The following is a 72,089-nucleotide window of genomic DNA, read 5'->3' as shown; positions in this document are numbered from 1 at the left end:
CCGGTATGGATCGGCTCGTGCGTCTGTAAGTAAACCTATGATTCTTGAGATTATACTGAGTCCCGGGATTAACACTCTTTCGTTTCATCGTAGGTGGATATCCGTGTCGTCGTCGATGCTAGACGAAGAAAGAGTGGAAAGTCCGTGACCATGGTTGAGGTTGGGAAAAGCAGTAACCAGGCATGTGAAGACTCTGTAGGATCCATGGAGACCGGAGACGGTGTCCATGCTCGTGAATACCCAACCGCTGGACTTTTATTCGAAGCCCCATTGATTAATACCTTCCCAGACAATGAAATGGTCGGCGGATTCGTGATTCCCAAATGTCATGCATCTATGTACACCAAGATCTGGAAGAAGTATGGTCACATTGCCACCACAGAAGTGTGGAAAGGTTTTCTTCCAACCCTTTTAACCACGGTATCAAGGTTATTGCCGATTATCGAGGAAATGAATCATATGCACTTGCGAGACGTCAAAAATCATGAGTTGCACCAATGGGATGAAATGATCTCGAATTGTGAGATATTGCGATTCAATGTAAGCTGGCTCCGTCGTCGTCTTGAGATAATCAGGTTCATAAGGCAGCAGAGGCTGCTGATGCAATTTCCATGAATGCAGCTTTACTGGATGAGAAGAGGATACTGGCTCTGGAGTCATCAAGGGTTGAGAAAGCGGTTGAAGACTTGAAGGCAAAGACCAAGATTTTTCAGAAGAAGCTTGACGAGGCTTCTTACAGAGATTATCCGTTGCTGGATGGTTTGTTCTGAGTGAGCATTTTTGGTTGTTGTTTTTTGAGTAAATCTGAGTTTCTAGTTATGTGAAACAGTTGATCATGGTATGAACGAATTTTGCTCATTTATGAAATGTTTAATGAACAAAGGAGCATTCGTATGCTCTTTGGAGGAATGAAATTACATTTTTGAAAATGCTTGAAATGATGAAGAGGTAGTTTGTTTCATGGATCAGGCATAATAAGCTTTGAGCCATTTGCCATTGATGATGTTTCCTTCCTTTCTTCCATTGATTACTAAAATTTTGTAGTATCCGCTAGACACTGCTTTGATAACAACATATGTCCCTTCCCATTTAGGAGAGAACTTAGGAGAGGACATGTCTTGTTGAATGTGTTTTGCCGTATTTAATACCAAATCTCCTACTTGAAATGTTCGAGGTCTTACCATTTTGTTGTAGGCTCTGGAGATCCTCTGTTTGTAAGCTTCCACATATTTTTCCACCGTGGTCCTCCTTGATTCCAGCATATCTAGCTCAGTGATTCTTGATCTGGAGATTTCGGCCTCATCCCATTGTACACCACTGGATACTGCAATCCTGGCTGAGGGAACTTTGATTTCTGCTGGAAGTATGGCATCGGCTCCATAGACAAGGGAATATGGCGAAGTACCGATCGAGCTCCTTGGTGCAGTTCTGTAAGCCCATAGAGCCATGGGTAATTGCTCATGCCATGATCGAGGATTGTCATGAATCGTCCGACTGATAATCCTGACCAAAGTCTTGTTGGTACTTTCTGCTTGACCATTTCCTTGTGGATAGTAAGGCGTGGAGAAGATTTGTTTGATCCCATATTTATTGAGCAGCTTCTCAACATCTTGATTGGCAAAAGGAGTTCCGTTATCTGTGATGATATGCTTAGGAACTCCGAATCTGCATATTATGTTCTCTTTGATGAAGGCGGCAATCGTAACTCCAGTGGCGCTTCGAAGAGGAATAGCTTCGACCCACTTGGTGAAGTACTTTGTCGCAGTGATGATGTATTCATGTTGTTTTGAAGATGCTGGATTGATCTTCCCAATGATATCTAGTCCCCAGCTGTAGAAATGCCACGGACTATTCACAGAATTTAATGGGAGACAAGGAGTGTGGATGAGATTACCATGAGTTTGGCATTGGTGACACCTCTGAACGTGTGCGGCTGCATCATCTTCCATGGTTGGACAATAATATTTCTCATGAATTTGAAGAAATAGTTTCCTCTTTCCTTGATGTTCTCCATCATGTACTTCCTTCAGGATTGTAAAGATTTCATGTTCGGCTAAGCATCTTAGTAAATTTCCACCAAAGCTTTTGCGGTATAAGATACCATCGAGATAGACAAATCTCTTAGATTTCTGAATGAGTTTGACTGCTTGCTTCTTTTCCAGTGGTAGTTCGTTGTCCCGGAGGTATTTGATGTAAGGCTCCCTCCAGTCCCTAGTGTGGTGGATCGTCAAAACCTCTAAGTGATGAGGAGGTGTTTGGAAATCAGGACAAGATCCTTGTAAAGCTCTTGACTGAGTCTCCATGGATGTCCAGTAGTACCCAATTCTTTTAAGCTTTCTGTAAAGTGTTACCACTAACGTTTGCCCACATACTTCCTCATGTATGCGCTTGAGATGTTCTTCCGCTTCGTCGCTCCCAAGACATCGTGATAGATATCCATCAGGGTTTCGATAGTATAGCCCTCCATGAATCAAGAAGTAGTTCTTCAATTCCTTGAGGCTGACTTGGCCTTCTGAAATAGAGCTGCTCAATTCATGAATGATGGGTGCTCGCCAATCGTTCGCTGGAACGTCTTCGATCTGAGTGAGCCAAGTTGATGATATCGTACGTCTCTGTACAGTGATCGTTTTTTGTGTTCCTTCGAATTGCATCTTGGAGGCGAGAGTTTCTAGGAAATCAGCATGCCTATTGTTAGTCCGTCCAGTATGGACGATCGTTGCGTCAACAAAATAGGTCAACAGTCGCTGAGCTTCGGTTCTGAATGGAGCAAGTGTGATGTCTTTGAGAGAATATGTTCCATTCATCTGGTTGACCAATAATTTTGAATCTCCCCTTATCTCGAGGTGTGTTGATCCTGCTTGCTTGGCCAAGGATAATCATAATAGGAAGGCTTCATATTCCGCTGAGTTGTTGGTGCAGTGGAAATCCAACTTGAACGAATGTGAGAAAACTTTACCAGATGGAGACACCAGCACTATGACCGCTCCTCCGGTGTCACTACTAGGGGTGGCAAATCCATCAAAGTATAGAAGCCATGTTTCTTCCTTGATGATCAAGATGTCTGGGAATTTGCCGGGCACTTCTTCATGTAGTGTTGTTGTGTCTTCCCCTGGAAAAGCGGCGAGCAAGTCTGCGACCGCTTGACCTTTGATGGATTTAGGTTGCGTGCAAGCTATGTCAAATTCTGACATCTGGAGTAGCCACTTCGCTGGTCTTCCTATCAAGGTTGGCTTTGATAGCAAGAACTTTATGGGATCAGCTTTAGAGATGAGTACGACCCTGTTAGATAGTAAGTAATGTCTGAACTTCTGGATTGCATGTACCAATGCCAGGCATGCCCTTTCGGCCTTTGGATATCGGAGTTGAGCATCTCTCATTGTGCGGCTGAAGTAGTAAATCGGTCGTTCGACGCCTTCGTCGTCTTCCTGAGCGAGGAGTGCGCCGATGGCGACGTCACCGGAGGCTGTGTAAAGAATCAGAGCTCGTCCCTGCACTGGATACCTCATGACGGCCCATGACAATAATATCTGTTGTATTTTATGAAAAGCTTCTTGTTGAACAGCTGTCCAGGTGAAGCTTGCTCCTTTCTTCAGCAGAGGTGTGAACGAAGCAATGAGTTGAGCTAATCTAGGAATGAAGCGTCGAATATAATTTACCTTGCCCATAAAGCTCTGTATTTCCTTCACGGTACGTGGAGGAGGCATGGTGGTAATAGCTTTTTCCTTGTCGGGGTCGACTTTGATCCCTTCAGTCGTGACCAGGAATCCTAAGAATTTTCCGGAAGAAACTCCGAATGCGCACTTTAAAGGATTCATTTTTAATTTGTATTCTCTGCACCTTTCAAATACCTGTCGTAGAACTTCGAGATGAGATGCTCGAGTCTTCGATTTTACCACCACATCATCAACATAGTCTTATACTTGCTTGTGCATCATGTCGTGGAATATGGCAGTCATGGCTCGTTGATAGGTGGCACCAGCATTCTTTAATCCAAAGGGCATCACAGTGTAGTGAAAATTCCCAATGGGAGTACGGAACGCAGTCTTTTTGGCGTCATGTTCATACATCTTGATCTGGTTGTACCCACTATATACGTCCATGAATGAGAACATACCGTGACCACTGGTTGCATCGACGAGCATGTTAATGTTTGGTAGAGGAAAATCATTCTTTGGAAAACATTTATTCAAGTTCCTCAAGTCGACACTGATGAGTGCCAAATAATGTATATATTTATCCCTTTTTGTTGGCATTTAACTCATCTTTTGTGCATTAATTCTACATTTTATCCCATATTCTGTATTTTCATTGTTTTCAAGAATAAATATTTTTCTTACTTAATTTTGCATTTTTAGGTAATAAATAAAGTCTGGATGAATTGTGAAGCGGAATAGAGCAGAAAAGTAGTGAAAAGCCGGGAGGAATCACGCAAGGAAGCCGCGAAGAATGGTGCGCACAAGACCAAAAAGCTAGGAATGGGCTCAAGAAGGAAGAATTGTTCTTAAAGAAGATATGGGCTTGGCATACCCAAGGCCCAAAACCCTTACCCAAACCCATTTTCTATATCCAAGCCCGTCTCGGATTTCAGCCGTCAGATCGAAGCATTTCAGCATCCTACGGTCGCTCCATCATCGCACATCAAACTCCGAAGCCCCCGCTTTACATCGCAACGCCCATCTCCATCTTGGATCGTCCGTTTTGCTACATCCCTTCATCCGACGGTCGCTCCACGCTTACCTCCGTATCGCCATTGGATCCACCTACCATCTTCCCATCCATCGGTCCAGCTTCGCGAAACATCAAAATCCTCTACACCTGCTCAACACCCTAGTACCTAATACCTATACCCATCGCCAAACACACCCTTCCTCAAACCCCATCGACACCATCTTCCCCCCCCCCCTCTCTGCAACAGTACCACCAGCTTCTCCCCAAATCACTCCACCATCTTCTCCCCAAATCACTCTACCACCACCACACCTAAACCCATCATTACCATCACGTCCTATCTCTTTATCAACCACTGATTTCTCCAATTTCTCATCTTTCTTCTCACTGAAACCCTAGGTGAGAAATTGGGGATATAAGTGATGTTAAAGCAACAATTGGAGCATGAGATGAATGAGGAGAAGTAATTGGAGAGTGGGTCGACGAGATGGAGTGAGTATCTCAACACATTAGGTAAATCAATTTCACCTAATTTTCTGTTTTTGGGAAAAAGGGGTTGGAACCCTAATTCTGATAGGGGGAGTATAAATTTGTAATGTTTGGTGTGGGGGGATGCTCTCGGGACTAGCCAGTAGAAACTTGAAACAAAATTTATGCAATTCAAAATTTCAGTCTTCTTATGCAGTTACAGTTGATTGTTGTGTGTATGTTATGTTTGAATTATTTTGCATGATGAATGCTTGTGTTGTAACATGTTGAGTATGAGCTAATTAGCAACAAGCTAAGGTTGTGATGAAGCCTTGGTGCACTGTCAAGTGGTAAATTCTAGGATAGGATGCCATATGCTTGTTTATCTTGTCATTGGGAAGAAAGCAGTGCTATGATTGCTTGTGATTGATTGTGCTGTCAAAAGACAGTCAATACTAGGGGTATTTCTGTTAGCAAGCTGTTTTTCTTTCCTTTCTATTGTATGCATTGGACTCAACTCAACCTAGGAATATGCTATCTGATTAGGACACCAGGTGGAATCTAAGCCTTAGCTTAGCCACAATTCCTTTCTTTTTTCAGTCACTCAAGTTCAGTTCTGTGTGCTTTCAGTTCAGTTTATTTTCTTGCCTTTTTTTCTTGCATTTTGAAGCCTTTTTTGCACTGAAGTCAGTGCACAAACTCACCTCTGCCCTTGGCTTCCAAGCCTTGGTTCTTAGCTGCTTTACCTTGCTATTTCTTAGTTGTTTTCTTTGCTTTACCTTGCAGCCTTGGTTCATGCCATCTGCCTTCTTTGTTTCACTGCCACTATAACATTGTGAAATTGTATCTTGTTCTACATCATTTGCTAGCTTAGGAAAACTTCTTGTATGCTCCCACTCCCTGTGGACTTTCCCCTGCTTTCCTTCTATTCTATAAACTTGACCTTGTATACTTGCAAGCTTCTGTGTGCTGTCACACCAAGTTTTGGCGCCGCTGCCGGGGAGTGGTGCTGCCACTGCTGAGTTCCATTAGCATCTGCCTTGCAATCATTGCAGGCCTGCTTCACTATCATTGCAACCCTCTGCTTGCAATCATTGCAGCAGATCATTGCACACTTGCCTGACTATTTGCAGGGTTGGCCTGACTATCTTGGCTGACTATCTTTGCACTCTGTGATCATTGCAGGTACCACCTTGGCTGTGCTGCTGCTGCTGGTGCCTTCTCTGCCAAGCTGTGCTGTGCTGTTGCTGCTGCCAAGCCAAAGCCTGCTGCTGCCAAAGCCTGCTGCTGCCAACTGGGCTGCCAACTGAAGTGTCAACTGGGCTCGCCTATTTCTTTGCTGCCGGGCTTGTGCAACCTTGCTGGGCTCTGTTCCAACCTTTGTTGCTGGGCTTGAACCAACTGAGCTGGGCTTCGCTGCAGACTCTGCTGGGCCTGTGTTGCTGAGTCACTTCAATTGCTGCTGGGCTTGAGCGTGAGCTGCTTAGGACGATCCTAAAGCCCAACTGGGCTGTGCAACTAAAAGGGGACTAAAAGCCTATTTTTGGGCTTCCCTCCAAAAACAAGTAAGCCTAACCCATGAGTTAACCCACTTGGGCCTCATTTAAATTCAAATTCGGGCTTGTAATAATTAATTTAATTATTTATTTGGGATTGTAATAATTTTATTTATTTTCTTTTTTTTTTTTTATATTTGGGACTGTAATTATTTTTTTGTTTTTTTTTTTTTCTTTTTTTTTCTTTTTCTTTTATGGGCTTGTCTTATTATTATTATTGTTTTTATTTTCTTTTATGAGTTGTGCTAATTTATGCTAGGTTTAGTTCAAAAAATTTTCCAAAGCCCAATTTTAAACCAAAAACCAAAATCCCTTTAGTCCAACACCCATTCAAAACCAAATCTTCATAACCCTTGTGGGCCAAATTGTTTCCGATTGCTCTGTCTGACCAACATGTTAGTTAAGGTACCTACTAGGACATGATTGTGACCTACAGAGACCAGACAAACAGACTTGTTAGAATTAACCCAGACGAACCTATCGAAATTCTAAGTTCTGAGGGAGACAGTCCAGATCAACCAGAAACAATGGGAGAACCCCGTACCCTCAAGGATTATATGTACCCAACTAGAGCCAGTCAACCTTCTTGTATTGTGCTACCCGAGGCTAATGGCCATTATGAGCTGAAATCAAGCACAATACAGATGCTTCCTATTTTTAGAGGTGTTGAGAATGAAAACCCGTACCACCACGTGAGAGAATTCGAGGAAATTTGTGGAACTCTGCGTTTCACTCAAATGTCCGACGAAACCCTAAAGTTAAGGCTTTTTCCTTTCTCCCTGAAAGATAAGGCAAAGGCCTGGCTCTATGCTTTACAGCCTCAATCCATCATGACATGGGATGACCTCATAAAGGAGTTTTTCAAAAAGTTTTTCCCGAACCACAAGACTGCGACAATTCGTCAAAGTCTGAATAGCTTTGTGCAATTAGAAGGTGAGACCTTAGCTAGATACCTGGAGAGATTCAATGAATTATTGCTCCAATGTCCCCATCATGGTTTTGAAAAATGGAGACTTGTGCAAATTTTGTATGAAGGTCTAGATGTGTCCACCCGAACAACGGTTGAGTCGATGTGTAATGGTCTATTCGTAGACAAAACTGCTGATGCGTCTTGGGACTTCTTGATTGAAGTAGCTGAAAAGACGCAACAGTGGGAATCCATCCGTGAAACCAGAAAGACTACATCCGAAGCAAAGGCTTTTAGGATTGAAGCGGATTTCGAGGGAAGAGCAAACATGGCATCAATAGTTAGGAGATTAGAAGAGTTAGAACTACATAAAAATTCAAAACCTTCCACCACTACTCTCCGAGAACATGTCGCTTCGTCTGTTTGTGCTGCTTGTAACGACCCCAACCATCAATTCCAAAATTGTCCCGATTTGCTTGCAGTCCAGGAATCTAGGCTTGAACAGGCACATGCCATGTTTCAAAAACCAGAGCATAACCCTTATTCACAGACCTACAATCCAGGATGGAGAAACCACCCTAACTTTTCATGGTCAAAAGGACCCACTCAGGGAGGACCATCTCAACCCAATCAGAGCTATCAAAACAATCAGGGATATCAGAACAATCAAGGTTATCAACACCCGAGAAACCCTCAACAACAATCAAACTCTCAACAACAATCATATCCTCAACACAATACCGACAAGAGATTATCCACCCTAGAGGAAATGTTCCAGAGTTTGATGCAAAGTCAGAAAAATCTAGATCAAAAGATGGATCAAATGTGTGAGAGAGAAAAGGGTAAACTTCCGAGCCAACCCCAACAAAATCCAAAGAGGATATTTCAAACAGGCACAACATCCTGCACTGAAACCTCACCCGATCAAATCCATGCCATTACCACCCTCCGAAGTGGTAAAGTCATCGAGAACAACGTGGGCGAACCTAATGAATCTGATACAAATTCCACGCTGTCTCCACAACCCCAGAAAACCAAAGAATCTGAGCAAGTTGGAAAATCTGACAATTCTACTGCTGTGAATGTCCCTTTGCCAACTCATTCTCCTGTTGCCCCATTTCCTCAAAGATTGATCTATCAACAGAAAAGTACCCATTAATGAGATGTTAGATCTGTTCAAGAGAGTCAACATCAACATTCCTTTTCTTGAAGCAATCAAGCAAATCCCTGCTTATGCCAAATTCCTCAAAGACTTGTGTACTCAAAAGCGCAAGCTCAATGTGCAAAAACGTGCTTTCTTAGCTGAGCAGGTGAGTTCCATCATTCTGAACAAAACTCCACCCAAGTTTAGGGATCCAGGATGTCCAACAATTTCTTGCACTATAGGAGAACACACGGTCAATAAAGCGTTATTAGACCTAGGTGCAAGTGTTAACCTACTGCCATATTCTGTTTATGAGCAGTTAGGTCTTGGGGAGTTGAAACCAACATCTATCACTCTACAACTGGCAGACCGATCTGTCAAGATTCCTCGTGGAGTGGTCGAAGACGTTTTGATCAAGGTTGACAAATTCTATTTTCCCGTAGACTTCATTGTCTTAGACACTCAACCTGTACAAAACCCAGACTGTCACATTCCTGTCATCTTAGGACGTCCTTTCTTGGCTACGTCCAACGCGATCATTAATTGTCGTAATGGAGTGTTGAAACTGTCTTTTGGCAACATGACGGTAGAATTGAATGTGTTCGATATTAGTCTACAACCTGTGAATCTTGATGATGATGATGTGCATGAAGTTAATATGATTGAAGGATTAATGCAAGATTCGTTGACTAACATTCTATCCGTCGACCCCTTTCAAGCATGTATGGAGAACTTTAACCCAGATTCCTATGATGATGCATACTGTAGTGACGTCCTATCTCTGCTCGAATCTGTACCTCAAATGGACATCACTGAAAGGAAATATGAAGTGGAACCACCCTTACTCTCTGATTCCAAGCTTATTCCATCCATTGTTGAGCCACCCAAGCTTGAATTGAAAACATTGCCTAGTACGTTGAAGTACGCATTCCTAGGTTCTTCTGATACTTTACCCGTCATTATTTCATCATGTTTAGACACGGAACAGGAAAGTAAGCTTTTAGAAGTACTTAAGGAACACAAAGAGGCCTTAGGATGGACCATCTCAGATCTCAAAGGAATTAGTCCCACCATTTGCATGCACCACATTAACCTTGAAGAGAATGCCAAACCATCTAGGGAAATGCAAAGGAGACTTAATCCTAACATGAGAGATGTAGTCAAAGGAGAGATCCTGAAACTACTTGATGCGGGTATCATATACCCAATTCCCGATAGCAAATGGGTTAGTCCCATTCAAGTTGTGCCTAAGAAGTCAGGCATTACTGTAGTTCAGAACGACAAGAATGAATTAGTCCCTACTCGTACAACCACAGGATGGCGAGTATGCATCGACTACAGGAAGTTGAACACAGTAACAAGGAAGGATCACTTCCCGCTCCCTTTCATTGACCAAATGCTAGAACGTGTGTCTGGACACAGTCACTACTGTTTTCTAGATGGCTTTTCCGGTTATAACCAAATTCACATTGCTCCAGAAGATCAGGAAAAAACTACATTCACGTGTCCATTTGGGACGTTTGCTTATAGACGTATGCCCTTCGGGTTGTGTAATGCACCTGCTACTTTTCAGCGTTGCATGATGAGCATTTTTTCTGACATGATAGATAGTTTTCTCGAGATCTTTATGGATGATTTCTCTGTTTTTGGTTCCTCGTTTGACGAATGTTTGAAGCATCTTGCCCTCGTGATATCCAGATGTAAAGAAAAGAACCTTGTTCTAAATTGGGAAAAATGCCATTTTATGGTGAATTCAGGAATAGTTCTAGGACACATCATCTCAGAAAAAGGAATTGAAGTGGATAAAGCTAAAGTTGACCTCATTCAACATCTACCACAACCTTGCTCTGTGAAGGAGATCAGATCATTTCTAGGTCATGCTGGTTTTTACCGGCGATTCATCAAAGATTTCAGCAAAATCTCCAGACCTCTGTGCAGTCTTCTCTCCAAAGATGTTGCTTTCAATTTCGATGCTGCTTGTGTGAAGGCATGGGAGGAATTAAAAACCCTTCTCACCACCGCTCCTATAGTCCGACCACCCGATTGGAACGTTCGAACTCATGTGTGATGCCTCTGATTATGCTGTTGGTGCTGTTTTAGGACAGCGAGTTGATAGACTACCATATGTGATATACTATGCTAGCAAAACCCTTAATGATGCCCAACTCAATTATTCAACTACCGAGAAGGAATTGCTTGCCGTCGTTTTCGCATTAGACAAGTTTAGATCTTATCTGATAGGGTCTAAGATCATCATATACACAGACCATGCGGCTTTGAAGTATCTTCTTTCCAAGAAGGATGCTAAAGCTCGCCTTATTCGATGGATACTCTTATTACAGGAATTCGATCTCGAAATCCGTGATAAGAAAGGTTGTGAGAATGTGGTTGCTGATCATTTGTCTAGATTAACTTTAGAGTCTATTGATAAATGTGAGCTGATTAGAGAATCATTCCCAGATGAACAGCTGATGTCTATCTCAGACCTTCCTTGGTTTGCTGATATTGTTAACTACCTCGCTACAGGTAGGATGCCCTCACGTTGGTCGAGACAAGACCGCTCTAAATTCCTGGCTGAAGTCAAACATTTCCTTTGGGATGACCCATATTTGTTTAAGTACTGCCCAGACCAAATCATTAGGAGATGTGTCCCCAACACTGAACAGAAAGATGTGATATCTTTCTGTCATGACCAAGCATGTGGAGGCCATTTCAGTGCCAAGAAAACCGCTGCAAAGATCTTGCAGTGTGGATTCTATTGGCCATCATTGTTCAAGGATTGCCATGATTATTGTGTTGCTTGTGAACGCTGTCAAAAGCTAGGAAGCATTTCGAGGAGAAACATGATGCCATTGAACCCCATTTTGATTGTGGAGATTTTTGATGTTTGGGGGATAGACTTCATGGGTCCATTTCCCATGTCTGACAGCAAGTTGTACATCTTAGTCGCGTTGACTACGTGTCTAAGTGGGTAGAAGCCATAGCAACCAGAACAAATGACCACAAGGTGGTACTTTCATTTCTAAAGGAGAACATATTTTCACGTTTTGGTACCCCTAGAGCTATCATCAGTGACGGTGGCTCACATTTCTGCAATAGGCACTTCGAGTCTTTAGTACGCAAGTATGGAATAACTCACAAGGTTGCTACTCCGTACCACCCTCAGACCAGTGGACAAGTGGAAGTGTCTAATAGGGAAATCAAGCACATTCTGGAGAAGACGGTCAACCCGTCTAGGAAAGATTGGTCATTGAGATTGAATGATGCTTTGTGGGCCTATAGAACAGCTTATAAGACACCAATTGGCATGTCCCCTATTTAGTGTATGGAAAGCCGTGCCATTCCTGTGGAATTAGAACATCGTGCCTACTGGGCAATCAAAGAGCTGAACTTTTCTCTGGACGAAGCTGGAATTCAAAGGAAACTTCAACTCAACGAGTTGGAAGAATTGAGAAATGAGGCTTATGATAGTGCCAAGTTATATAAGCAGAAGATGAAGATGTTTCATGATAAGCGTATTCTGCGCAAATCCTTCACTCCTGGTCAGAAAGTCTTGCTGTATGACTCCCGATTACATCTTTTTCCAGGAAAACTGCGTTCCAGATGGAAGGGTCCGTACCTAGTACGCACAGTTTTTCCTCATGGAGCTGTAGAGCTGGAGGATGTCTCCAACAAGAACGTTTTCAAAGTCAACGGGCAGAGATTAAAGCCATTCCTTGAGCCATTTCCACCCGACATTGAAACAACCAACCTGGAGGACCCAGTCTATGTGGACTAAACTGGTCCACTCTTTCCCTAAATAACCAAAAAGTTTTCCAAATCTTTCCCTAAAAACCAAAATTTTTCGTTTTCCCATCAAAACCAAATGTTTCCCAACAAAACCAAATTTTTTCCAAAAAGTCCAATCCCATTAAAAAACCAAATTTTCTTGTAGATAATGTGTTAGTTAAATTTCCTTTTGTATTATTTGTGCTCATCCATTGTGACTCCTAATATGATGGATTTTTGCCTTGAATAACGGAGTTTTAATCGAGCTTTCGCCGTACAATCGGGTATTCTCTCTCCTTTTACTCTACTCAGCATGTTCCTCTTCATATATTGTTTTATAATTCTTTCCATATTTTGAAACATTGAGGACAATGTTTAGTTTAGGTTTGGGGGTATAGAGTAGATACCATGATAATTGCTATAATTGAAACGAACTCCTTCTTCTTTTGAAAAAAATTGAAAAATCAAAATAAAAAATTAAAAATTAAAAAAATCATAAAAAATGGAGCTCATTTACCTTGAAATGTTGACTCTTGTGCAAATATGTAATTATTAGGAGTCTTAGTCTAGATATTTAGGCACCCTGATTCTAGCACAATTCACATGTGATAAGAAATTTGCACGCGCACGATCTACCAATACATGTATGGCCTCGATCTTCAAGGTGTTTGATAGGAAGTTACGATTGCCAATCACTTTAGAATACTGAACGAAACTTGACTAGCTTGTTCTTTGGTTGGTTGGGATAGAAGGTGGAGGTTACATTAAGAAAGACAACCATCGAATTTAACTGGGTGCATCAAAAAGGGCTACCTCTTGCAAAGTGTCATGTAATTTTTGTTTCCTTTTGTATGTATCAAAAGTGTTTCCTTGTTCCAAAAAAAAAAAAAAAAAAAAAAAAAAAAAAAAAAAAAAAACGATGTATATATTCAAAAAAAAAAAAAGAAAAAAAATATCAGAAAAATACAAAAATCAATCAAGTTTATCAATTCCATCTCTCTTGTTCCAAAAATAAAAAGAGAGTAGTCAATGTAAATAAGAGTCATGTAAAGAGTCATCTTTTGTGTTTTATTGTAATAAGCAAGGAGGGTGTATGCCATTGATGTACAACGCGAGTAATTGTGAAATACCTCCAACTCATTCACAATTCTCGTAAAGTCCGGACAGCTAGCTAGATTTCGACCTCAGTTCTTAGCCTGAGAAACTATCTCTTGGTGATTAGTAGTCATAACTTCAGATCTTTCTTTACACATGTGTAGATACACTTTACACTCTTATCACATGTCTTTTTTTGTTATCAGTGCTAGGATTGTGCCTTCGATAGCTAGATTGACATCTCCATTTTGCTGTGAGCTTAAACTGTTTTGCACATGTCACATTTGATGGAATCTGAGCTTATATTTTGACCTAGAACTTTGTAGGTACGTTCTAAGCAAACCTTCACGAGACTTAACTCGTCCACTAGGGACACTTAGTGGTTTAAAAGGCTTAGTGCATACGCTAAATGCATTCGAGAGACCAGCGACAGTGGTATAGTTAGGATTTCCTTAGTTTTGTTTTACTTGAGGACAAGTAAAATTCAGGTTTGGGGGTATTTGATGAGTGCCAAATAATGTATATATTTATCCCTTTTTGTTGGCATTTAACTCATCTTTTGTGCATTAATTCTACATTTTATCCCATATTCTGTATTTTCATTGTTTTCAAGAATAAATATTTTTCTTACTTAATTTTGCATTTTTAGGTAATAAATAAAGTCTGGATGAATTGCGAAGCGGAATAGAGCAGAAAAGTAGTGAAAAGCCGGGAGGAATCACGCAAGGAAGCCGCGAAGAATGGTGCACACAAGACCAAAAAGCTAGGAATGGGCTCAAGAAGGAAGAATTGTTCTTAAAGAAGATATGGGCTTGGCATACCCAAGGCCCAAAACCCTTACCCAAACCCATTTTCTATATCCAAGCCCGTCTCGGATTTCAGCCGTCAGATCGAAGCATTTCAGCATCCTACGGTCGCTCCATCATCGCACATCAAACTCCGAAGCCCCCGCTTTACATCGCAACGCCCATCTCCATCTTGGATCGTCCGTTTTGCTACATCCCTTCATCCGACGGTCGCTCCACGCTTACCTCCGTATCGCCATTGGATCCACCTACCATCTTCCCATCCATCGGTCCAGCTTCGCGAAACATCAAAATCCTCTACACCTGCTCAACACCCTAGTACCTAATACCTATACCCATCGCCAAACACACCCTTCCTCAAACCCCATCGACACCATCTTCCCCCCCCCCTCTCTGCAACAGTACCACCAGCTTCTCCCCAAATCACTCCACCATCTTCTCCCTAAATCACTCTACCACCACCACACCTAAACCCATCATTACCATCACGTCCTATCTCTTTATCAACCACTGATTTCTCCAATTTCTCATCTTTCTTCTCACTGAAACCCTAGGTGAGAAATTGGGGATATAAGTGATGTTAAAGCAACAATTGGAGCATGAGATGAACGAGGAGAAGTAATTGGAGAGTGGGTCGACGAGATGGAGTGAGTATCTCAACACATTAGGTAAATCAATTTCACCTAATTTTCTGTTTTGGGGAAAAAGGGGTTGGAACCCTAATTCTGATAGGGGGAGTATAAATTTGTAATGTTTGGTGTGGGGGGGATGCTCTCGGGACTAGCCAGTAGAAACTTGAAACAAAATTTATGCAATTCAAAATTTCAGCCTTCTTATGCAGTTACAGTTGATTGTTGTGTGTATGTTATGTTTGAATTATTTTGCATGATGAATGCTTGTGTTTGTAACATGTTGAGTATGAGCTAATTAGCAACAAGCTAAGGCTGTGATGAAGCCTTGGTGCACTGTCAAGTGGTAAATTGCTAGGATAGGATGCCATATGCTTGTTTATCTTGTGCATTGGGAAGAAAGCAGTGCTATGATTGCTTGTGATTGATTGTGCTGTCAAAAGACAGTCAATACTAGGGGTATTTCTGTTAGCAAGCTGTTTTTCTTTCCTTTCTATTGTATGCATTGGACTCAACTCAACCTAGGAATATGCTATCTGATTAGGACACCAGGTGGAATCTAAGCCTTAGCTTAGCCACAATTCCTTTTCTTTTTTCAGTCACTCAAGTTCAGTTCTGTGTGCTTTCAGTTCAGTTTATTTTCTTGCCTTTTTTTTCTTGCATTTTGAAGCCTTTTGTGCACTGAAGTCAGTGCACAAACTCACCTCTGCCCTTGGCTTCCAAGCCTTGGTTCTTAGCTGCTTTACCTTGCTATTTTCTTAGTTGTTTTCTTTGCTTTACCTTGCAGCCTTGGTTCATGCCATCTGCCTTCTTTGTTTCACTGCCACTATAACATTGTGAAATTGTATCTTGTTCTACATCATTTGCTAGCTTAGGAAAACTTCTTGTATGCTCCCACTCCCTGTGGACTTTCCCCTGCTTTCCTTCTATTCTATAAACTTGACCTTGTATACTTGCAAGCTTCTGTGTGTCTTTGCCTGTCACACCAGACACAACATCTGATTTGACCATTTTTCTTCTTAACAGGTACCACATTTGCTAGCCACGTTGGATGAAGAATAGGTTTGATGAACCCTGCTGCCAACAGTTTCTGGATTTCGACCTTGATTTGCTCCTCGACTTCGTGTCTAAATTGTCTGGGTGGTTGTTTGACAGCTTTGGAACCAGGGACGATGTGCAGGTGATGGGTGACGATTTTGTCATCCAGACCCAGCATTTCTTCGTACGTCCAACCGAAGACATCTTGATATTCTTTTAATAATTTTACCAGCTCGGTCCGCTCCTCTGGTGATAGCGCTGAACTGATCAGGATTGACCTTGGATCGTCTTCAGTCCCAATGTTGATTGTTTTCAAGATCGTCAGTGGTAGAGTCAGTGTCGTCTTGTAGTTGTCGTGGGGCATCTTGGACTTCTTCTTCAAGTGATTGCTCACTCTGACACGATTTTTCATGGTGTGGAGACTTTTCATCGTTCTCCCCGATTAATTGCTAATCTTTCCGTCGGCGATAAATGACTCTCCCTTCTACGTCTTGATCGGTCGTGAAGTTTGTCCCTGGAGTTGATACTTTATCATTATGGCGTTTAGTCGGTGTAGTAGGTGACTTGATCATTTTAGCAGCTGAGGATGACGGATCGTTATCAGCCTTCTCGATATTCTTCCAGCTTGGAAGTGGAGTACTGTGAATCCTGCTTGGAGGTTCCGGGATGCCTTTTTGAGATTCAAGGAACTCAGTATCATAGACGGGAGCATAAGGAGATGATGAAGCCGGAATGCGAACGATCTTTTTTTCGAGCAGGGCCTTCATGTATTGATGGTACGTTGAAGGAACCACCTTGTTATCATGGAGCCATGGGAGTCCCAGTATTATATGGTAGTCAGGTTCTTGCTCGATCACATGAAACTTCGCTTTCGATCGAATCGGCCCCATCCTCAAATCTACGTATGCATATCCATATGTATGGGTTTGACTTCCTTCAAATCATGTCATTAGGATGGGATAGCGAACGATTTTACCTTGTGGGAACCTGGCCATCCTGAGAGTCTTCATAGTGACAATGTTGGTAAAAGCACCGGTGTCAACAAGAGCTCTTCTAAATTCGGTGCCTTTGATGAAACCAGTGACATACAATGCTCGGTTGTGTCCTTCATCCGTCATGCGATCTTCTTCTCCAAAAGAGATGTTGTCGATCGAATGCCCAGGCACTAGGGAGACTTCTTCAACCGATGGTGTTGGTGGCATTATTTTCACGCTGGATGATATCTGGTTGAGTGCTGAAAATGTGTCTGTGCGCTGATCCCTGGAGAAGTGCAGGAGTTCACATATATTTTCGATCAAATGTGTGACCTCTTGTTCCACCGGCTTCTCGTATGTGGTGAAGCTGTTGATTTGAGGGTCAGATGACGCTTCAGTCCCCGGTGTTGAGACTTCTGGAGCGGAGGTACCGCCTAACTCGGATGTTAATTTGATGAGAAAGTCGAGGATGTGGTTTATCGTCTCCTTCATCAGGTCCATGTTCCTGGTATGGACCTCTAGGATTTGAGCCAATTCTGCCAAAGTCGGGATCCCTCTGCCTTCCATGCCGCCAGGTGTAACATGAGGAATGTTGCCGTTTGAAATATTCTGATCTGAATTAGTTGAATTTGTCCTAAGACCAACCATCTTGTGAGATTGTTAGATTGCAACCGAGAGATTAATCTCCCACTGTGGTCGCCAATCTGTAGATGGGGAAAAACGATTTGTTGGTTTTTAAGGAATTGAGGAGACGACCATACGGAGGAGACTCCTCGAACCGAGCAAAATGTTAAACCTCACACAGATGCACCGCTGCAAAGGGGGTGCTTTAGATTCGAGAGATCAATCTGTAGTACTACGGCCTAAATCAAGACAAGGACCGTTCCAGAGTAAATTCGGTCACAAGAGAGGATGGGTTGATCTGTAGGAGGGAAGCTGAGAAATGTGTGGAATCAATGGTAATCAAAGATTGTGGGTGTGTGAATCCTGAATACGATAAGCTCTGAGTGATTGAAATTGCTCAATTGAGAGTAGTTGCTCAATTGATGAGTTGATGATCTCGTGTTGTCAGTTTGACGTGAGATTAATGATACTGATGATGATGATTCAATCATGATTCAAAGACTTATTTATATTGCTGGAATTGTAGACACCATGATTCCATGAAGTGTGACAGTTGATGGAATCAAGGAGTGGGTAAGTGGAGATCGTGTTTGAAACCAGTTGCTCAACGTGTGGAGACTTGGTCGATTTTCCACCCACTACCTCGTGAATTCCTTCAACTGATTGCACAACTTGCTCACATTCCATCGTGTGTTTGAACACACGTGTCGTAGACCGCCAGCCCAAAACCCTAAGTGATATCCCCCAAGTGACACGATTGACGTCTCGTGGTTTGTTAGTCAATTGATGACTTCGTGGTTTGATGGGACGATGAGTCCATGTAGTCGTTGAGTTGAACATGATGTTCTGAAACTCGTGAATTGAACATGTCATGAGACAGAGCTATAGTTCTTACGATCAAGTGAGCAAGTATTGCTCATTTGATGGATCGTTGAATATTGATTGTTGAACCAATATTCCTTGGTTTGAACAAATATTTATCATCTGAGCAAGTGTTGCTCATGTGATGAATTGTTGAATATTTGGTCGTCTGAGCATGTGTTGCTCGTCTAATGGATTATTGGCAGCGTACCAAAAATATTAATTAGAATACTGGTCATTGAACCGAGCATAATTAATAAAATTAATGACCATGAGGTCGTCGTAAAATTATTAAGGTTGGAATCTGAAATGATGATCCTTGGATTTAGAAACCCTAATTTGATCAATTGATGATCAATTCATGGTTCGTCAGAATTTCAACCATGGGACGAAGCAGGGAGCGACTACATGGGACCGTGGATCAACCATGTAGTGTCCATATGATCACGTGAGCAAATACGAAGAACTCCTGAAGAGTTGACGATTTGTTGGTGGAAGAATGATTAAATGCTGGCTTAATCATTTATTCAAAAATGCTCGTCTGAGCCTTAGGTGAGAAAACCTAATTAATTATGATGAGGCGAGGGACCGACCATGGAGTCATGAAACCGGCCCTGGGTTGTCCCGTGACCGCCTGACAATCACTTCATGAAAATCCAAAGTGTTTGGGGAGAGTTTTGGACCTAATACGAGCAATTGTGCAAATTAGGTCAAAACTTGTGAAAATTGATGGGACCGGCTTCTGTGAGCCAAAGAACCAATCTTGGTCGTTCAAGATAGCGTGCTCGTTTCCCCAAGGCGTCCGCATCTCAGTCCTGAGAATTTTGATATTTTCTGGCGTGCAATTGAGCATCCATTCGAGAAAATATGCCAAAATTAGGGTTTCGGCGAAACTGAGGAAAACACCATGAGATGATGAAAAATAATTATAAAATAAGGAACGAGGAGGCGTGGGACCGCCGTGGTCAAGGCATGGTCGGCCGGTCGTGACCACGGTCCCGTGGTGCCTTTTCCTTAATTTTATAATATTTTGATGATTTGATGAAAAATTCATGAATTTTGAGAAATTTGATGAATTTTGGGAGTTTCCATGAATTGAAGGAGTTTTCATGAGTTCAAGGAAGCAAAAAATATTAAAATAATAAAACAAGGGCGTGTGGGACCGTGGAAGGGATGGCCGGCCGGATAGGGCCCGGTCCCACGACTTTTCCTAATTTTTTAATATTTTTAGGTATTTTGATGATTTGAGGGAATTTTTCCTAATTTGAGAGAAATACCATGAAATCAAGGAATTTGATGAATTCAAGGAAAACTAATAATAAAATAATAAAACAAAGGGGCGTGTGGGACCGGCTAGGGCATGGACGGCCGGCCAAGGCCCGGTCCTACAAGTTTTCATAATTTATTTTATTTTATTATTATTTGATGATTTGTGCAAAAATACCATGAAATCAAGGAGTTTTTTCATGAAATTAGAGAAATTATAATAATAATAATAATAAAATAATAAGGAACCGTGGGGTGTGGGGCCGGTCGGGACCAAGGCATGGCCGGTTGGCCAATGGTCACGCCCCATACTCCTTTCCTTAATTTTATATTATTTTTTATGGATTTATGGAAGTACCATGAAACCGAGGAGTTTCCTCGAGACGAAGGAAATTTGATAATATGAGAGAATTTTCATCAAATCATGAAAAATAATAAAAATGCATTAAAATATAAAACTTGTGTGGGATTGACCACGACACGGTCGGTTGGTCGTGTGTCCGTGCTCCCAGCACCCTGGTCAATATTTTTAATTATTTATTATTTTCTTCTCTATTTTGCATAGGTTCATCGTTTCGTTGTATTTTTGAAATACTCGTTCGTGTGGTGACTGTTAGTGTATCATCGTTAGATACACCTTCACCATTTGAATAGGGGCTTACTTAGAGGTAGCTCAGACGCCCGGTTGTTGATTATTTATTACTAATTGTGGAATCCAGTGGAGAATAATTCACAAAACTGAGTAATAAAATGTTTATTATTAATTCATAAGATCAGCTGAGGATTCGACTACGAATTCAGAATAATAAAGTGAGCATTACCATTCCGTAGGATCGTAGATTCGACCATAGAATCGGAGTAATTAAGATTTATCTATTACCATTTATGAGACCAGTTGTGGATTCGATCATGAAATCGGAGTAATGAGATAATATAGTTATTGTTATTCTATGAGATCAAGTCGTGGATTCGATCATAGAATCAGAACAATTGTTATTGCCATTCCATGGGACCAGTCGTGGATTCGACCATGGAATAGGAGAAATTATGAATAATTAACTTTGTGGCTCTATACTAGCAGAGCAAGCTGTCTAGGAGCATTAATTATCCCGATATGAGCTTGTCGGTAAGTCATATCCTTTATATAGTCAGGTAAACTCGTTGTTTGTTCCTGAAGACGTTATCGCTCTATACTAGCAGAGCAAGCTGTCTAGGAGTCGTCCATCTCGTGATGCTATATAGAAATAATCACTGAAAGTATTCAGTATTCATGAGATATGTCGTTGCCCAGTCGTGAGACTACATATCTACATTGTACTCTGAGAGAAAGTACTCTCTGTTGAGAATTCGATGAGAGACCCGTGTCTCGATACTCACGTCTGATTGCTGAATCAGAGCTTTATATAATTATGAGTTTACGAATTTAGACTTTGTCGAAAATCCACCATCTACAACAAGGTCCCGTGGTTTTTCTGCATTTGCGGTTTCTCTCATTAACAAAATCTTATTGTGTCATTTACTTTTATTTTCCGCAATTATAATTGTTGTTATTATAATTTAAAGCACAAACGTTAATTCCTATTTACTTGATAAGTAATCCTAATGTGTTTGGTTAAGTCCGAACCTTTTATCAAGTAAACATACTTCGTTGTTGTATTGTGTCGATCTCGTATCCATAGACGATCACACGAAGTGTGAACCGATTTGTTGTATTGTCTCAACTCAGTCCATAGACAATCAGAGAAAGGACTTATAGGTGGAAAAGTTTTAGATGGAGGTATATTTAGGTACCCTCGTCTTTTCAATTAGCCTCAAAGCTCTAAACTTCAACTTGCGACCATTACTAAAGGAATGCAATAAATAAATCTAAACAGAGTATTCAAAGATCAGTCTAGTTGCTCAGGAAATGAACGAATACTCTTCTCTAATAGTTCCACCATTTGACGTTGTAGTTCGGCATGCTCTTTAGGGATCGTACGATAATGCTGAAGATCAGGAAGAACCGAGCTAAGAACAAAATCAATTGGATGCTAGATATCTCGATAAGAAAATAACACGTCTGGAAGGTTCAGAGAAAATATGTTTTCAAAGTCTTCCAATAATTCGTGGACATGAGAAGGAATTGCTAAACTAGTTGAATCATCTTAAGGAAGGGAAGACAGTAAAAATATCATAACAACATCTAACATCTTAGTTTCAAAATCACACCAGGAAAGCATATTCGAAACAATAGTAGTGATAGTTAAAAAAATCGACTCTTTTGATAGGATTAATGTAATGCGTGTAGAATTAAATATGAATGAGTACGAATTCTTGTAACCATCATGACTCACATTTCAATCAAATTTTCATGGTCGCCCCAACAAGAGATAGCAAACATCCATTACCACAACATCACATCAAACAATATCTTGGTACAAAAACCCAATTGAAAAATCTACAAGGCAACGTTTTGGTATAGTTAGCTCTGAATCTTTCCTGAGCTAGTGAAGAGGATAAAGATGGGGATGTTTTTTAGTTTGAATGTTCAACTTACGGACTACCACTTCCGATACTACATTCTCACAACTACCTGAGTCGATTATTATATAGAAAATATTACCACCGCCATACAAGTTGTCTGAAAAATATGATTTCATAACCACGACTTATCGTCAACAATTTTTGGGTTCAGGAAGGAGCAACGAAGAACCATTAAGCACTCACCTAGATCTCCATACAAAAATACTTCATTTAGCTCATTTTTATTGTCATCAAAGTCACAAAAAGAAGCATCCTTTGCATCACCTTTTACTAGTAAGGACTTACCATGCCTGCCAGCTTTGTGACAGTCATTCGCAAAATGACCTGGATCTCCACAACAATGCCACTCGGGAGACGATCTCGACGGATACTAACACTCTGTTGTGCGGAAGCATGCTTTCACTGGACAAAAAAAGGATGACCAACAGCCGTAGTAATATTCTTACGGGTAAGTTGGCGCTCTAAACGCAAAACACATTGATGGACTTCAAAAACAGAAAAATAATCAAATAAATGTAGTGTGTCTTGAAAATTTTGACGCAAACCTCATATATAGTAGTAGATCAATTGTTCTTCGGGTTTTGTGATACCCTATCTAGTAACCAAATCATAAAAGTCCTTTATATACTCGTAAATAGAACGAGAACCTTGCAGAATATTTTGAGATGATATAATTCTCGAGTATAATTAAAAGGCAAAGACGTTGCACACATAAACTTTTCAAACCCAAGATGATATAGCTGGTTTACCTTGTTGTATTTGGTTGCTTTCAATTGCCTCCACTAAACAACAACCCTTCCTCGAAAATGAGTAATAACAAGAGGAACCACATGAGCAGTAAGTAATTTCTTAAACTCAAGCACTTCTTCCGCGACAAAAAACCAATCGGTAAAATCTTCAGGCATCAAACCGCTACCATGAAACTTAAGAATATCAACTCGGCCTACCTCCTATAATTACCTTCATGATGCAATTCCTACCTTTTACGATCAACTATTCAACATCATCATCGACTCCTGCGATGTTTGATTCATCATCATAAGTACGATGGTGCTCATGTTATTGTAACAAAGTAGCTACTTGACCGACGAGCATCTCACCCGCATGTGAGAGTTCACCATACCTAGTTTTCTCCATCACCTCATCAACCAAATCCTCGCAAGGAGTACCACGACCTCTACCACGAACCATATTGAAGGATTGTACTCGAAATCTGAATACCAAATAGTGTAGGATGTTAGTACATGAACGAATGAAACAAACATTTGATAAACTTCACAAATAGAAGTAAATATTATTGATTTATAATTCATCAAATTTGCAAAGAAACATCCCAGCCTTTTATAGGCTTCCAGAAATAAAATCTTTAACCCTGGATTATAAAGCTACAGTGATCTGAAAATCTATCTATACAAATAATGAAAATATTTGTACATGCCATAAGCAGCAACTTATTTTTTATTTGCTAACTAAAATAACTCAAAACAACCAAAACAAATATGTACTAGCCTGATAGACACATTTTTGTGTCTGATTTGTTCTCAATTCTATATACTTAATTTTGTGTTTATTATATTATTTTATGTGCTTGCAGATATTTTTGGAAATTGTGGGAAAATTGGCTAGAAAAAATTATAAAGGCACCCATAAAATGGATAGGGGCACCCTCTTCATCACTTTGAAACAGATTCACGGAATCTATAGGAGATTTTTTAGATTTAATGCAAAGATATCTTCTTTCCTATTAAGCAGGGAGTTTCCATGTCTTGAAGTTGAAATAAACCATATCTTTATGAGTTGGTTTTGGATTAAAAAGGGAAAGAAAATCTTGGATCTTATTTAAAAATAATGAAGATATTCATTGTAATAAAGGAAGTTGTTTGAAAGAAGAATAGAAAGAAATTGTTCCCGAAATATTTTTCATTAAAAAACAGAAGATCTTGTGGAGTTATGGAAGAAGATTTTGAGAAGATAATTGTGTAATGGGTAGGTGTGCATAAATAGGGTGATAATAGGACCAAACAAGGACATCTTTCGGGGGAGAGTTTCGTGTGCACTGGCCAGATTGGTTGTAGGGGATACTGAGGAAACAAGGTAACTAGGGGTAGTTAAAGTTGCTTCCAGAAGTGTATGCAACTTTATACAAGTTGTTTCCAAAAGTGGAAGCAACTTTCTCAAGTTGACTCCAAAAGAAATTATTTTTTACCCCTCTAGGGTATTTATGCAAGGTCAACCAAAATAGAGGATATTTATAACATTCCCACAATTTACAATGCGTAAACGTCCAATTTAATAAAAAATATGTAGGAAATACCAATAAGTCCTAAAAATAATATGTTAAAGAGAGTTTAGTCCAGTTGACTGAGTCAACTGTCTGTTTGGTCCATTTTCAAAATATATTTTACAGTTTGGTCCTGCAAATTATGGTTTGGTCCTAGGGTGACGTCATCGATGATGTAATTGTCAATTTGTAGGGACAAAAATATCCTTTTGGGACCATATATATAGAAGAAAAAAACCTAGAATATCTTATTTTTCAGATTTACTTTCTCTCTCTTCCTGTTTTCAGATCTACTTCTCTCTGTTTTTTCTAGGTTTTTAATTTTATAGAAACAAGAAACAAAGACGATGAAGATTTGCAGACGACAATGAAGATTTTTGCAGATGACGATGAAGATTTGCAGAGATGGTGTGAAGATTTTTTTAGAGATTATGCGACGGTTTAATGAGGAACAAGAAACAGAGTTCGTCTTGATGAATACGACGACAATTTTTCTGCTGCTGCTGTTTGTTTGTTGTTGTTGTTGTTAAAGAAGATGAAGATTGAAACGAAGATGATGAAGACGATTTGATGTTGTTGTTGTTGATGACGATTTGATGTTGTTGCTGCTGTTGAAGTCGATGAAGATGAAGATTTTATGCGTTCGTTGCTGCTGCTGCTGTTAGAGATGATGAAGACGATGATTTTGATGAAGTTCATTAATGTTGATGTTGTTGAAGATGAAGAAGAATTCTCGTGTTGAAGATGAACTCGTGTTGATTAAGATGAACTCTGATTTTTATGGATTTTTTTTGTGTGTTCATGTAAAGAATGAACTCTGTTTTTAGATCTTGAATTGTTAGGTGTTCATCTTAAAGAATGAACCCAATTATAGGTTTGAATTAGTTAGTTTTTGATAGGTGTTCATTTTTTCGAATGAACTCTGTTTTCTTATAGGTTCTGTCAGGTGTTCATTTGAAGAATGAACTATGTTTCCATATAGGTTTTAGTGGGAATTGAATATATATCCTAGGTTTTATTAGGTGTTCATTTGAAAGAATGAACTCTGTTTTTTGTCATAATAATGAAGTTTTATGTTGTGTTCATTTTACAGAATGAACTCTGTTTTCACATGTGATTTAGTTTGATTTTATTCGGTGTTCATTTGAAAGAATGAATTCTGGAGTTCATCGGACAGAATGAACTGCTACAGAAAATAAGTAAACAGATTTTTTTAGGTTTTATTAGGTGTTCATTTGAAAGAATGAACTCCGGATTTCATCAGACAGAATGAACTGCTACAAAAAAACAAGTAAATAGGATTTTTTAGGTTTTTTTAGGTGTTCATTTGAAGGAATGAACTCTAGAGTTCATCAGACAGAATGAACTGCTACAAAAAAAAAATAAGTAGGAATTAACACGGAATGGTACTTTGGTCCTTTTAATATTTTTAAATAATTATGGACCAAATAATAAACCTGGCATTTTTAGGGGCGACCCCGAAATAATTAGGGGCTACTAATAAGACAAAAAAGGATCACCAAAACCTAAAATGAAGATACCCCTTATCTCCCGTTTTTTTATAATAGACAAACTACCCTTAATAATCGGTAGTTAAGTTCATAATCGGGAGTAATTTTTTATATAGAGGAAATTCTATTTTTGTATGATTGAGAACAACCCAGAATCGGTAGATAATGGAGTACCATATCTACCGACTGTAAACTACTGAGCCAAAATTTATCTATAATCGGTAGAAAATGACATTTAGTTGGCTTCAGATTACAATGTAGCCCGAAAATTGGATTGTGCCAAAATCCTTAAATTTTTAAATTCTCCACACATATATAACCGGTAGTAAATTTTCGAATTTTCGTGATGTTCATAATCTATCGATTATACAATCGGTAGTTTCATGATGTTTATTATCTACCGATTGTGGTAATAGCCTCAAATTCAAAATTTTCAAAAACCAATGGAATTTTGGATTTCCTTATTTTCACAATCGGTGGTTTCTTTATGTTTATGGCCTACCGATTATACGATCGGTAGTTTCGTGATGTTTATTATCTACCGATTATGGTAGTAGCCCCAAATTCAAAATTTTCAAAAACCAATGGAATTTTGGATTTCCTTGTTTTCACAATCGATAGTTTCTTTATGTTTATTGCCTATCGATTATACGACCGGTAGTTTCGTTATGTTTATTATCTACCGATTGTGGTAGTAACCCCAAATTCAAATTTTTCAAAAGCTAATGGAATTTTGGATTTCCTTATTTTCACAATCGGTTTCTTTATATTTATTGCCTACCGATTGTACAATCGGTAGTTTCGTGATGTTCATTATCTAGCGATTATGGTAGTCGCCCCATATTCAAAATTTTCAAAAATCAATGGATTTTGAATTTCTCTATTTTCACAATCAGTAGTTTCATGATGTTTATTGCCTATGGATTGTACAATTGGTAATTTCATGATGTTCATTATCTACCGATTATGGTAGTAGCCCCAAATTCAAAATTTTCAAAAACCAATGGAATTTTGGATTTTCTCTTTCTTCACAATCGGTAGTTTCATGATGTTTATTGCCTACCGATTGTACAATCGGTAGTATCGTGGTGTTCGTTATCTACCAATTATGGTGGTCTCCCCATATTCAAAATTTTCAAAAACCGATGAAATTTTGAATATCTCTATTTTCACAATCGGTAGTTTCGTGATGTTTATTATCTACCGATTGTGATCTCAAAACAAAGGAGAAGAACACAGTCATAATCGGTTGATAAAACCAATACTAAACTACCGATTGTGAAAGGGCATATAGGTATTTTCCGACTATTAAGACATCCCATAACCATATCTATGGGTTGGGAATAAAAAAAGGCCCTAATTTATTTGGAGTCACCCATAAAAATGTTAGGATAATAAAGATGATTTCTGAAAGGACTAAACAGACTTGGGACCGCCTAAAAAAAGACCAAACTATATTTTTCCCTAAACATTCGCACCAAGTAATATGGACACGAAACTCACAAAGCTGCTAATTTATCGAGGCTTCACTTTATATAGAAATATTAGGACCGACATTATTTCAGTTTACCAGAAAACTGCTACATTGCTAACAAGGTTTGAGAATTGTGGAATCATATGCCACGAGCATCTTATCCACCAATTACTATTTACTTTGTTGAATATTTCATCTGCAGCTACAAAATTGCTGGGAAAAGGTGCAATACTTGATTACACAAGTGGCAAGAGTCATACTGCTCCAAGAACAATGAGAAATCAAATTACGCATCAGCTTTTACCTCTTTAATTATTTTTTTAATTAGATCAGGGACAAAATCAGCAAAGTAAAGCAATGTTGAGCCTGTTGACAGAATCACAGAAGGAAAATTACGAATATATTCAAGGTGATAACAAGTTTGGGTACTGGGTAGAACAACAAAGATAGACAAGTAGTGCTGAACTGCTAATTACAGAATTAAAAGGTTAGGCTTGTGTACAAAAAGGATTATGCTAATCTTTGTAAATACAGGTGTTGTCATGACTTCCCTCACAAAAAAGGAGATATATGGATGCGACCTCTACAAAAAACAAATGCCGATATGATGTCCATCTTCAATTACAAAAAAAATTAGGGCAGCTGGTCTGATCTTCAAGCTCCTATAAGACAAGCCTGGTGTGGAAGATCCTATAATTTCTAGTTGACCAGGGATTTGATTTGTCAACATAATAAGATTTTAAACAACATTGTACCCAAGGTGGATTTCTAAGAGTGGCCCCGTCATCTGTTTCACTGATCCCGAGAAGTCGGTTGCGCGCATTTGTAAGTACTTCCGGAGAGTGAAAACCATCAAAAAAGTTCTCCTGTCATGGATAGACACAAATACAGAAACAATGAACAATCCTAAAAAAAAAGTGGGCTATTTAGTGATGCATAAATTCTAATTATTTAGTTCAAGCAGGGCAGACAGGGTAGCGAGCAATGGATAGAAGTTTTTTAAGTGAAAAGAAAAATGGACCTTACCCCATCTTCAGCATAGATATAAGCGTGAATTCTTGCAGTTGGATCCTCTAGTGTGAACCTAACCATATACCTGTCTGAATCTTCTGGGGACCAGAATTTCTCGACCTGCCCAGGGCACATTGCTACAACCCGAACCACACATTTGAATTTTGATGTTACCTACAATGTAAAGTCTTACTAAATTTAGAAACTAGGCAATTTTTTATGTGGTGCATGAAAATGAAAAAATCAGAACAAACAACCTCAAACTTGATGAAAATCTATTTCTGTGTGAAACGCTTATAGAAAAGTAAATAGATCACCTCCTTGTAGGTGAGAACATCCATTAGTGTACAGTTTGGCACATTTTCGTGATTTATCTCTACAAAAAGAAGTAGTAAATCTGAGTTCAACGTATCAAGTCATAAGAAAATAGAGTGGCGTTGTTGTAGTTTCAATTGAGGTTGAGACTGAATGTAATCACTTCCTACGTGATCATGGATGGATGGCGTCTAACAGTGTGTGCTTCCCATACGGCACAGGTTACACGTAGTTATGTATAGAGCACCAAAATCCAACAATAAGATGTCATAAACTAAGAAAGGAAGTAGTGATTACCACACAAAGATACTAGATAATTAACCAAACTAAGAGTAATACCAGTGATATGAGATGGCCCAGGGAAAGCTGAATAGGGCATGCGACCAGAAACAGAAGATAAACGCTCCTCAGAAATCCTGTTGCATCAATAAATGAAACATCTAACACATTATAACTCCACAAGTAGCACAGCATATAAAAATTATACATTCTGATTACATTGATTACCGCTGCCGTTGTGTTACAGAACTGTCTTCATTGGACAAAATCCAGAGCTTTGTGGAAGATGTGCACTCACCATACCACAATCCAAATCGCGCTTTACAAAGAATGCAAAGAATCTTTACCCAAGTACCGCTGTTTGGTACCAGAGGACCACCTTCATTTTTTGTTTTAGCAGCCATCACCCTCATGATAGTTCCCACAGATGGAAACGTGCACAAGACCTCTCTTGGTAAAGGTAATTCTTCAAATTGCAGTGGAAACGGATTTTCCACTTCAGTACTCAGCCTGTGGTAGATAAATATTATTTATGTTTGGAGATGATAATAGTCGACCAAAAATAACGCTGTAACTAACATAACAAACTCATTTACTCCTTCAGTTTCTGCCCCTCGTTTACTATTATGAATAACAATGTAACTAACATAACATACGTAGATAACTTACCACTAAAGTCTGACTTGCAATACCTATGACTTAATAGGGAATAAAGTAACAGTCAATGAACAAAAACAAGATAACCTTGATATATACTTACACTGACTGACAAATTAATGGAGGAACATCAGTGCCATCCCATACATAGAGCATCTTCACACCTTTCGATAGTTCAGAAACATGAAGAATCTTTCCACCAGGAAAAGAAAGAAACTTTATAAATGTACATAAACTAAAAAAGAAGAAAGGCAAAAAGAAATCCATCTTGACAATAAACCCTAGCTTTGACAGGTGCAATATACCAAATACTGGTTAGAGAACTACCTTACATACTAAGTCAGAAGTCTGGTTTTCACTGATCTCCCTCAACAGCAATGGTTCTTTCAATCCTGAATCAAAAGTCGTTTTGTTCTTCATCTTCCCCAATAGTAATGATTCTCTCAATCCTGAATCAAAAGTCGCGTTGTTCTTCATCCCCCTCAACAGTAATGGTTTGTTCGACCCTAAATCAGTTTCTTTTTCCTTGATCTCCCTCAACGGTAATGAATCTAATGATTCATCCAATCCTAAAGCATGTAAAGTTTTTGAGTTTGACTAGTGATACAAAATAGAACTAACCACAAACTTGAAGTCAGTTTAGATATGTATTCCAATAAAAGAAGCTGGAAAAAAAAATGATAGCTATTAGTATAACTTAGTACATACATAAAACTATACCTGAATCAAGTTGAAAATCGAGCATCCATGTTCTGAGTCGTGACAAGGATTTCTTAAAATTACTAAGGCGAAAATTTGAAGAAGATTGATATGAAATTAAGCTTCTAGACTTTCCTGTAAACAAGGCAAATGAAGACCCCTTTTTTGAATACGATGCAAGAGTTATTCCATCATGAGTTTTCATCTGTACAAGACATATTGTTGGTTTCAAAACATATTAAGGACAAATGTAGATAGATTCAAATGTACATTAGGTAAATTTTCAATACTTAAGTACCACCACTAACAATGACAGTCTAGTGTGTGCTTCAACATCTCAACACCATCGCGAATATCAACCAATTGAATATATATAATATCGTCCATAACTATTTCTGAAACTTAACAAATAAAGGGATGATTTAGATGATTTCTATTGTCACATTCGCTCAAATGCATCATTAGGTAGAAGCAGAAGACATGCAACTAAAACATGAAGCAAATACTATTGCATTGGAAAAAAAATTCCCTACAAGAGCATATTTAATCGAACAATATGGGACTAAAAATAAAAGGCAAGGAAAATACCAAAACTTGAGAAAAACATATGATATCTCCAACTGAGTTGATCTGCGGCAGGTCTTCTATGCTTGTAGCAAACATATTCACCACAAGACCATAAAACTTTCTTGTCTTAGCCGAATCATAAATGTGATAAGACTCATCCATAATTTTGAGTGTGCAGAAATAATCTGAGTCAAAATGAAATAAAATGGTCGTTATCAAGAATGGTAATAGAATTAGGTATCTATTTGCCCTTATACTAAGACATGTTACTGATCTCAACCCTCCTCCTCTTAGTCTATTGATCAGCCAACATGTTGTTATATACCAAAAACAAGAATGACCTAAATATACATTTATTAAAAAAAAAATCAATCAAAATTTGGGTTTGTGAAGAAACTTTACCAGTTCCTTTACTTTTTTGAGGAGTTCCAAACTCAGAAATCATACCGATGAGATTAACTTTTTGATTAATGGCTAATATTGCATCTCTAATAGGAAGAAAACATTTATCATCTTCAAAACTAGTCATACTATATATCTCTCTTCCTTTCTCTCTCTCTCTCTCTCTGAAAGTGAAACGCAGTTAGCATAGACAGGTTGGAGACTCAGTTGTACTCTTCTTGGTTAATTACACTAGCTACCCCTATTAGGTTCCTAAAACGGGGGCAAAGACTAAGGGGCTTACTAGTCAATTAAGTAGGTTGAAAGACCCTCGGTTCCGCATTATTACGATGCGACTGTAGGGTCCTGTATTTTCCCGCCAATTCTGTACTTCGGTTTTTTAACCCCTTTGTTTGCCTTTTTTTTTTTTTTTCCGAAAATGATTTATTCACCGAAGAATTTGCAACGCATTCTCACCGTATGAGAGGATGGATGGGGTCCACTTCTGCCCCATCCCTGTCCCAAGCACCGAACGCTATCCTGAGTCCGTGCGATCTCCCTCGATGTATTCACGGTGCAAATTCATCGGTGGATCTAGCAAGACTATTTTTTTTTGTCGATTACATGGAAGTGTGGGCCTACACTATCTCCCGAATCTTTCATTTTCTTTTTCTATGATGATTACTCGGTGGTAATTACATGTTGGAACGTCTGTATTGCCATTAAAGTTCTAAAATAGTTTTTGGCCGTTGGCATTTGACCAGAATCAAGATACTAAAGAATTTGTGCATCACCGTTTCCTTTATTTTTATGAGATGAAGATCAACCAACCAATCAACTTAGTTTTTCCTTTTTGATTGGCTCAGCTTTTTTGCTATTTAGGAAACACGATTTGATTAAATCTGTTCAAACCAACACACAATAGTGGCTGTATTTCTGGAATTCTTTTTTATTCCTCCACCATCTATGTTGCAACCTCTTATTCAACCAATGAGTTTGCATCCACCACCCCAAACTACCAATCCGTTTATCAACACACCTGAAAAAACAAATATCACTCAACAATAGATTTGTCCAAACCTGCAACACACCCACTCGGAAAGTTCGAATTCAAAGATAAACAAAAAAAAGAGTTAAAAGCAAAACTTTACATCAAGAATCATCTCAAACTTTCTTCTCTACAATATCCACTTTGAGTTCTGATTCACCTATTTTTAACAAATCTTACCCAAATCAAAGACCTTTCCAAAAGCAATCTTCAGTTCATTATTGCTAGAAGATTAAAAATCAAACAACCACTTCAAAACCCTCAACCAACCAAACCCCTCAAGCAGTTTTACTCAAACAACGGAAAGAGGTTGAAACTCCGATTTTTCAACTAACTGAAAGAATGCAGAACCTCATGCAAGACCACAATGAACACTGCTTAGCGATCAAGATGTTGGGAAGAAATGTGAGGTTTTAACAACCTCAAGCAAGCTCTAAACAGAAGATGGTTCCCATTTCGTTTTCATCACATACATACAACTTCAACCCATCAGGTATTAAGGTAGCTATGAAACACAAAGAAGATAAGATGCATATTCTTAGCAACCATCCATGGACGATTGTAAACCAGGTTATTTTGGTAGAGGACTGGAATATTTTTGAAGACAACCCTTTGTTTCAAGTTTGCACCGTTCTGGATGTAACTACTCAACTTACCTGGTTTGTTTGCTGATGAGAAAACAATATATGAGTTGATAGAAATGTCAGGAACCAGAACGGTTCTGCAACTAAACCTAACGAGTTCACCACCAAGAGCATATATCATGGTGGACTTATCCAAACCATTTATGCCTTGTGTGATGCTTAATATTGGAAAAGGAGTTTGGATTTAATTCTCTTATGAAAATATCCCATCACTATGTTTCTTGTGTGTTTTTCCAGGTCATGTCTTCAACGACTGCACAAACTTCATTGGTATTGAACAAGCTATGAAGAACATCACCTTCACCAACTATCATTATGGGAGATTGAATTCAAAAATGAAATCTTTCATCACAAAGTCACAAAGAATATCTCACATGCAAGCAATCTACAATTCAAACTTTCATGAAGGGGAAGCTTCAACAAAAAAACTCAGGGCATATGGAGAAACGGGATAAGCAAGTTCTACATCAACTAAGCTCGAAACAACCGGTAGGAAACTCTCCGGCAACTACACACGCCACAATCAGGGTTTCCGATCCAGCACCCATCAACTCAGTACCAACCCACCTGGATGAGGAAATGACTCGTCGATGATTATCTTGGAACTCTATTAAAGAACAAAACAAGACTGACAAATAAACTGAAGCAAGGGAGACACCACAGCCAATAAAACAGAACACCAAAGAGAGTTCCCATGCAACCGCTACAGACCTTGTCAGGAATGTCGTAGAAAAGTAATCTACTATGAGACCTCAACATGACACATCAGCAACACCACGTGATACTCCATCTAGATTCACATCACATATGGCAGAATACATCATCCACAACCAAACGTACGACAGAAGTCATCTAAATGGAAAGAAAAGGTAGGCCAACATGATGCCCGAGAAAATATGTCTCCAGCAGAAACCTATAACACAACTAACCTTCTGCAACCCAATCTTCTGCGTCGATTTCGTATCCAAACTCGAAACCGTGCTCGAAACCAGGTTTCAATAGAATGAGATATTTTTTCACTCTGAAATACATAGACATGTATATTAGACACTTTCTTGCAACGCAGTGATGCAAAGGCCAACCTGCTGGTACACAACATCAACGGCGAATCAGAGGTAATTGTAACTCACAATGCGGAACCAGGGGAAAGACACCAACCACTTTGACCACTGAGGAATTACAAAAGGAGAACATACAAGCACCCATCAAAACTACCAGCTCATTTGGCCATTCCATCTACACCATATTTCGCAGCTCAGCCACCACCGGCAAAGACAAGGAAGTATGTATCCATTGCGGAGTTAGAACAATATGTTGATAGAGACAAAAGTCCAGCATTTGAGATCCCAACAACAAGAGCAAGAAAACCAAGAAGTTACAGGACTCTGACATAATCTCAAGCAAAACAAACAACAGCTAATATCCCACCAAAGACACTTGATACAACAACCACTGCTTCCACCACCAATTTCAGGACACATAACAACAGAGGTACAAAACCTTCTTGAAAGCTTTCCGTAGATAACGATATTGCAGCAACAGAGTCACTAAATGCATTGCGAGATGTTAGCTCGCACCGACACTCGCACCAACCATGAGTTGCTTAGCTTGGATTTCATAGTTTGTATTTTGTACCTTATACAGGACATCGAGGTGGCCTTTGCTTGATGTGGACATCCCACCTCGATATCTCTGTTTTAGTAGTTAATCAAAGTATTTTGCATGTTTACATTCTTCCAACTAGATCACAATCAACATAACCATGGTTCTTCACCGAAATTTATGTTCCTCTACAACCGGTTGCAAGATGGGATTTATGGCGAAACTTCAACAATATCATCAGAACCTCAGACATCCCATGGATACTCATGAGAGATTTCAATTAAATAATTGCACAACACGAAGAAAGAAAAAAATAAGATATGAAAAACGATCAAATAAAGCACTTGAACAACTTCATCAACAATTTTGCACTTACCGACCTAGGATTCCAAGGCGATCCTACACTTGGACAAACGGACAAGTCGATGCTTCCTTTATCATGGAAAGATAGGATAGGGGAATGGCAAATCAACAATGGCTTGATTCACATCCTCGTGTTATAATAAGACATCTACCAAGAATTGGTTCAGACCATGCTCTATTAATGTTGTTATAAGAAAAATCCATGTCGAGAAGGACTTCACCAAATTTTCGCATGGAACATCTATGGTTTTTCCACCCACAAATGAAATAAGTCGTTCTCACTGCATGGCAACAAAATAACGACCAGGATTTGGCACGTAACCTACAACTCAAAATGAATGATATTGATACAGCTTTACAGCTCTGGTGTAAACACACCTTTAGTCACTTACCAGAACTAATGAAAGAAATTGAGTTCCAAAAACAGCTGGCACAATCCAAATGTGCATCTTCACATGGAGCTGAACTCCTTTCTTGGCTACAATATGAGAGAGAGAGAGAGAGAGAGAGAGACATGTAACTCACATCTGATGCTACAATACTACCATGAAATGTATTGGAAACAAAAATCAAGAATAGATTGGTTGAAAAATGGATACCTAAATACCAGGTTCTTTCACACAAAAGCAACTATCAATCGAAAATCAACCATTTACATCAGCTTCAAGATGAAAATAATGTTTGGGTGGACAACCAACGGCAAATAGCAAATATGATTATGAAGCATTTTGAACATCACTATAATGCACCATCAACTGTGATCGATATGGACTTGTTCAATAATCTTGCTCTAAGAATATCTGATAGCCAGTGCAGGAAGTTGAATAAATAGCCAACCAATGAGGAAATTCACAAAGAACTTCTCAGAAATTGGATCAGAAAAAATCCCCAGGGCCAGATGGATATACAAGTAAGTTTTTCAAGATTTATTTAGACACAACAAGCCCGCAAATTATTGATCTTGTGCAAAACTTCTTTGAAAAGGCAGAACTAGTAAATACATACAACCACATAAACATCACCTTGATCCCCGAAACATAAAACTCAAACAAACCAAAGGATTTTAGGCCAATTGGACTTTATAATATATAAAGTCATCTCGAAACTATTAATCAATCGACTAAGACCATTACTACAACACATGATCTTCCCATACCAAAATGCCTTATTCCAAACAGAATAATACATGACAACATTGCCATAGCCAAAAAAAAAAATCCACCATATAAGAACAACAACAAAAAAAAAAATCCCAAAATTGCCTTCAAACTGGACATTCAGAAGGCATATCATAGTCTTGACCGGGGATTTGTGAAACGATCTTTATATTCTCTAAGGTTTCGAGGAAAATTCATAGAATATGTCATGATTTGTATAACCTCAGTCACATACTCGGTTAATGTGAATGGCACACCACAGGAACCCATCCAACCATAGAGGGGACAACGGCAGGACGACCCCCTATCACCATACATTTTCATTCTTTGTGCAGAAATTCTATCTACTAATCTGGTAAAACTTGAGCATCAAGGGAAACTGGAGGGCTTAAGCATCTCCACAAAGACACAACCAATAATACTCCACTTGATTATGCTGATGACCTACTCATAACCTGCTCATCTGATCAAAATCATGTGATAACCTCAACAACATTTTATACTTCTACTCCACATTTGCTGGCCAGACAATCAGCACCTATAAATCGGTACTTATCCACCACCCATAAACAACACAAGCAGTGAAATATTGGCTAGAAAACACATTCAGCATACCTGAAAAAGAGGGGGTCTAACAACCACACCCAATATTTCGCTTAGCAATTTGTATGGACTAACTCCAATATACTTTCAAGAGAATCAACTAGACAATCAGACTCAATCTTAAGAAAAGTATATCTAAGAGTTATATCTCGGTTTCTTAATGTAATCACCAAATCAAACAGATAGAAACCCGTGAGCCTAATTATTATAAGAAACAACTTGGACGGTATCAAAAACCAATATCCAAGTGTCAATCAATTTTAATCAACAACCAAAGGTTGGATTCACAATTGATTGAGCTCACGCACAACCTGTGATATTTCAATTATATAGAAAATATAACGCGAAAAGGAAATAACACAGACACCAAAAATTTTGTTAACGAGGAAACCGCAAATGCAGAAAAACCCCGGGACCTAGTCCAGATTTGAACACCACACTGTATTAAGCCGCTACAAACATTAGCCTACTCCAAGTTAACTTCGGACTGGAATGTAATTGAGCCCTAACCAATCTCACACTAATCAAGGTAAAGTCGCGTTCCTTACACCTATAGAACCACATCGGATTCTGCCCACTTGATTCCCTTAGCTGATCTCATCCACAACTAAGAGTTGCTACGACCCAAAGTCGAAGACTTGATAAACCAATTTGTCTCACACAGAAAAGTCTATCAGTTTTGTTTCGCTTTTGATAAATCAAGGTGAACAGGAACCAATTGATATACTAAACTTATATTCCCGAAGAACATCCTAGAAATATCAATCACCTCACAATAATCTTAATCGTATGGTAGCGAAACAAGATATTGTGGAATCACAAACGATGGACGAAGATGTTTGTGACTACTTTTTATCTTGCCTGTCGGAGATTAAATCTCGAGCAAATCTTATAAAAGATAGTACTCAATCACGATAGAAAACAGGAATATCAGAACACGTAACTACATAGAAAATAGTTGGGCCTGGCTTCACAATCCCAATGAAGTCTTCAAGTCGTTAACCTACAGGGTTTTGGAAAAACCTAAGGTTAAAGGAGAATCGATTGTAGTCGCAACTAGTATCACATAGGAGGTGTGGGGATTAGGTTTCCCAGTTGCTAGAGTTCTCCTTTATATAGTCTTCAAATCAGGGTTTGCAATCAATGTTACCTTGGTAACAAAGCATTCAATATTCACCGTTAGATGAAAACCTGATTAGACTCAAGCTAATATCTTTCAACTGTTAGATCGAACTTAGCTTGTTACATACAAATGAAAAGTGATTTCATTTAGATATGAGTAACCATACCTAAATGTGTACACTTGTTGGCTCAACAATAATTAACCGAAGTTAGCCATATGAACACTTTCATATCAACCATAATCATCTTAACCATAACTAGTTCGCATGACTCAAATGAAACTAGTTCTAGAGTTGTTCAATTGTTTATATTCTCATAGAAGTATGCAAGACACAATTGAAACAAAATCGATTTTGATTCACTAGAATCAATTCATGAACATTATAGCCACGGTTTGCAAAAGATTGCATTCTTTATTATGTAAATGTATTAGTTCATGAACAAACCGATTTTAGAACATAACCTACTCAAGTATGCAAACGGGTACGCATACCTAAGTAGCCGGACTTGGAATGTGTTCTCCAGTATGCAAACGGGTATGCATACTGTCGTACACTTCCAAGCTTCAGTTGAATCCAGTACGCGTATAGTACGCATACTATAGTACCCGGACTTCAACTGATTTCGTTAGTACACGCACAAGTACGCATACTCTAGCTCCCGGACTTTACCTGACCTCGCCAGTATGCATACGGGTGTTCATACTACATTCCGGTCTTGGATAAACACATATGCAAGTATGCATACTGTGCTCATAATCCAATTATGGTTAAGTGTTCTAAACTATCATTTCAATCATTGAAACATTCTTAGAAGACGGCAATAGTTGTCTCACACAAACTATTAGCTTCGAAGCAATTTTCAAGTGACCAAATGATCAATACGAAACATTCCGAGTCTACATCAAATGACTGTCTCACACAAATCATGTGAGATGTTACAAGGCGATTTTCACATGATCATCTTTTGACTTTCGTGAAGAATATAATAAGAACTTGGTTAAATCGAAAGCATACCAACACATATTTCGAGAAATATGTAAGCGAGTTAAACTCAGCTCGAAATATCAAATGTGTATAATCGAAGTCTATACATCTATACGAATTTTGTCTCAAATAGGAGATAGAGTAGATAGACTTTTGAGTGATAGATGAGTTCAAGTCTCCACATACCTTTTGTTGATGAAGTTCCACAAGCTCCCCTTGGTAGTTCTTCGTCTTTAGTCGATGAATGTCGTGAAGTCTAATGCTCAACTACACTTTTTATCCTAATCCAAGACTTAGCTATAAGTAGACTATAAATCAAGACTTATAGTTTTGGCAACTAAACTTGACAACAAGCTTGAGATACCAACGCTTGCGAGTTCGACCGAGCAGTGCTATAACAATCTCTCCCTTTGTCAATTTTAATGACAAAACTATTAATACATATGGATTATAAAATAAATAAACTTTGTAGCTTCTCATCCAAATGCTTGATTTCCTTGGTTCTTCAACATTACTCGAAATCTTCGTCACTTCCAAGTATTCCAGTGATTCTGAACGTGTTCAACTCAGCATCATAGTTGTTGAAGATCCGTAGCTATAACAATGAGAAAACAGTAGCTCTCAATCATTGTTATACAGTGTCATAGTATTATTACACAACATCAAAGTCCAATTGTACCCCAACTTTGACAACAATACTATGGTGATATATATCACTCCCCCTTAGTCAATGCTTCATCTCATATGAAAACCACTCCCCCTTACATAATGATCCGTAAACCATATATATTTGTAGTGTGAACTACACATTAATTCTCCCCCTTTTTATCAATAAAAATTGGCAAAGGTACGAAAACTAGTGGGATCATAATGAAATTCACATAGAGATAATTCATGACTAAAAGAGAACATATCAACTTTGTTTCAATGATTTCACATAGCCGAAACTTAGTGTATTCATCAAGGAGTTTATAAAGATACAAGAAAATTAACTCCTACAAGAAAATTATAAGGAGTTTAGTATTGTTTTATTTCCATAAAAAAGTGTACCTTTTATTGAAAGGATTTACTTTTTTTGTACAACATACTTATACTTATTTAAGTATTAATAAAGTTAATAGATACCTACTCAAATATCTAACCTTGAGTGATATAAAATTTAAATATTAGGGGGCGGATGTAGCCAAGTGGATCAAGGCAGTGGATTGTGAATCCACCACGCGCGGGTTCAATTCCCGTCGTTCGCCCATAATCTCTATTTAATTATAGAGAGCTATATACTTATGTTGAGCTTTTCAATTTTTCCTAATAAATGATTAGCAACAAAATGATTTTTTTTTAGTGAACGTGTCACAACTAATTACTCCTATCTTTTTTTCTTTTGTAAAGACGAAGAAACATATTCTCGATTTTCTCTCCTATTTAGTACGTCGACGAAGAATCAAACCAGCACAGAAAACCGCCTTTATATTGGGTGGTTTGGTGTTTTGATGATCCCTACCTTATTGACTGCAACTTCTGTATTTATTATCGCCTTCATTGCTGCTCCTCCAGTAGATATTGATGGTATTCGTGAACCTGTTTCTGGGTCTCTACTTTATGGAAACAATATCATCTCTGGTGCCATTATTCCTACTTCTGCAGCTACCGGGTTGCATTTTTACCCGATCTGGGAAGCGGCTTCTGTTGATGAATGGTTATACAATGGTGGTCCGCACTCCCCACAAAGATTTGGCAATTAAGCACAAGTTCAATTAAGAACTCTCCCCCATAAAATGTCATTCCCGAAAGAACAACAAGAGCGACCTTACTTTCACAAGAAAAGAAGGATTTCTTTGGACATTAACAAATCAAATGAAACATGAATTTGTATCCAAATACTCAATTAAATTAACCACAAGAGAACCCATGATTAATTTAATCGGAAATGCTAAACATAAGAACTTACGGAGCCACATAATACTTTCACATAGAAGTGGATCAGGGAAAGATCAATACTGCGGAATATTCAAAGATTCATTCTATTTTTCATCAATATTTGCATAAAGACATATAATAGACTTAATCTTTGCAATCAAAAGTTCATCCTATCTTCATCAATATTTGCGTAATGACATAATAGGCTTAAATTTTGACATATATGGGACAATCATAATTCACGGACGCAAACACAGTATCCCATAACAAGTTGCAATATACAAAACCATAAAGATCAATATTACAAAATCATCTTCCAAATAAACTTTAGAATTTAAATAAATAAATCTAAAAACATTGCAAGATGAAAATCGTTGGCAATAGCTATGTGTACTCACAATAATTGTTATTCCAAACCCTAGTTATCCTTCTTAAAACATAAGAATAAATTCTCATAAGAAGTTTCCTAAACAAAATAAAGACAATATCCTTTATTTGTTGAATCTCCTGTCTTGTTTCCTTCAACTCTTCAAGAACCCCAGAAAACTTCTATAGATTAGAAGGAACAGCTCTTGGTTTCCTCACATTCCTCCTTTTTCTTTTCAAAGTTGAAGGTACAGGAGATTTATATTTTTCCTTCATGATTGATGGCTTAACAATCATATTGACATCTTTTCCATCAGAAGACATAATGCTTGGATTCTCCATACCAGTATGAGATTGTGAGAAGAATTCACAAATCAGACTCAACAAGCAATCTTGTGATAAAAAAAAGTTTTTTATTTTTCAAAGAAGGAAAAGGAATGTAGGGTTACGGAACCTTTATACACTAAAAGGATTCACGTACGCACAACTCACAACCCTAAGGAAGGCATAATTGTCGATTTTAACCCTCTTTTTATTGATCAAACAGAGAAAGCCCTTTCAATATCAATTAGATATGAAAAGATGGAAGAATTCCAAACCGGCTAAAACGAAACCAAAAAACAAAAAAAACAAAACAAAAATAGTTCCCCCTTTTTTTTCTTAAAGCCTGGAGTGTGCAAACCCTTGTCTCTTTTGAACCAGGCACATGAGACAAGAGACACAACCAACACATTTAAGTTACGCTGGGGTGAACAATGATCTGTCCATCATAACCTTCTTGAACAGAATTCTTAGAATCGTGTTTCACAGACTGTTTAGACCGTATTATTTTCTCTAGTGGTCTAATTTTTTCTTTGGAAATTAACTTCTTCGGAGAAGAGATGGGATTACATACCTCAGACGACTTCTGAACAAGTTTGAGCTTGTTTGCTAATCGATTTTCTCTTCGTTGAAGTTTATTGACATATCTTATCTTATGTTTGTACTTGAAACATTTGGAGAGTTCATGACCCTTGAGAGTACAATAAGAACATGTCAATATGGACGATGGTTCAGACATCATAGTTGTGCAGGCTGCTAGAAAAACGGTAGAACCTGAAAAATTAGAAATAGAATTTCCAGTAGACAAAGAGAAATCCATTTTGTTCACCAAAGTGATCGAAGTTTCTCCCGGAAGAATATCGAGGTTTATGTACGTATTGCTACAATTATCAAAATCAATATTTTCACAGAGGAGTGCAACACTTGATTTTTCGTCTTCATTAGAATCATAGTGATCAGACATTTCATCAAGAGTTGCAGCAAGACCTTTGTTTCCAGTGTATTTTCTAGGATTCAGACACTCATTTGCAAAATGACCAAAACCTTTAAACTTGAAGCATTGGGGCATGTCCTCGTCATCAGTATCGTCGGTATCCCTATTTTTAGGAGGAACACAATTATGAGGTTTGACTGATGACTTAGGTTTATCTCTAGCGAACCGTTTACTTCTCTTCAAAAGAATATCACTAAACTGTCTTGTGATCAAAGAGACCGACTTGTCAAGATCTTCATATGATGAATCAATCTCAGAAGGATCATCTTCAGAGATGCCAACACTTTTACTTTTATCAAGTAGTTTAGTGTTCTTTTTTGCTTTAAAAGCAATATCCTTTCCAGATTTGGATACATGCTCATGATCAAAGATATTTAACTTCCCAACAAGAGTATTTCTGGAAAGCGTATCAAGGTTATTTCCTTCAACGATGGCATGTTTCTTAGAATTGTATCTTGATGGCAATGATCTGAGAATTTTCATCACAATGTCCTTTTCAGGAATAGTCTTACCCAACGCAAAAGATGCATTAACAATTTTAGACACTTTGTGATTAAACTCATCAAATGAATCTTCATCTGACATACGAAGGTTTTTCCAATCAGAATTTAGGTTTTGAAGCCTAGCTTCTTTTTCACAGGTATTCCCTTCAAATACGGTTTCTAAGATATCCCACGCATCTTTAGATCGAGTGCACATAGTCACTTGGTGCTGAAGATCTGGGGTAATGGCATGGATGATTGCATTCAATCCATCAGAATTTTGCTTTGCAACAAGATCTCGACAGCATCATAATCGCTGATATCCTTTAGAACAGTTACATCGCCTGCTGTAACAACCGTAGGAATATAGTCATTAACAACATAAACCCATGATTGAAAATCACGCGCTTGAAGAAAGGCACACATAAAAAATTTCCACCATAAGTAATTCGAGCCATCGAAGACTGGCATTACGTTTATAGAGATAACACTTTTGTCCATAGAGTCAGATCGCTACAAACACATACTTATAAAGTCTTAAACGTGTTTGCCTGCTCTGATACCAATTGAAAAAGAGGGGGTCTAACAACCACACCCAATATTTCGCATAGCAATCTGTATGGACTTACTCCGATATACTTTCAAGAGAATCAATTAGGCAGTCAGACTCAATCGTAAGAAAAGTATATCAAAGACTTATATCTTTGTTTCTTAATTAATGTAATCAGCAAATCAAAGAGATATAAATCCTTGAGCCTGATTATTATAAGAAATAACTTGAACGATATCAAAAACCAATATCCAAGTGTCAATCAATTTTAATCAACAACCAAAGGTTGTATTCACAATTAATTGAGCTTACGCACAACCTGTGATATTTCAGTTACATATAAAATATAATGCGGAAAAAGAAATAACACAGACACCAGACGTTTTGTTAACGAGGAAATCGCAAATGCAGAAAAATCCCGGGATCTAGTCGAGATTTGAACACCACACTGTATTAAACCGCTACAGACACTAGCCTACTCCAAGTTAACTTTAGACTGGAATGTAGTTGAGCCCTAACCAATCTCACATTGATCAAGGTACAGTCGCGTTCCTTACGCCTCTAGAACCATTCTGGATTCTGCGCACTTGATTCCCTTAGCTGATCTCACCTACAACTAAGAGTTGCTACGACCCAAAGTCGAAGACTTGATAAACCAATCTGTCTCACACAGAAAAGTCTATTGAATAGATAAATATGTCTCCCACAGATATACATATGAGTTTTGTTCTGTATTTTGATAAATCAAGGTGAACAAGAACCAATTGATATACCTGACTTATATTCCCGAAGAACAGCCTAGAAATATCAATCACCTCACAATAATCTTAATCGTATGGTAGCGAAACAAGATATTGTGGAATCACAAAGGATGAGACGAAGATGTTGGTGACTACTTTTTATCTTGCCTATCGGAGATTAAATCTCGAGAAAATCTTAGAGAAGATAGTACTCAATCACGATAGAAAACAGCAAAATCAGAACACACAACTACAGAGAAAATAGTTGGGTCTGACTTCACAATCCCAATGAAGTCTTCAAGTCGTTAACCTACTGGGTTTTAAAAAAACCTAAGGTTAAAGGAGAATCGACTCTAGTCACAACTAGTATCACACATGAGGTGTGAGGATTAGGTTTCCCAGTTGCTAGAGTTATCCTTTATATAGTCTTCACATCAGGGTTTGCAATCAATGTTACCTTGTTAACAAAGCATTCAATATTCACCGTTAGATGAAAACCTGATTAGACTCAAGCTAATATATTTCAACTGTTAGATCGAACTTAGCTTGTTACACACAAATGAAAAGTGACTTCATTTAGATATGAGTAACCGTACCTAAACGTGAACACCTTTGTTGGGTCAACAATAGTTAACCGAAGTTAGCCATATGAGCACTTTAATATCAACCATATTCATCTTAACCATAACTAGTTCAAATGACTCAAATGAAACTAGTTCTACAGTTGTTCAATTGTTTATATTCTCATAGAAGTATACAAGACACAATTGAAGCAAAAACAATTTTGATTCACTCGAATCAATTCATGAACATTATAGCCACAGTTTGCAAAAGATTGCATTCCTTATTATATAAATTTATTAGTTCATGAACAAACCGATTTTAGAACATAACCTACTCAAGTATGCAAATGGGTACGAATACCTAAGTAGACGGACTTGGACTGTGTTTGCCAGCATGCAAACGGGTACGCATACTGTCGTACTCTTCCAAGTTTCAGTTGAATCCAGTATGCGTACTGGTACGCATACTATAGTACCCAGACTTCAACTGATTTCGCCAGTATGCGTACAGTTATGCATAATCTAGCTCCCAGACTTTACCTGACCTCGCCAGTACGCATACGGGTATGTATACTATATTCCGGTCTTGGATCAACACATATGCAAGTACGCATATTGTGCTCATAATCCAATTATGGTTAAGTGTTCTAAACCCTCATTTCAATCATTGAAACATTCTTAGAAGACGACAATAGCTGTCTCACACAAACTATTAGCTTCGAAGTAATTTTCAATTGATCGAATGATCAATACGAAACATTCCGAGTCTACATCATATGACTGTCTCACACAAATCATGTAAGATGTTACAAGGCGATTTTCACATGATCATCTTTTGACTTTCGTCAAGAATATAAGATGAACTTGGTTAAAGCAAAAGCTTACCAACCCATATTTCGAGAAATATATAAGCGAGTTAAACTCAGCTCGAAATATCAAATATGTATAATCGAAGTCTATATAGTTACACGACTTTTGTCTCAAATAGGAGATAGAGTAGATAGACTTTTGAGTGATGGATGAGTTCAAGTCTCCACATACCTTTTGTTGATGAAGTTCCACAAGCTCCCCTTAGTAGTTCTTCTTCTTTAATCGATGAATGCCGTGAAGTCTAATGCTCAACTATACTTACTATCCTAATCTGAGACTTAGTTATAAGTAGACTAGAAATCAAGACCTATAGTTTTGGAAACTAAACTTGACAACAAGCTTGAGATAGCAACGCTTGCGAGTTCGACCGAGCAGTGCTCTAACAATACCAACAACCCACAACCCACCTACATATTTAGGAGTACAATTTAAACAAGGAAGCAATTCGTTAGAAAGGAAAGAGAAGGGATGGATGACAAAATGTCTCAACCACGCAGGAAGATGTATGCTCATCAACTCGTCCCTAATACGTACAGTAAATCATGTAATACATACTCAACTACTACCATGTCATGTCCACACAAAAAATGGATAAGATCGCGAGAAACCTTTTTTGGGGACATGATACAAATACAAAAAAGTTGCGTACGATAGGAAAAGAAAAACTCAATCTCCCTATCAGAGACTCAAGGAATCACAATTGTGCCTTACTTGGTAAGAGAGTTTGTCAGATGCATGCTAACCCAAATACAATCTGCAATCACATGCATAAGGCAAAGTATCTACAAAACTAACCAGTCTTCTCAGCGATGCCAAAGCCACCTGATGGAGCAAGTTCCACGTGGAAAAACATTCATAAAGTGGTTTCGTTCGTGCAGGGAAATTATGCAATTCAGATTGGAGATGGAAAATCAACAAGAATAAAAGAAAATTGGATTCCCATGCATGGAGACACGACAATAACCGGAGATGCGGGAAATAACTTGGTCAGTACGTTTTTTGAACCCCACTCCTTTAATTGGAATGTTGAATTGCTTAACCAAACACCTATTCACTCCGACCATAACCAACACAGTTAGAGGTATGCACATCCCAGAACCACCAATCCCAGACAAACCAATTTGGCCTCACTCTAGAAATGGTCATTACACGGTAAAAAGCGGATATCAGGTATTAACAAAAAATTTGTCCCAACATAACAAAAATACAGTCGTACTAAATAACCAGGGTTATAAAATAAAAAACTGGCGAGCAAATTGCCCACAAAAAATTCGACTTTTCATGTGGAAAGTCAGTCACAGGGGACTTCCAACCTTTGAGACATTATATACCAAGAACATCAGCAGTACCAACATTTTCCCAAGCTGCAACCACCATGAGGAATCGGATCAACATTGTTTGTTTGAATGTTATGGAGCAAAACAAACATGGACATTCATGTGCTCATATCTGAATGGGAGAAACAATTCACATATCCCTTACAACCAGCTCATCATGCCGACACACCCACTGCCAAACATGATATGTTAGCAGACATCAGAACAACAACACATTCCAAACAATATGCAACATCAACAGAGGACAACAATACACCACGGAGCAGGAGGAAATGTGATCAGGGTTCCAAGAGATTTTTAGGAGTTTATGAATTTGGCAGACAGAAAAAAAAAACATTTACCATGTGATCCTTCACACTGTGGAACGTATGGCTCGCTAGAACTGCCATAATACATAACAACAAAATCCAGACGCCACAACAAATCTTCCAAATTGCATTGGTTCTGAGTCAGGAATATAACTGGGCCATTAAACACAAACTCAATACACAGACATAAGGAAATCAGCAGGCCACAAGCAATCCAGCTCATCCTAATACAAAAACCATTTGGGTGAAATGGATATCACCGCCCCCAACATTGGTTGAATATCAACACAGATGGAGCAAGCAAAGGCCAACGTGGAGGACCTCTAGATGGACGGATGTGTAGGAATTCACAAGGCTTGGTGGTGATGGTATGGCAGCGCCCATTGGGATCACTACAACTCTAGTAGCTGAGACCTGGGCCTTTTTATTGCCACCAGAATGACAGTAGCACATGGACGGAAAAAAATTCAGTTCGAAACTGACTCAACTACGCTGCTACAACTTTTGAAGAAATAAAACAACCAGACGCCTTGGATTATTCAAAATATGATAAAGGAGATACAAGACCATCTACAACAGATAGAACAACACAAAATCTTACATTCGTACTGAGAGGCGAATTAGGCAGCAAACGGATTGGCAAACTTCGCGATACAACAACAAATAAAATAGGAAAAAATATCCACATATGTATGTGACAACACATGTCCAGACTTCCTAAATATAATTCTAATGAATGATTCTATGGGGCGTTCATACCCTAGAGAAGTCCAAAATTAATACTCTTCAAATAAACTACTCTTCAAAAAACAAAAAAAAGTTTGTTCGAACCCTTACATCCCCTATAGGAGGGAGCATGAGAATCACCGGACTGGATTCTTTTCCGAAATAAAGAAATAAAAAGTTCTTATCCAAATTTCACGTAATGGTACGATAAATTGAACGTAATCCATATACAACTATTAGAGCATCTCCAATAGTTTTGGGTATGTATCTTAGTTGCAGAGTATTGGCCATCTAAACATAAGGACAAATTTAAACATCTTGATTTTGGGCATGTATCATAGTTGCAGAGTTGGCCACCAAAACATAAAGACAAATTTAAACATCTCTGGCGGGGTCTGGATATGTATGTTAAGCGGAAATAATAATATTTTCACAAAATTTGGAAAACCCCAAAATAGATACTCAAAATTCATACTAATCCATATTTTACTTTATCCATTCAGCATTTGGAGGCTTATTTTTCTCTAAAAAAAACACTGTTAGAGAGTTTGTTTTTTAGAAACCCATACTCCATTGGAGTTGCTCTCAGAAAGCAAGCACACATAGATTTTACACATAGTAAAAGGATAAGGAGGAAAAAGAAAACACATGGCATACAAATAAACCTAATATATATAGAATAATAGAAGAGAAATAGCATGGTTAGTCAGTGAATGATGTAAACTGATGCTCATTTAAAAAAAAAAAAAAAAAAAGTTATCTGATGCTCAATAAATATTTGAATGCTACAAGTCCTGTACTGCAGAATTCATTTACTTGCAGGCTTCATACTTTCCAAAAGAAGGAAAATAATAATAAATCTCACAGCGTATCAAAATACAATAGAGATGAAATTCTTCTGCTAGGACAAACCTCTGTTTTATCTGGGATAATTTATATACAGCAACAATGGTTTCACCCTCTTATATTTCCCTACAACTGCCTAGAATACTAATCTACTTCTGAGTCAAAATATTGTTGTGTCCTACATAAGAATGCTCTCCGTTGCTTACAGTGACATCTTCACCCTTCACTCTGCGGTAGAAAAGCACGTAAGCAGCAGCTGACTTCACATCTTCCTCATTAATCGGGGAAATATGGCTGTCATCAAAGCTATACCACCGATTTTCATCCAGAAGCTGCATCTAGATAAGAATTGCATCAATCACATGTATTCAAATTGATAAAAACTCAAATCTAAAACATATACAACTAATGGCGCATGGGCATCTGATCCAGTGCGGGATCATCTCACACAAGATGGAGACTAAAGTACTCCTTGTGTAAAACGCAGACTCACTCACCATTCCACCATTGTGGCCACAGTTTTTTCACTCACATTACAAGAGGGTAAAACATGAAATAACAAATGAAAAAATAGCAGCACTCCAGATAAAGCGTACTGGATACTCTGCCACTTCAGGCAGTAAACAAGATAACTTCTCATATCCAATAAGAAGTACAGCATATGGACCATAAAGCTGCTGGGTTTTGGCCCACGTCAGTTAGCTTAAAGGGGGATGAGCTATTAGCCAGAAGTTGCAAAAAAATTATCCTAGATTAAGCACCAGCTTTTGGATGGTCCAAAAATTTTCTGCAGTAACTGAAATTAATCCTTCATTTATTACAACAGCTATCCTATAAGGCTCTTTCCTACAACCACTCTAGAAGATAGTGACCAAACCAGTTGGTCCAGAAGCCCTAAGCTCATTCAACCAGAGCACCTAAGTTGCCACTGCAAAATATGCCTGATGTAATCAAATAAAGAATTCAAATGTGGTCAAAGATGTTTTAGGGCGTGCACTCACCTTGATATGCGCTGTGTAGTGCCCACTTCCCATTCCACCGTAGTGATTGCTCAATGCATATAGCTCATAGAGTTGACGCTTAGAACTACTCTTATGGGCAACATAGTTTGTCAAGTCAAAGTCATGAATTGGAAAGTTGACAAATGTTTCCAACTTATGCTTCATTGACCTGCTATAAGAGAACCTCTTCAAGTGAATGACAAGCACTTCAGGAAGTCTCCATAGATCGAGCTTTTTACTCGCTTGACGCCTCTCTTTACATTGTGGGCAATACCTTCACAGAGAAAAGAATATCAGGATCTGATTATACAGAACTATAAATAGACTTAAAAGATGCACAATACTGCCAGTAGACACACTTTAGCCAAGACCATCCAAAGGTATGGACCAACTGAACATCAAGAAACCCTAGCACCCTAAGGGATTCGAATACTTAATTATTCTGCTTGAAGCTTCCCATCTAAAGCAATGATGTTCACCCATGTTACAAGGGTGTGAATGGGATCTTTCCCATGGAGCCAGAACAGGCACTGTTGAGGTACCATATTGATTCACTGAATAGGGTTTCCAAGGGTATTTGACCCCTAACATTTGGTGACTACCAGTATTCCAGGGTCAGCAACACATGTCAATGGCAAAGTATGCTCAAATAGGTGAATGAGCTTACCACATGTCTTCAGGCACAAGTGGCTCTTCCCGCAAGAAAGCTTCTAAGCAGGTATATAAGGAAAGTGGTTCAGTACGAGCTTTCTTAGTTGCTGGTACATACTTAAACACTTCAGGTGAATTTGCAAGATACTGTGTCTCATACTTCTCCAAAAGCTTATCTGACCAATCAAGAAACACACAAATTGATGCAGATGATGAAGATAGACTGATAGTGTTCTCCTTCTCCTTGGAGAGATCAATCCTTTCATTCTTTTCCGTCACCAATTGCAGAGGCAGTTCCAATGTGCCCGCTATTTTCGAGTCACTTGGATCTTCATCCATGGAGTCTGATGCAGCAGATTTTGTACCTGTTCCACTTGCAGTTGCATCTTCAGAAGGGTCTGATGCTGCCTCTGACTCTGAGACACTTGTATTATTAGCAAGACGAGGAGTAAGAGTCCCAACTCTTTCTAGTGGAGAGAGCATTTTGCAAATTATGTCTTGTATATCAGCTCCCGTGACACGACGGTCACGTGAGATTGGTGAGACAAGTGGTATGCCAAAAGGCTTCGAGATCATTGCGCTTTTGGCACTGCTGGACTCCCTGAAACATATATCAAACAGATTTAGAATGTTTAAACAGTTGACCATGATTTTGGATTTTAGAAGTTTCAATTGGACAAACTATGGGTGAGGAACTACTGTTCTCTTATAATAACTAAAACTCTAAAAGCCTAAAAATTGAAACTGACTAATCTGTTACTCACTCCCAGTATACAGAGGAAAAACTAAACACTAAATATGAAAAAGGCAGTTGAAGCAATTCCAGGAAAGATTGCTAAAAGATCAATTAGGAGTACATTCTGGTCGATGTCTAACTTTTACAAGTCAAATAGCTCAAACTTTTCATCAATGCAATGCTTCTGGTGACAAAACAAGAGACTTATGTGGATCAGGATCAAAATTCGAAACCATGGGAATGTCAGTCAGATACTTCAATTTGAGGATGGCACTACTAAGACCTTTAAGATTGAGAAGCAATAACTTCGGTTCTAGATCTCTAGATTAAAACATGCCATTTACTACGGAGATTAAGAGCATTTCCTAATGTTAAATATACATACCGCTCTTCACGTCGATGTATCAGTTGAAGATACAAAGTGTCCTTAACTAATTTCTGTATCTTGTACGCAGCAAGATGGTCATCGTCTTTAATGGTGGATAACAATATTAAAGGATCTTCAAGAAACCGATGAACCTGGTGGCCACGTATCTGAAGAAGCATGCACAAGAAGTGAAACGGATGAATCACCAATTTATTACCTATTAAAACAGTTAATGCCTCTTAACTCTTACTGACCTCTGCAAGCAGAAGCCTCTCGCCATTTTTTATGGAACAAGCGTTGCTGATAGCTTGGATCAAATCCCTGCACCGACCCTGCTTTGGAACAGTCACAGTGCATGGTTCTGGATGTGCAGTACCATCGCTATTGAAAACCATAACTGTCATCGACCGATGGTTGGTAGGTTGCAGCGGCAACGAGAGGTACATAAATGGATCAAAGGTTACAGAAACTTTGGCACATATGGGGCAAATCAAAGTTGATTTGTATTGGCCCTGTCAAATTTGGATTACTCAGATAAAAAAATTAACAGCAATTGGAAGCCAATACCATAGAAAATAAATAAAAAACAAAATTTGTCTATGCTATTAAGTTATTAACAGTCCTTACCACTACAAGAACACACACAGAGGAAACATAGGGAAATGTTATGTAGGATTAGGATAGAACTTAGATGGAAAAGGTAATGGCTCTTTTGTGCTTGTCAATAAAGAAAATACTCTCATGTGCTATGTGAGAGAAGCACAAGAATATTCTGTTGGTGTTGAATGCTGAAAGGCTTTTACAGTATATTATATATACCACACAAATACAATATTTGCCTAAGGATGGTTTAGACTTTTGGCAAGAACGAAGAGTAGTTTTAGTAAAACTACTACACAAAGCCAAAACTGAAGACTAATTTTGTATACAATAATAGTATCACCTCCAAGGAATTCAGATTAAAGAGAAACAACAGCTTTTGTAAAGCAATTCAGATTTATTTACCTGGCAAACATCAACTATTATGGAGTCATTACGAGCAATGTGATTTGCCCAGTACTCATCAGCAACTTCTTCATCCAGTCGACCATCTGCATCTTTAGACTTTATGTAAGGTTTATGCTTTACACGATTTAGATCTTCATGAAGCCCATCTAACAAAAAGGCCAAAAGCTCCTGAAGAAAATAGATTGATAAAATATATGCTATTGTGTACAGGTAAAAAAAAAAAAGTTTCAGCATACGAAAATTACTAAACCTGTGAATCATGCTGATTATATCCACTGAATTGGGGTGCAAATCGAGCAAGTTTGGATTTAAATGGACGAGGAGAAATAGGTGTGCGTCCTGGGGCCCACAGTTTCCGGAGCAGCTCACCAAATGCCAAAGCTAGTTCACCCTACAGAACTAACATGCTCACTCAATAAATGACACTAAAACTTCAAAACAGTGATACGAAACCGTAAATAAAACTTATGAGACTAAAGTAAGCTTTTTTAGGGCTGGTCTCACAAAGTAATCTAACTTCAGTTCACCAACAGATCGACACTGCCACTGACACATCTTTGATTTGTCTAAAAAGAAATTTCGTGGGAAAAAAAAAGGAGAAACTAAAGTCACTACGAGTAAATCACATATCAGGTACTTACAACCATCCCCAGAGGATTATTTTTGTTTATATCTGGATGATAATCATCTCGAAAATATCTAGCAAACTCAGGTGTATGCACAAGGCACTGTATTGCGCTGTTCATAAAGCAAGTGTTTCCAAGATTAAGTAATCCAGTCAAGCCTCCAGCTGCTCCTCTTGTAACAACACCACAAATTCCATTAGAATTATCCACTTCTCCAACTTGGGAAGCCCCATAGTGATTCTGAGAAAACTCTGTACTGCAACCACGGAAAACACCTCTGCTTGCTGACAGACCCCCAGCAATGGACATGCTTGATTTGCTAGGTTCAATAAGGGCAGACGTTGATCCATTTTCTTGCAGAGAACTCAGGCAACCACCAAATGTATCACTCTCATTTCCGAGAAGCTCCACTAATATCTGCTCATACAGGAAAGCGAATCAGATGTGACCATGATACATATGTAAGAGAGAGAGAGAGAGAGAGAGAGAGAGAGAGAGGCCAGTGGAACCAAAATCTTGCTTTAAACACATATACAATAGCCAATTTTGATTCCAGAACCAATTAACTAGTTAAGTAACCGTGTGCATAAAATATATGAATTTGATACTTGGTAACAACACAAGATAAAGACATATGCCACGTATTATGGGTCACTCCCTACATCAATGGTATCTGGAGATATGCTAGACTACTGACATCTACACTAAGCATGGTATACAAGCAACAGAAATAAAGCTCAAGGCAATGTGAAAAAGGTATGTAGATCATCACAATTACAAGTTTTATGGGTTGCTGCTGATTCTCCACATGCAATAATTGCTCATATTTTACAATATGTATTGGATTTGACAAGTTCAAGATACACCAACCTAAGCAAAAGTTGGAAAGAGAGAGAGAGGCTACATGAGAAGACATAAGACATATATTAGGTCATAAATTAGCTATTGATCTAAACTTTAGGCATTAAGTTTCTCTACTATCTACTAATTAGAACTACTAAAGGGAAAGTGATTCGAGGCGCTAACAAAAGACAAATCAAAATTACAGCGTGCAAATCCCATGGTCCCAATGCAGGGCAAGTTGAATCACATAATGTCCCTGAAACTATATACAATAAGAAACGTTCAGAGAGTAAGGACATACATCCTGGCCCATCTGTATGTTGGCATCATCTAAAGTTTTATCCATGTTATTCATCAGGTCGTGTTTCCGATGGCCGTAGTAATCCCAAATTGAAATCTGCAGCCTCAAACAAAATGAATATAAGCATTTTATTGAACTGTGATATGAAGAAGATATAGGAAACTATGAATCCCTGAGGACTTACTTGCTCCATATCAAGATTGAAAGCCTCACAAGCCCTTCGGTGGAGTTCCCGAATTGTTTCCTGACCAAATGGTAAAACATCATCCTAAAATTCTGATTTTTTAGAAGTAAAAATATCAATAAGGATAATATAGCTACTTTATTAGATACAAAGTGCAGCCTGTTGGATGTTTTAACGATACCTTTTTGCTTATCCTAATGATAGAGCGTTCTCTTTTTGGCATATAAATAAGCTGGAGACGCAGAAGATAGACCTCTACAGTCAACTGGCCAAGCTCGGTCTGAGACAAACCTGAATTTATCACTTTACGTGGCAATACTGGCCCTCCACCATACCTGACACAAGAGATTCACATCTGTCAATAATCAAATGAAACTATTTGGGGGGACAAATATACTATCTGGCAGTCTGCTCTTTAACTTGAGCAGTTAAAATCCTCTAAAACGTTTGCAAAGGTTAGGATACCAGAACAGTCTAATTGAACAAGTTTATAACTCCACGAGTATCAGTATTACAATAAGATAGCACAAACAAACCAAAACCAAACATTTGTCATCTCGAACCACTAAAAGTTAAACCATATTTACCAACCTTCAAATTAATAATGTATATCAGAAAGGTAATAGAATGCCGATATCAAGATATATTTTTCAGAAAACTTCATATATCGCAGATCCCTACTATGGAACCCAACAAGGTAACTCGGAGAAAAATGTAAAACGAAGAGAAACGGCAGATGTTGCATTCATCTACCAACTACCATAGCAACCTCAAAAATAGGAAACCAACAAACATGATAAAAAGTGGAATCGATTCGATAACCATCAGAGAGGAGGGCAAGCCATGAGTTGCATTATAATTAGCATGTAATTTTCAAAATTTCACTCTACTTACCACATAAACAATTGTTTCCACACGTCTTCTGGAAGCAATACATAATCGCGCCCCTCCACCAACGTATCAAGAAGCTCTATCCCAATACTGGAGTCCTCCGATGTTGCATCATTTATTAAATCGGAATTGTCAATGGCAGAGGGCCTTTTCTGAGCAGTTGAACAAGCCAATTCAGAAAACTCAGAACTATGTAAAGCACCGTCATTTGTGGTAGTTGCCATGCCTTGGTTCACATATTGAAGCCAGCGTTGCCACCATCTATCAGTAACAATCGAGCAGAACAGTTCAATTAGTAATTTGTACCAAAAATGTACATGAAAAAACTGAACAAAAAAGAAATTAGCTACCCACAAAAGGGGCCTGGATTTAAAACCCCAATAACCTGTAGTGCTAGTTCCTGCATAACATAAATGAGACCAACAGTTGATCCATGTTGTAATGTGACCCAATCTAGTGAACCTCGAGCTGACGGGATTCATAAAAGAAAATCTTGCAGGAGAGAAGTGACAACAGTAAAGCCAAAGAATGCTACAGAGAAAGACCTAGAAATCTCATGGGCATTGCAATTAAGTTTGACATGTAATTTATGAGCGAAAAGAAGATGTTTTTCCCTACTCTACAACTACTTCAACCTTTAAATCCTAGTCCACCTACTTCTCCATTTCCTTCACATATCATCTTTAATACATTCTACCAGGGCATTTCAATTGCTGTATTTGCATTAAAACATGAATGTAAATAAAGCTTATCCTTTTCGTGAAAAACATAAGCAAATCTATGCATGCATCAAGATCTTGTGTCTAAAACTAAATCACAGTAGTTTTAATTTCTCAAAATCCTTCTGACCACTATAATATCTTGAATGAAAAATTATAAAACTTCAAAGAAAAAAGAAAGGAAAAAAATTTGAAAAAAGAAAAAAAGAAAAAAAGAAAAACCTTTGAGTGATGAGATAAAAAGTATCTCCTTCTTTGCACTGAGATTCAGCAGCGAAAACACTATCTCTAATAACTAATCTTTCCTCTTCTGGTGAAAGTTTTAACATTGAGATCGAGTTCTCCATCATCTTCTCTTCTCCTCTTCCTCCTCCTCCACTTTCCCCTTTCTGCAACTCCTCTGTTGCCATGTTCTTCCAGACCTAGAAAAAATGGAACAAAGGAGAAGAAACAAAAACAAGAGCTAATTTGTTCTGTTTTGCGCCGGTAGTTCAAATCACTTAATCTGCGCACCCTTCATAGCATTTTAATAATAGCCGTCCATATAAGCCTAACATCAGAGGTGAATAAATGTACGGTTCAGATATAGAAGAGGTGTAAAGAAGGTGTATAAAAGTTTAGGGTATTATTGTAATTAAAATTGGACTCGATGTGGATAATGTAAACGGAAGATAAAAGGGATGCCATTACACAACACAAGTAGAGGCACTCTGGTAGATAGAGAAGGGAAACCATGGCTTCATCCCTCACTGGTTCTTTCCAGACATGGTAAGTCATTTTTCAACCCTTTTTTCTACTACATTTTCAGATTTGATTCTAGGGTTTTGTCCTTCATCTTGTTTTTTAGAAAACTTGGAATTTCTTGAGCTGATAGAATGTGCATTCATCATAATGTTCAGTAAATTTAACTTATTTTGGTTGCGTTGAACTAGTTTATGTTGGGTGAAGATGCTATAAAGTTGGCAATTGAAGAAAGCTTTTGAACTGAGTTTATATGAGCTTCTGCTTATGTCTTGTTTAGATGGTTTTAGTTGTTTATTTTATGTGTTGAATTTGGGTGTAAACATAAGACTTTCAAGAGAATGCTTATGATAAATGAAACTTCTGGTTAATTTGAAATGTTCTATTGATTTCTCTCTTGAGCTTTAGAGTTTGTTGATTGTTAATTTTAATGCTTTCGTACCAATTGCCTGGGATGTGTTCTGTATTGAGTCTGAGTGGAAATGTAAAGTAAATACCCTATCCTATCTGCTTGTTTTAGATGTAGATAGGTTATGTTTTATCACTTTAGTTGGTCGGGGTTATTGAAAGAATTCTCTCTTCTTTCAGCAATTTTAGATCAGTATTTCTTGGTGAGACGAGCGGAATGCATGTGTGCAGCACTCCCACGACTCGAATAGGCTTTCTAAGAAAAGCGATTGAGTGTAAGGAATCGAGAATAGGGAAAAATCCAATTGAAGTACCATCAAATGTGACAATCTTGCTGGAAGGACAGGACTTGAAAGTTAAGGGTCCTCTTGGGGAGCTGTCTAGGACTTACCCACGTGAGGTCAAAGTTGAGAGACAAGACAGTGTGTTAAAGGTGACTAAGGCAATGGATACTAGAAGAGCTAACCAGATGCATGGGTTATTCAGGTAAACTGATTTTTCCTAGGTTTCTTTAATCTGCATCACAGAATATTCTTATATTGCAAATCTGTTGTTGTTGTTGTTTTTGATAATTAATGGTTGCCTCTTGTTTCAGTTCTGCAACCTTTTTTGCTTGAAAGTTTCTCCATTTGTTTACCTCTGGAACGCTACATGATAAAGGAGTTCTGTAAAAGGAACTTAAACTTCACATAAATGAGTCCCTGGTACTTATGTGTAGGAGTAGAACTTTAAACAAACCTACAATAAATCATAGAAGGAATCATCCTTATGAAAAGAAACTTGAATATCTGCTTAGCTTTGTTTCGTGGTTTGGTGCAGGACTCTTACTGACAACATGGTCGTTGGTGTCTCTAAAGGGTTCGACAAGAAACTTCAACTTGTTGGGGTTGGATATCGAGCTCTGTTGGAAGGTAACGAATTGGTATTAAATCTTGGGTTTTCACACCCAGTTAAAATGCCAATTCCGGATGGAATTCAAGTAAAGGTTGAAGAGAACACCAGAATAACCGTCAGTGGCTATGACAAGTGTGCAATTGGTCAGTTTGCTGCTTCAATTAGGAAGTGGAGACCCCCAGAACCATATAAAGGTAAGGGAGTTAAATATGCTGACGAGATCGTTAGAAGAAAGGAAGGAAAAGCTGGGAAGAAGAAGTAGAGAGCTCTGGTATTTTAAAGTTTTTTCTGCAATTTTATGTTGTAATCCAACTGCTCATCTAAATGTTACAGTTGTAGGATACTTTTGCGTTAACTGACTATCCTTTTCTATGGTGTTCGATGAAATATACTGAGTTGTTTGCAACTTCTGTTATCTATTCATGTTATACCTGCATATGTATTGATTACAGTAACCAAAACACCTCTTCTTGAGACTGTACTCTTATTTAGTTCCTCTATCATTTCTTCCTTAGATCATCTGTGAGGCCTACCATGGCATTGGGTGGAATTGTTATGGCATATAGGGATGTCTGACAGTAGGTTTCTCCACCATCCTGCCTCTTCACTTGTTGCCATCAATTCATAATCCATCATAAACTCAGCTAGAATCTCATACTTTCCTATCAAAATCTTGGTAATGTTCATTTCTTTCTGGGATTGGAAGTGCAGAGGAGTTCAAAGGTCTTTTTTCCTCACTAAGTGTATGTGTTAGATATTCTTCAGAAGACCAATTTAGTTGGTATCAAGCCTTGCAGTTCACCTTGTCCAACTAACTTTAAGTTGTCTGCTACAGATGGTCAGTTATTGCCAAATCCCACTGAAAATAGGTCTCTTGTTGGCTCTTTACAATACTTTACTTGGACAAGACCAGAAATCAGTTTGCAGTAAATCATATATGTCAATATATACAAGCTCCTACCAGTTCTCATTTCAGTGCAGCTAACGGGCTCTCAGACATGTCAAAGGCACAACTGGTAATGGCATATTCATTTATATTTTTGATCCAGTAATGGGCTGCTGTTTACCAAGGGTGTTGCTGGTCCTAAAGGTTTCACAGATGTAGATAGGGCTGGCAATCCCTATGGCAGAAAATCTAGAACGATTTTTTGGGCACTACTCAAAAATGGAGGGGGACTACTAAGTGATAGGAACATCCAACCTACATTTTAAGGGGTGTCCTAAAATATTAGAGAAGACTAATCTGCCCTCACCCTAATTAAGATTATAACTAATCCTAATAACCCACTAATTAAAACCCTAAATAAACCCAACTGATTAAAATCAGTTTCATAAACTGCTCCCTGTTCCTCCTCCTTCTTCTTCTTCTTCTTCCTCTTCTCTCCTTCTTCGTAGACATCGCCGTTAATCGTCGATTCGAAAAAATTTCATCGTCGATTAATCAATCGTTTATAAACAATGCGTACCAAGCAAACTCCAAGACTTCCAGGATCGAGTCCGGGACTCGCACATATAGCGAATATCCCAAATCAATTTCAAATTGATAAACAACTTGAAGCAAAGTTGAGAGACCAAATCAAGCATCCAACAGGAAAAAAGAAGTCTGATTCGAGTCAAATGCAAATCCGCGGGTAATTTCCTTCATACCCATTCCTTTTAATTCGTTATTTGTTGAAGAAATCGATTAGAAATCATCAAAACCCATTGAAAATGGTAGTTACAGTAGACATTTCGACTAGGAGAATTTTAGAAAACCCTAGATTTTGGTAACCGAACTTTAGAAATAGGAACAGTTCGGTGAAGTAGCATGATAACTGGTAACCGAACTACATAGTTCGGTGAGCTCGCAATAAAAACCTTCGTAACCGAACTCATTGTTTCAAAGGAAAAACTGAGTTCAGTTTTGTCGATAAATTCTTTTGGTAACCGAACTTTGGTAATATGTAGTTCGGTTACCTCCCAAGTTTTATCTGGTAACCGACCTTTAGTCTAGTAGTAGCTAAATAGTTGGTTCGATTACCTCGCAATTTATACCAGGTAACCGAACTTTTGTCTGTTGACACCAAATGTTGTGTTAACTTCATTCTTTAGTTCTATTTTATTTGATAACACAATATTATATTCTGTTTAGCTAATACTTTGGTTTTTGTTCTTTAGGAACAAAGGAAAAAGATCTAACCCACACCTATATGAGGATTTGAAAACTCCCACCCCTGGTAGAATACATTTAGATTTCCGAAACCGTGGTGACAAAAATGTTAAACATGGAGGGGGCTCGTTACCGGAAGTCAACCAAGAGAATGCTCGTAATGTAATCCAAGATGTCAATAAAGAAGTGATGGATACAATTGATCGTGTTGTTGAAGAAGAAAAAGATGATGAAGAAGAGCAAGTAGATGAAGATCAAGGCAATCAAGAGGATGAAGATGTAGAGGGTGAAGAGGAAGAAGAAGAGGATGAAGAGGAAAAACAAGAGGATGAAGAGGAAGATGCATTCTTAATCACCTAGAATTGGCTCATTTTGCGCTCCAATTTGTTTTTGTATTAAATTTCTGGAAACACTTCGATTTCTGCTCAAAACTAACTTGTTCTGAGAAGGACATCTCATGAGATATGTCCATATTAGTTGCATCTTGGGTTTGAAATTGCCTGTTCTAAGTTTTCGCCAGTTCTGGCTGCAAGTGCTAAGATATTTTTCTCTGGGTGAGGAAGTAAGCACCATAAGTATAACCCAAAGAACAACAGATAAATTTTGTTACACAAACTAGTGTCTATTGTTAGGGCAGGAGTGCCTGCAGAAAATGGCAAGTCTAGTATATGCTTTCAGAAACCTACAGGCTATGTATTTTCTGTAACATGTGTTTATTGGATAACTTCTGCGGCTTTCTCTGGTGAACAACAAGAGAGATTCCGAGAAGAACTTCTCCTGAGATGCATAATGTGTGACATTTTGGTGTGGATGTGTTCTAAAAAATTCTCATAGATTGTCTATTCATTATAAAAGAATCAGAACTAAAACAAGAAAACTGGGGAAAGAAAAATCTTCTCCACTCGGGTGCACGAGTCGACGGCGGCATATATGAGTTTGGAGCCACGCTTTTGGGAATGTTTTCGCAAGAACAAGGAATTGGCTGAGTTAGCTATTGGTAGCTGCAGGAAATAGAACTGGTGGAATGAAAACGCAACCGTGACAGAGTTGGTGGTGCTGTTATACTACTGCAATGGACTGACAAGTATATGCAGTTACAGATGGTGTATGAGATTTGAATTGCAGTTGAAGAAATGGGTTTGATGTATGGTGTTGAGTGAGCTGCAGGTGTTGTGTGTTGCTCATGAGATGGAGATGCTAATATAACAACTGGAAGAGGAGTTTGTGTGCTGCAGAATGAACTTGAGTGGAAGTTTGTATGTTGTTAAAGCTGCGGCTGAGCTGAAGCTAGAATTGAGATTGCAGTTTAGATGGAATTGGTGGTATTCTTCCTGGTGGACGTGATATTGCAGAGGTGGTGGCAGACTGATGTTGGTTCTGATATGTTGGAGTTATGTATGATTGAGGTGCAGGGAATCTGGTGGTACTGATGTTGTTGAATAGCTGATGCTAATGTTGCAGTTAAGGACTGGTGCAAAAGGAATGGGTGATGTTGCAGATGAATGAGAAGATGCAGTTTCAAGGATGCAGGTAATGGGAATGATGCAGCGTCACCATGGCTGTAATTGGGGGTGAAGCGCAATCATTACCCAACATAAGTTCAGCTTGTGCAAAATGGCCTAGACCAAAATGAATCAGACTGAGCCAGACCTGACTCATCTGATTAGCTAACTGACTCAATCTAGTTCAGACACTGAGTTAACTCGGTCGACTAGACCCTGACTCAGTGGCTTTGACTGATACTTTGATTGGTGAACGGGTGGACTTCGCAGGTCACCTGAGCTCTTTTCCGGGAACATCTTCGGCCAATTTCCGATCATTTTACCAGTTTCCCGTTGACATTTTTTGGGACATATTTTCTACATGGGTATTTTCACATATGGACTTGGTGGACCACATTGTATTGGGCTTTTGGAGGATCGACCTAGTTTTGGAAAGAGGAAAAGCTACAAAAAGGAAAGTTTTCTACAACTTTGAAAATCACGTATTTTTTTACTTGGAGTTTTGGAGAGCGGCGATTAGGGTTTGCTTTCGTTTATTTTTCATCTTCTTCATTTCATTTTTGATTATGATTATGATGAACTCAAAAGCTATGAGTAACTAAACACAATTATTGGTTATGGGATAAAAGTTGATTTCTCAAGCATGATATTTAAATCAATGGATTAGTTTTCTCTCAACTTTATTATTTATGATTCATTGTTAATATTGTTGCATGATTTGAGTGCTAGTTTGATTGAGTCCGGAATCAATTAGATTGGTCTTCATATCTAATGCTAGATTAGGTTTATTATACGAAAAAAGTGATAAATTCCTGATTATAAGTAGCATAAATGTGAATAGTGCTTGTAGTGATATATCCTACTAGTCACATATGAATCATAGCCTTAGTTAAATCGAATTAGTGCTTTTACACGTTTGGTTGCTTTGATTAGTCTTATTCCATAGAACTTAGTGCTTTTAGGGAGTTAAACTTAATTGCACTTTTACACTTTAGGTTGCTTTCTAGGAAGAATTCACATATACATCTTTTAATGTGGATGTGATGAAATCAGGGAATTAACGGGATATACTTGCGATCAAGGTATCCTAGGACTTTTAATAAATGAGAATTAAAATATCAATTCAGTCATTGATGAAATACATGTTTGTGAATGATACTATCCGTGACCAATATCTTTTCTATTGATTATTCAATTATTTATTGCTTTCATTATTTTTATTGCTTTGTAAAAAAACCCCCCTTGGTTACTTAAGAATCTGAAAATTGCATAACAACAAGCCTCTCTGTGGAACGAACTCTTTCTTATCACATATTTCATTTATTTTAGTTAAGTAAGAAAGTGAAATTATTTTTGACGCATCGACTGCGATCAAATTTTGGCGCCGCTGCCGGGGAGGCATACGGCTTGTTATTAAGTTTTTAGTTTCTTATCATCATTTCTGCTTTCATATTTGTTTTGTTTTCTTGTCTTGTTTCTCACTTGTTTGCGAGAATTGTTTTCAGGTACCTAATCCCTGGCTTCTAAAGATTGGAACTATCCAAGGTGCGGGATAGCTACTCGAAGAGGCACAATACTCCAACCAAGTCAAGACGACGGAAGAACAAGAGTTAGAAGTGGAAGAAGAATTACAACTAGAAGAAGAACAAGAGGTTCCATTTGTAGAAGAACCACTAGTTGAAGAAGAAGAAGAAGAAGCAATGGGTGATGCAAATCGTACACTCAAGGACTTGGCTTCTCATAGGCTTGATGCACAACGGTGGTGTATTGAGACAAACTCAACCTTCGAGATCAAGCCGGGGTTGATTAGAGAGTTACCGAAGTTTCATGGCATGGCGAATGAGATCCAAACAAGCATCTCATGGATTTCCAACATATCATGGCATGCTCCACCGGAGACTAATGCGGATGGTGCAATGTTGAAAGCTTTTCCATTCTCTTTGGCGGACAATGCTAAGGAATGGTTGTATTATTTACCATCCGGAAGTGTCACTACATGGAACGGGTTGAAGAAACTCTTTCTAGAGAGGTATTTTCCTGCGTCAAAGGCTACTCAAATTCGCAAAGACATTTGTGGGATAAAGCAACACGTAGGAGAATCTTTGTATGAATGTTGGGAGCGATACAAGAGATTGGTGGCAAGCTGTCCACACCACCAATTCAGTGACGTATGATAATACAATACTTCTACGAAGGTCTCCAACAAGTGATAGATATCTTCTTGATGCAGCGGGTGGTGGAGCTCTAGTGAACAAGACGGTGGCCCAAGCTACCGAGTTGATTGAAAGCATGGCTGCAAACTCGCAACAATTCTACACAAGAGGTGAACCAATGGTTAGGCGAGTGCATGAAGTTACGGATTCATCATCACACCGTGATCAAAGGATGGATAACATGGAGCAAATGATGAAAAGATGGCTGCGGTTATTTTACCTTCATATGGTGAAGAGTTGGAGCAAGCTAGTGCGGTCTTTCCAAATCAACAAAGACGGTATGATCCCTACTCCAACACTTACAATCCGGGATGGAGAGATCCCAACTTTAGCTATGCAAACAAGCAAGGGCGGTTCAACAACCTACTTTCAACCGTTCGGTGGATTTCAACCACAACAACAACAATTCCAGCCGCAACAACAACAATTTCAGCAACCACAAACAACAATGCAAAATCAAGGTTCCGATATCGATGCAAAGCTTCAAACTTTTATGCAAGGCATTTCTACCATGTTTAAGAAAGTCACAAGAAACTAAGAGTGCTATCAAGGAGTTGCAGACACAAATGGGCTCCATGGCGGTTGATATAAACAAATTGAAGGCACAAAATAGTGGGAAACTCCCTTCTCAACCTTAACCCAAAAGAGGGTGTCAATGCTATTACGTTGAGAAGTGGTACACAACTTGTGCAACCCGAGTTACTGATTCGGGCAAGGTGGAAACACCAAGGAACCGGTTTTGGAGGAGAAGAGTGATGATTCTCCCCAAACCTGAGGTACCTATTCCTAACTCTAAAACTCCGGTTTCTACTTATGTTCCTCCTTTACCTTTCCTCGCAGATTTGCAAGTTCCAAGAAGGCGGAACTAGAAAAGGAGATTTTAGACGTTCTAAAAAGATCATGTGAACATACCACTCATTGATGCGATCAAGCAAGTTCCCAAGTATGCAAAGTGTTGAAGGACTTGTGTACCAATAAGCAAAGGCTCAAAGGTAATGAAGTGCTAAGTGTGGGGGAGAATGCTTCGGCAATCTTACAACACAAACTCCCACTGAAATGTAAGGATCCCGGTAGCTTTGACATTCCAGTCACAATTGGTAACACCACATTTAACAAAGCTATGTTGGATTTAGGTGCATCCGTTAATGTTATGCCTGCATCTATGTACAATTCACTTGAGTTAGGTCCTCTTAAAAAGGCTGGAATTGTATTGCAATTAGCCGATCGCTCTAATTTTACCCAATGGGTATTGTTGAGGATGTTCTTGTGCAGGTTAATCAATTGTATTTCCAGCTGACTTTTGCGTGTTAGAGATGAATGAAGGGTCACCGGACTCGTCTCTTCCATTGCTACTTGGGCGTCCCTTCATGAAAACGGCGAAAACCATTATTGATGTGGACAAGGGAACGCTAACTATGGAGTTTGATGGAGAAACAATACGTTTCAACATTTTCGAGACGATGAGATATCCTAGTGATGTCCACTCTTGTTTCTCCATTGATGTTATGGATACATTGGCACAACAAGTGTTTGAATTGAATGGTGATGATGCTTTGGAAACCGTTTTAACTACATCCATGGATAATGGTGTAGAGTGTGGTAATGAAGTCAAGGAAGCCCTTGGTGATCTTAATTCACTACAAGGATGCCCGGAAACTCATAATATCTCTTTATTTCTTTACCATGCAGTGATGAAAAGCTTGTACCTTCCATTGTTAAATCTCCAAAGTTAGAATTGAAACCTCTTCCCGATCACCTAAAGTACTTGTACTTGGGTGACAAGGAAGATTTACCTGTGATTGTTTCTAACAAGCTTAGTGAATTACAGAGGAAAAACTTCTAAGGGTGCTAAGGAAGTACAAGACGGCCATAGGATGGACAATTGATATCAAGGGTATAAGCCCTGCCGTGTATGCACAAAATCCGTTTGGAGGACGATGCAAAGCCTACAAGGGAGCGCAACGTCGTTTGAACCCTCCCATGATGGAAGTTGTGAAAAAGGAGATACTAAAGCTTTTGGACGTGGGTGTTATCTACCCCATATCCGATAGCAAGTGGGTGAGCCCGGTACAAGTAGTACAAAGAAAAAGAAATCAGGTGTACGGTGGTGGAGAATGATAAGAACGAACTTGTCCCAACTCGTGTGCAAACCGGTTGGAGGGTTTGTATTGATTACAGGAAATTGAATGCCACCACTAGGAAGGATCATTTTCCATTGCCTTTTATTGATCAAATGCTTGAACGTTTAGCTGGACACTCTTATTATTGCTTCCTTGATGGCTATTCAGGTTACAATCAGATTATGATAGGCGGAGGATCAAGAGAAAACCACTTTCACTTGTCCTTTCGGTACTTTTGCTTATAGAAGGATGCCTTTTGGCTTGTGCAATGCTCCAGCTACCTTTCAAAGGTGTATGGTAAGTATTTCTCAGAATATGTTGAAAACATAATCGAAGTGTTTATGGATGACTTTAGTGTCTTTGGTGATTTGACCTTTGCTTGCACAACTTGTCACTAATCCTTGAACGATGTGTTGAAACAAATCTTGTGCTAAATTGGGAGAAGTGCCATTTCATGGTAACTCATGGCATAGTTTTAGGCCATATAATATCTTCTAAAGGCTTGGAAGTCGATAAATCTAAAATAGACCTTAATTCGTGCCTTTAACCCCTCCCACTACGGTGAGGGAGATACGCTCTTTTCTTGGTCATGCAGGTTTTTATCGTAGATTTATCAAGGATTTTTCCAAGATAGCATCACCACTTTGCAACTTATTGCAAAAGATGTGGTTTTTAACTTTGATGAAAAGTGTATGGCGGCATTCAATCGTTTGAAAGAACTTTTGATTTCAGCCCCTATCATTAAACCACCGGATTGGAGCAAGCCTTTTGAGCTCATGTGTGATGCAAGTGACTATGCGGTTGGTGCGGTGCTTGGGCAACGTGTGGGGAAGATACCTCATGCTATTTATTATGCTTCTAGAACGTTAAATGAGGCCCAACAAAACTACACAACCACTGAAAAAGAGTTATTAGCTATTGTTTTTGCTTTGGAAAAGTTTCGCTCTTATCTAATTGGTACAAAAGTTGTTGTCTTTTCTGATCATGCAGCACTTAGGTACTTGCTAATGAAGAAAGAAGCGAAACCGAGGCTCATACGATGGATTTTGCTCTTGCAAGAGTTTGATATTGAAATCAAGGACAAGAAAGGAATTGAGAACACCGTTGCGGATCATTTGAGCCGTCTTGCTGTGGACAAGGAAGCTATCCCATTGCGTGAAAGTTTCCCGGATGAGCAACTATTCTCAATTGCCTTTGGAGAACCATGGTATGCTGACATTGTGAACTACTTGGTGTCTAAACAAATCCCAAAGAACTTGTCTCGTGCTGAGAGGGACAAACTTAAGAAGTTAGGGAACCAATACATATGGGATGATCCATACTTATGGAAACAAGGTAGTGACCAAGTATTACGAAGGTGCGTTCCCGAATCCGAGTTTAATTCTATCTTGTCTTTTTGTCACTCCTATGCTTGCGGAGGACATTTTGGGAGTAAGAGAACCGCTCACAAGGTACTTGAAAGCGGTTTCTATTGGCCAACCTTGTTTAAGATGCATATAATTTTGTACAACTTGTGATAGGTGCCAAAGAACAGGCAATCTAGGTGCCCGAAATCAAATGCCACAAACTTTTATTCAATTTATTGAAGTTTTCGATGTATGGGGTATTGATTTTATGGGTCCTTTTGTCAACTCTCATGGGAATTTTTATATCTTACTTGTTGTTGATTATGTCTCGAAATGGGTGGAAGCTAAGGCCACCCCACTAATGATTCTAAAGTGGTTTCAGATTTTGTGCAAGCTAATATCTTTGCAAGGTTTGGAATTCCAAGAGCCATAATTAGCGATGGGGGTTCTCACTTCAAAAAAAGGATCTTACAAACCTTGTTGAAGAAGTACAATGTGTCGCACAAGATTGCAACACCTTATCATCCCCAAACAAATGGACAAGCCGAGGTTTCTAACCGGGAGGTGAAATCCATTCTAGAGAAGACGGTGAATCCAACAAGGAAAGATTGGAGCATGCGACTTAATGATGCTTTGTGGGATTATAGAACCGCATACAAGACACCTATCGGGATGTCTCCCTTTAGGCTTGTGTATGGTAAACCTTGTCATTTACCCGTTGAAATTGAGCATAAGGCGTTTTGGGCTATTAAGCAATGCAATATGGAGATGGATGGGGCTGGAAAGCAAAGGAAGTTACAACTCCAAGAGCTAGAGGAGCTTCGCAATGATGCATTTGAAAGCTCCGCATTTATAAGGAAAAGACGAAAGCATTTCATGATAACATGATTTCTAGGAAACAATTTTGCATTGGGCAGAAAGTGCTTTTTTTAATTCTCGCTTGCATTTATTTCCGGGTAAATTAAGGTCACGTTGGATTGGACCTTTTATTGTTACTAATGTGTTTTCTCATGGTGCAGTAGAAATTCGTAGCATAGCTACAGGCAAGGAACTTAAAGTTAATGGGCACCGGTTGAAACCATATTATGAGAATTTCACTTCCGAAGTGGTGGAAGGAGCTAACTTTGTGGATGCACTCCCTCTGAAGGAGGCATAGAAAGCAAGGAGATAGTCGGGCTGACGACTTTAAACCAAGCGCTAAATGGGAGGCAACCCAAAGGATGAGTATTTCTTGTCTTGTATTTATTTATTGTCTTGTTTTTAGTTTTTCTTGTCTTGTTTTGTTTTTATTTTTTCTGATTTCTTGTCACATGTCATGTTAGAATTTCCCACCTTCACTTACTTTGGATGACTCAATTTACATTGAGGACAATATAAATTTTAAGTGTGGGGGAGTGGTTAAGCATTTGCATTGTAAATTTTTCATGAAATTTTCAGTTTTTGTGAAAAATAGTGAATAAAAAGCTCCAACTTGTAGTTAGTTTAGAGTAACATAGTATACACGTCGCTAAGATTACATCGAGATTCTCATAAGAGTGACTGAACTTAGAGATAACAGAGAACATGATCGGGTTTCTTACTCGTATGAGAGTTAAAGTTGGATTTAACCATCCCAGTGGCAAATGAGGTGCAAACTGAATTCGGTATTAGAGTAGTGGTCCCCTACAGTGGAGACTACCCATGTTACATCATGAGAGGCACCGACCTTCACTTCTTTGTACCTGTCTAAATATGTGCTTTTAGAGTGTGTGTCACCGTACATAAACTCCGGGTAGAATGGTGAGCTACCCAACCTCCCACCAATAGAAGCATTATTTTGATCTCTTGAGTGCTATTTTATCAATCATGAATGGTGACATCGAATTGCTAACTTACATACCACTTGTAATCTTGTTCGCAGTTAGCACCATCCACTTTATCTCTCTCTACACTGACAGGTCCATAGAAACACCATCATCATCAACAAGAGAAGCATCACAAATTCGAAGGAAAGTTGAAGAAGTTCAAGGTTTACAAGCAACAATACAGAAATGAGCAGATTTCATATTCAAGTATAGCAACAAGACAAGGAACATAATTTTCACAAGTTGAAGACTATTGTACAAGAGCGAATATTATCAAGATGAGAATTCAATAAGTTTATGATATAAAGACATACAAGTTGAGAAGAATCGAGCGGTAAAGTACTTACACCATGGCCTTTGTACTTGCATTTTTATTTTATATTTATATTTATTTGTTAATTTGTATTTTATTTTCTCTTTCCTCAAAAAACAAACAAACTTGGGACAGAGTCATCATTATGCTAGGTCCCTAGTTATATAAAAAAAAAAGACAAGAGAAAAGTTCATTAGGTTCATCATTAGTTTTAATATTTTGTTTGTTTTTGTATTTACTTTATTTATTTTGTCTCGAAAAAAAAAATCATTGCATCATATTTGGTTTGTTTAGTTCGTTTTTGGTTTGGTATTCATTCAATAAAGCCAATGGAAGAAGAAATTTTCATAATGAGGTTTCAAGCAACAAGGAATTAGAGGAAAGAATCACATTGTTAAGATTCTACAAAGTTCAAGATTTCATCATCACGAGTTGAAGACCGAAGACGAATATGAAGACAAGGATTGAAGACCGAAGACGTTTCTATGGATGTTGTGAGAGTGGTGCTAACTGCACGCCGAACAGATAACGAGGTAAGTAAGCGTATTCCCACGTTCGTTAAGTGGTTGATTTCTTTTCTTAGAGATCGTCATAAAAAGGGTTTTCAAAATGAATAAAAGATGTGGGTTTCCAAAACAATTCGTAGGTTTTTTCCTTCCTACCATTCAAGGTGTCGCATGATTCTCTCTTCATTCCTACCTAGACACATGTGTGACCCATAAAAAGTTGTTTATTATTGAGAGCAACTTCATAAAACCCTTTCTTGTGAGGAAGAGTCGAGACTTTAGATCACTCCGAACCCGAATTTCTTTCGATAAGGGATGGTTATTTCTCTCTCAACTTTTAAGGATGAGATTGTGTTCATATATGTGTTTAACTTCTTATGACTAGTGTGCAGAATCTCTACGTCTTCTTAGCGCGTTGGATACTATCATTACGGAGAATTAGTAAGTTGGAAAAGTAGGTTTTGTGGGTATATCTCTAGTAAACCCTCATGAGATGGAGTTGTTTGTATCCTTTATAATAAGTTTTGTTTCATTTGCTCGAAGACTAGCAAAGTCTAAGTGTGGGGGAATTTGATAGGTGTTGTAAAACACCTAATTTTATATCTATTGTTTATGCTTTCTTTGCTACTTTTCTTGTAAATTATGTATCTTATGTTTGTTTTTGAGTTGATTAGGTGCAATGGAGTCATTATGAGCAAAAGAAGGAAAAAACGTCCATTTGGAGCGTAAAGGGCTAAAAGATCAATTCACAGACGAGCTATACTTGGAGCAGGCCAGGTTGAGCGAGGAGGAGGTGAAGAATGTACTGTCAGTTCCCCAGAACTGACAGCTGAGTTGAACAGAGATTTAAGTCGTTGGTTATTCGGAACTGACAAGCCTAATAATTTTATAATTTCGGATTGCCCTTATCCGCAACTGGGTGCTGATAGCAACATCCTTTCATACACGCCCTAATATTCAGAAGAGAAACATTTTTTCTCTCATTCTGCTGCTGTGTGTCTGAGAGTTACAAAAATTCAGAGATAAGAATGACTTATCCAGAGAGAGACGAAAGAGAGATGAAGAATAAGGGTTAGGAGCACATTTTTGAGCTGAGATGGATAAATCGAGTTTCTGTGATGAGATGGGTCTGTCAAATCGAAGAGAATGCAAGGAATTGCTATGGTGGATTGATAAATGGAGGGTCTGGTGGTTGCATCGAATGGAAGAGATTCCGTGGAAGTATTAGAGACTTGAGTGAATTAGAAGACATGGGTTCTCATCGGATTTGGTTTTAGGCAGAGAAATGACTCGAAATTGGAGATGTTCTAGGGTTTGTTTTGAATCTGAAATTGACAGCGGAATGGATGATTGCGGGGGTCAGAGGAGGATTCTAATTCAAGGATAAAGAAGCTGTGTTGCAGCTAAGAGTTCAGTGCATTTGGAGATGCAACTGAGATGGTTTGATGCAGTGAACTGAACTGCAGATGATGCTGGTGAAGCTCATATCAGTGGTAGTTCTCAAGGGTCTAACGGATTGCAGGGATTGAACTGAAGTTGCATATGTTGTTGCTTCTGAGATGAATGAATTGCAGGAGATAGTTGTGGCTTGAGTTAGGTGGTTATGAAAGCTACAGAAGGAAGTTGTTGGTGCTGGTATTGAACTGGATATGGAATACAAGAAGGTGTTGGTTTGTTGT

At 38.5% G+C, this 72,089-nt stretch overlaps 4 protein-coding genes across 6 annotated transcripts; 2 read left to right on the top strand and 2 right to left on the bottom strand.

Moving 5' to 3' along the window:
* Nucleotides 1–28,004: 28,004 nt before the first annotated feature.
* On the bottom strand, nucleotides 28,005–31,662 carry LOC113319546 (protection of telomeres protein 1a). 2 transcript variants are annotated; one of them, XM_026567802.1, is made up of 10 exons: nucleotides 31,524–31,662; nucleotides 31,143–31,306; nucleotides 30,576–30,759; nucleotides 30,183–30,424; nucleotides 29,959–30,047; nucleotides 29,427–29,708; nucleotides 29,259–29,335; nucleotides 28,922–28,980; nucleotides 28,615–28,778; nucleotides 28,005–28,459 (listed from the first exon to the last, which is right to left on the bottom strand). In XM_026567802.1, exons 1-10 carry the CDS (start codon nucleotides 31,648–31,650, stop codon nucleotides 28,333–28,335), a joined length of 1,515 nt encoding a protein of 504 aa, XP_026423587.1. In that variant the 5' UTR covers nucleotides 31,651–31,662; the 3' UTR covers nucleotides 28,005–28,332. The 2 variants fall into 2 exon arrangements, with proteins under 2 accessions (XP_026423587.1, XP_026423586.1); XM_026567801.1 differs by having other exon boundaries at nucleotides 28,620–28,778.
* A 17,280-nt stretch (nucleotides 31,663–48,942) lies between these two features.
* On the bottom strand, nucleotides 48,943–56,829 carry LOC113317951 (ubiquitin carboxyl-terminal hydrolase 5-like). 2 transcript variants are annotated; one of them, XM_026566061.1, is made up of 13 exons: nucleotides 56,597–56,829; nucleotides 55,659–55,916; nucleotides 54,946–55,099; nucleotides 54,765–54,824; nucleotides 54,581–54,676; nucleotides 53,452–53,853; nucleotides 53,061–53,201; nucleotides 52,808–52,978; nucleotides 52,057–52,314; nucleotides 51,821–51,969; nucleotides 50,716–51,300; nucleotides 50,049–50,322; nucleotides 48,943–49,385 (listed from the first exon to the last, which is right to left on the bottom strand). In XM_026566061.1, exons 1-13 carry the CDS (start codon nucleotides 56,782–56,784, stop codon nucleotides 49,197–49,199), a joined length of 2,925 nt encoding a protein of 974 aa, XP_026421846.1. In that variant the 5' UTR covers nucleotides 56,785–56,829; the 3' UTR covers nucleotides 48,943–49,196. The 2 variants fall into 2 exon arrangements, with proteins under 2 accessions (XP_026421846.1, XP_026421847.1); XM_026566062.1 differs by having other exon boundaries at nucleotides 48,943–49,379.
* Nucleotides 56,830–57,048: 219 nt separating this feature from the next.
* LOC113319581 (50S ribosomal protein L6, chloroplastic-like) lies at nucleotides 57,049–58,872 on the top strand. The gene is made up of 3 exons (XM_026567834.1): nucleotides 57,049–57,142; nucleotides 57,704–58,009; nucleotides 58,343–58,872. The coding sequence occupies exons 1-3, from the start codon at nucleotides 57,108–57,110 to the stop codon at nucleotides 58,677–58,679; spliced, it is 678 nt and encodes a 225-aa protein (XP_026423619.1). The 5' UTR covers nucleotides 57,049–57,107; the 3' UTR covers nucleotides 58,680–58,872.
* Nucleotides 58,873–59,875: 1,003 nt separating this feature from the next.
* LOC113315770 (glutamic acid-rich protein-like) lies at nucleotides 59,876–60,926 on the top strand. Its single transcript, XM_026564028.1, has 2 exons — nucleotides 59,876–60,048; nucleotides 60,575–60,926. Exons 1-2 carry the CDS (start codon nucleotides 59,876–59,878, stop codon nucleotides 60,924–60,926), a joined length of 525 nt encoding a protein of 174 aa, XP_026419813.1.
* Nucleotides 60,927–72,089: the final 11,163 nt, after the last annotated feature.

The sequence above is a fragment of the Papaver somniferum genome, chromosome 10 (genome assembly GCF_003573695.1).
Source record: "Papaver somniferum cultivar HN1 chromosome 10, ASM357369v1, whole genome shotgun sequence".
Taxonomy (NCBI): Eukaryota; Viridiplantae; Streptophyta; class Magnoliopsida; order Ranunculales; family Papaveraceae; genus Papaver; species Papaver somniferum.
This window is presented reverse-complemented; position numbering and strand designations above follow the sequence as displayed.

Bases quoted from the DNA above. Each gene is read 5' to 3' on its own strand.
- LOC113319581 (XM_026567834.1), top strand. From the start codon at position 57,108: ATGGCTTCATCCCTCACTGGTTCTTTCCAGACATG. The intron at 57,143-57,703 runs GTAAGTCATTTT...CTCTTCTTTCAG, and splicing joins ACTGGTTCTTTCCAGACATG to CAATTTTAGATCAGTATTTC. The intron at 58,010-58,342 runs GTAAACTGATTT...GGTTTGGTGCAG, and splicing joins CAGATGCATGGGTTATTCAG to GACTCTTACTGACAACATGG.
- LOC113319546 (XM_026567801.1), bottom strand. From the start codon at position 31,650: ATGACTAGTTTTGAAGATGATAAATGTTTTCTTCCTATTAGAGATGCA. The intron at 30,048-30,182 runs GTAGTTCTCTAA...CCTGGTGGAAAG, and splicing joins CTTCTGACTTAGTATGTAAG to ATTCTTCATGTTTCTGAACT. The intron at 29,336-29,426 runs GTAATCAATGTA...TTGATGCAACAG, and splicing joins TCTGTAACACAACGGCAGCG to GATTTCTGAGGAGCGTTTAT.
- LOC113317951 (XM_026566061.1), bottom strand. From the start codon at position 56,784: ATGGCAACAGAGGAGTTGCAGAAAGGGGAAAGTGGAGGAGGAGGAAGA. The intron at 53,202-53,451 runs GTAAGTACCTGA...TTAGTTCTGTAG, and splicing joins ATAATCCTCTGGGGATGGTT to GGTGAACTAGCTTTGGCATT. The intron at 51,970-52,056 runs GTCAGTAAGAGT...ATGCTTCTTCAG, and splicing joins AGAGGCTTCTGCTTGCAGAG to ATACGTGGCCACCAGGTTCA.
- LOC113315770 (XM_026564028.1), top strand. From the start codon at position 59,876: ATGCGTACCAAGCAAACTCCAAGACTTCCAGGATCGAGTCCGGGACTC. The intron at 60,049-60,574 runs GTAATTTCCTTC...TTTGTTCTTTAG, and splicing joins AGTCAAATGCAAATCCGCGG to GAACAAAGGAAAAAGATCTA.